At 38.6% G+C, this 72,089-nt stretch overlaps 1 long non-coding RNA gene across 2 annotated transcripts; it reads right to left on the bottom strand.

Annotated features, from left to right (window-relative positions):
* Nucleotides 1-37,012: 37,012 nt before the first annotated feature.
* Nucleotides 37,013-58,118, bottom strand: LOC137944603 (uncharacterized). 2 transcript variants are annotated; one of them, XR_011110832.1, is made up of 3 exons: nt 57,803-58,118; nt 57,473-57,589; nt 37,013-37,128 (listed from the first exon to the last, which is right to left on the bottom strand). It is a non-coding gene; the product is annotated as an uncharacterized lncRNA (long non-coding RNA). The 2 variants fall into 2 exon arrangements; XR_011110831.1 differs by having other exon boundaries at nt 57,473-57,535.
* Between the last annotated feature and the right edge of the window lie 13,971 nt (nt 58,119-72,089).

The following is a 72,089-nucleotide window of genomic DNA, read 5'->3' as shown; positions in this document are numbered from 1 at the left end:
TAACATTGATCCTAAATCGATCAAGTGTATCTTTTTGGGATACTCTCGCACACAAAAGGGTTATGTTTCTTATAGTCCTACTCTTCAACGTTTATTTGTGTCCATGGATGTAACATTTTTTGAAGACTCCTCATTTTATTCTGATAGCGCTCCTCCTGGTCTGTCCTCCGTACCAAGTTCCCCTCGATCGGTTGTGCCTCGTGATACAGAGATTATTCAACCCCCAAAGCAAGTGCCCAACACCACACCTGCCGAGTTAACAGATCCACCAGAGGTAAGTCCTTCATCACCAGTTATTTTTGGTCCTTAGTATGATACTCGTCCTATTGCTATAAGGAAAGAACTTTGATCTTGCACTAGACTCTCTACTTCTCATCCCATTTCAAATTTAGTGTCTCATCATCGCCTCTCACCTTTATGTTGTCAATTTCTTTCTTTTATTTCCTCCATATCTGTCCCACAGTCATATCATGAGGTTCTACAACATCCAGGGTGGAAGGCAACAATGGATGAAGAAATGAAGGCGCTTAATGACAATCATACATGGTCACTGGTTCCTCTCCCTATGGGTAAAAACCCCGTTCGTTGCAAGTGGGTTTATACTATCAAACATAATCCGGATGGGTCAATTGCACAACCGAAGGCTCGACTGGTTGCCAAAGGTTATACTCAATGTTATGGAATTGATTATGAAGAAACCTTCTCTCCAGTGGCAAAATGAACTCGGTACGTATATTATTATCTCTTGTGGCCAATTCATCATGGCCGATATATCAACTTGATGTTAAAAATGCAATTCTTAATGGTTATATTAAAGAAGAAATTTACATGCAACAGCCACCTGGGTATGTGGTTGAGGGGGAGTCTGTATGCTGCCTTAAAAAATCTCTATTTGGTCTAAAGTAGTCCCTTCGGGCATGATTTGATAAATTTAATCAAGCCATCATATGGGCCAGCTTTCACAGGTTCTTTGGAGATCACTCAGTATTTATTAAAAATACACCGTGAGGTAAGGTGATTCTGGTTGTATATGTTTATACTATTATTTTAACTGGGAGTGATTACGAGATCATTCAGAAAACAAAGGAGAAAATATGTGCTGAATTCAAGACGAAGGATCTTGGATTACTCAAATATTTTTAGGGTATTGAAGTAGTACAATCCAGTCATGAGAATGGGCTATCCCAAAGAAAGTAAGCCCTTGATCTACTAGAAGAGACAGGAATGAAGGGATGCAAACCAGCAGACACTCCTATGGACGCAAATACAAAATTATGTGGAGGCACTGGAGAAGATGTAGATATTGGAAAATATCAAAGACTAGTGGGATGACTTATTTGCCTATGTGTAACAAGGCCGGATATTTCAAACGCAGTAAGTGTGGTAAGTCAATACATGCACAAGACACAACTTAGTCATTGGCAACCACTTGAAAGAATACTACGATATCTTAAAGGAGCTTCAAGAAGGGGGCTTCTCTATAAAAACCATAGTCACTTCAACATCAAAGGATTCTCAGATGCAGACTGGGCCGGATCCCCAGATGACAAAAAATCTACTATGGGATTTTGTACAATTTGATTACATGGAAAATCAAAAAGCAAAATGTAGTAGCACAGTCAAGTGCAGAAACAGAATACAGAGTCATGTCACACACTGTTAGTGAACTCATATGGATAAGATCTCTTCTCACTAAATTGGGATTCTACAAAGAAGCTCCAATAGATCTATACTGTGACAATCAAGAACATATACACATTACATCGAATCCAGTCTTCCATGAAAGGACTGTTGGAAGATGGGATGAGCTCAAGACAAGAAGCCCACACGTCAAAGGAGTGGCATATGTTTAAAATATGGTACTTTCCATAAAGATGGCATAGAAGTGTAAATATGTGTTCTTTTATGTCTCTTGTTTTATCAAGTTGTAGCCCTAAGGGCATTGTAAAACTATAAATAAAGGCATTGGCTAAGAGGTAGGGCATTGAAGCACTCTCCTCTCTTTCCAAAAATTCGTCCAGCCCTCATTTTTCTTTTTGACGCAACCCTCTTCTTCCTTAATCCAAACTCTCTCCTTCCACGTTCTTCTTCTTGTCTTCTCCTTCTCTCTTCTTCTTCTTCTTCTTTCTTGTTGATCTAAAGTTCCTTTCATGAGATCCTAAATTCTACATGGTATCAGAGCAAGGAGTTTAGGATCTTTCCATGGAGTTATTATGAAATCTGTTCAAGAAGTTGTAAAAGGAGTTCACTCATGAAGAGATAAGTTCATACTCTTCTTCTTTACTTTTTTTTTTGTTTCCTTTTCTTATTTACATACTCCTTTTTACTGTTTTTCTTTACTTCTTGAATTTTGAATCACATCAAGTCAAGATAAATCTTTATATGTTGTAAAGATTTATTTTTATGACTAAATTGATGTTATAATCATGGCTCCTTGTAAATCAAATACAAGAGTGATCAAGATCATTTGTTGTTTGCATCTTATTAAGATTGATGGGTGAAAATTCAATTACCTTTATGTAATTTGGATCCATCTCATTTGAGGTAGAATTCCAGCACATGTTGTTGTATCTTCTCCTACTTAAGGTTGCTCATGGGTTTGTGTTATGTTGTTGGACGCCCATTATATGTTTGATGAAATTCCAGCAATCATTTACCTTTTGTAGTTCGGTTTGTTTTTTTACTTCAACAATTGAATTTTTTTTTACGTTGAAGTCTCCCATGAGCTGAAGATAAATATCTTCCAAGTGTCTTGGTTTGTTGTTAAATCTTCTCTAAATTTTTGTCTATTGCTCGTTTGTGTTGGAGTTTGGATTAAGGCGTAATCGATTGCATCTACTTTCTTCTCTTTGTTCTTATGAATACAAGAGAAGTTGAGTGATGGCTGGATGTTATTATCACTTTCTAAAGGCACAAAGTTTTTGATAATTTGGTGCTTGCCCTTGTGAAAGAAATTGGTTCTTGTTCTCTTTTGTTGGTGATTGATTTGGTCTATGGGTTCTTCAAATTACATTGAGTAATTGTTCTCTGAAGAAGATTTTTTCCCTTGACCTCCATATTTTACTTGCCTCATCATGGAGATTGGATACAATAGTAATAATCGTGATATACTCCGTATTACTACAACTCCACTTAGAGGTCTCTCCAATTACATGAGCTGGTCACAATTGGTTCGGAGGGTTCTTATTACTTGTGACCTCTTGAGCCACGTTGTTAACTTTCTTCCTCCAATTGATGAAGAAGATGCGTCCTACCACAAGTGGGTTAAGGATGATAACATGGTGATAAGTTGGCTCATTAATAGCATGGAAGAGCAGGTGGCCAACAATGTGGTCCACTTGGAAACCACCAAGAACATATGGGACACTTGAGCCAAGCTTTACTCAAGCACTGCTTCATTAAAAAAAATACATGATGTATTACAAAACATGCTGCATACGAAACATGGAGATAATATTCACGAATTTTTGGCACTATTTCGAGGTCTTCTTCAAGAATGGAAACTAGCTCAGCCATATTCCACTGATATTTCCGTTCAAGAACGACAAAGAGAAGCTTTGGCAACAACCATTTGCTTATTGAATATTAGACCATACCTTGAGGTGGCCAAAACTCAGCTTCTAAGTTCTTCTGCTCTTCCATCCTTCGATGATATTAGTTCTACATTACTTTGGATACCGGATCCATCCCCTCCTTCTCCTATTGATGCTCCAACGGCAATGTTCTCAAGCAATCGGGGAACATCTTTCTCCTCCCGGGGCAGAAATATGAGAGGGGGTCGAACTATGAGAGGGGTTGAAAATAGAGGTGGTAGAACGGGTCAGAATTCTTTTCGTACTGAGTCTCAACTTTGCAATTATTGTGGCCATCAGAACCACCTTGTGGCATCATGCTGGAAACTTCATGGCAAGCCTGCTTGGGCCACAGCTAACCCAGTCTCGGTTAACGTTGAGAAAAATGAAGATAAGGCTGAATCATCATCCGAAAATGTGACTCTTACAGCGGAGGACTATGATGCATTTCAAAAAATGAAGTCCTACATGGAATCCTATATTCCCTCATCATCTACTATTGCCACTACTATTGCCTCAGGTATGCTTTCTTCCTCTTCTTCCTCTTCCTCTTGGATCATCGACTTTAGGGCCTCCGAACATCTATCAAGTAACAAACACTTGTTGCAGTCCTTATCTCCTTGTTATCCTCATAAATTCGTTACTATTGCCGATGGTACCCAAACCAAGGTCCTTGGCAAAGGTTCCTCCTATCTTACTTCATTTATTCCCCTTCAAGATGTTTTGTTTGTTCCTCAATTTCCTTTAAATTAGCTCTCGGTTAGCCAATTGACCAAACAACTGAATTGCACTATCACCTTCTCACCGTCTTCTTGTGTCTTTCAGGATCTCACTACGAAGCGGGTGATTGGTGGCGGCCAGGAAAAGGGGGGTTTGTACTACTTCACTCTTCCACCATTAGTTGCATTATCATCCACTACATCTGAGTGGTCATCCGTCTACCCCTTCACTTCGTTCTTTGGCTCCATCTTTAAAAGGACTTTCTAATTTCAGTTGTGAGGTTTGTCAATTAAGTAAACATGTCAGGAGTACATATTCTCCTCGTCTTACAACTACAAGTACTGCTCCATTTGAGCTAATACATTCTGATGTATGGGGCCCTTTATGTGTCTCAAATATTTCCCAAGTTAAATATTTTGTCATTTTTGTTGATGATTTTACTCGAGTGACTTGGTTATATCTATTTAAAGAGCGTTCTGAAATTCTTCCTTTGTTTAAAAATTTTCATGTTATGGCCTTGACACAATTTGGGAAGAAAATTCAAACCCTTAGATCTGATAATGCTAAGGAATACATGTCTCATGACTTCAAATCATTTTGTGAGAGTAATGGGCTTATTCATCAAACATCATGTGCCTATACTCCTCAACAAAATGGTGTTGCTGAAAGGAAGAATTGTCATCTTCTTGAAGTTGCTCGGGGCCTCCTCTACTCCATGAAGGTACCCTATTTCTATTGGCCTCATTCTATACTTACAGCATGCTTTCTCATTAATAGGTTACCTTCATCAGTCCTTCATCATAAAACTCCTTACTCTGTGTTATTTAATGGTGAAGATCATTTTTCTCTTCCTTTGAAAATGTTTGGATGTACGTGTTTTGTTCATGTTACATCTCCACATAAACATAAACTTAATCCTCGGTCTATGAAGTGCATTTTTTTGGGATACTCTCGCACCCAGAAAGGTTATGTTTGTTACAATTCTACCCTTTGGAGGATGTTTATCTCTGGGGATGTGACTTTTTTTGAGGACACTCCCTTTTACTCCTCCCATGATGCTCCTCCAGGATGGACTTGTCCTTCTACTACTCCTTGTCCACTTGTGCCGTTCAATCTTGAAGTGGATCCATCCCCTGATGCACCGGCCGTACCTTCACCTGTGGAGTTGTCGGATCCACCCGAAGTAAGTCCTTCTCCTCCTATGTATGGGCATGAATTTGATACTCGACCTATTGCTTTAAGAAAAGAACGTCACTCATGTACTACTTCGCATCCTATCTCAAATTTTATGTCTCACCATCGCTTGTCTTCCCAGTGTTTTCAGTTTCTTGCGTCCCTTTCTTCTACTTCCGTTCCGCAGTCATTTCAGGAGGCTCTACGACATCCAGGATGGAAGGCGGCTATGGATGAAGAAATGCACGCCTTATACGAAAACCAAACCTGGTACTTAACATCACTCCCGAAAGGTAAAAGACCGGTTGGTTGTCGATGGGTTTTTTCGATGAAACATAATCCGGATGGATCGGTTGCTTGTCTTAAAGCTCGACTGGTTGCTAAGGGCTATACGCAGTGCTATGGGATAGAATATGAGGAGACCTTCTCTCCTGTTGCAAAATTGAATTCGGTACGTATCATCTTATCTATTGCAACTAACTCCTCATGCCCCGTCTATCAGTTGGATGTTAAACATGCTTTTTTAAATGGTGATATCAGTGAGGAAATTTATATGGTTCAACCACCAGGTTATGTGGTTGAGGGGGAGTCAGTATGCTGGTTAAAAAAGTCTTTATATGGGCTTAAGCAGTCCCCTCAGGCTTGGTTTGATAAATTTAGTCAAACACTCCTACGGTTAGGTTTTCATCGGTGCTTAGTTGATCATTCCGTATATTATAAAGATACGATCAAAGGGAAAATATTATTGGGCGTATACATGGATGATATTATCTTAACCGATGATGATGCTTTGAGCATACAAGAGGTGAAGCAGATGATATGTCAGGAATTAAAGACTAAAGACCTTGGTATGCTTAAATATTTTTTGGGTATAGAAGTTCTTCAATCCAAACATGGGATATATTGTCTCAAAGGAAATATGTCTTGGATCTCCTTGAAGAAATAGGAATGAAGGGTTGTAGACCAGTTGACACACCTATGGATACAAATGTAAAATTATGTGCCACAAATGAAGAAGATATTGATATTGGAAAATATCAAAGGCTCATGGAAAAACTGATTTATCTCATGGTAACTAGGCTAGACATATCATATGTTGTAAGTATGGTGAGTCAATTCATGCACAAACCACAAATTACCCATTGGCAGGCTTATAGAGAATATTACGTTATCTTAAAGGAGCTCTAGGAAGAGGATTGTTGTATAAAAAACATGGGCACTTCAACATAGAAGGCTTCTCAGATGCAGATTGGGCTGGATCTCTTGATGATAGAAAATCTACATCAGGATATTGTACTCTAGTTGGGGGAAACTTGGTTACATGGAAAAGTAAGAAGCAAAATGTGGTTGCAAGATCTAGCGCCGAAGCAGAATACAGAGCTATGGCCCATACCGTTAGTGAACTTTTATGGATCAAGACCCTTCTTACCGAACTAGGTTTTTATAAAAAGGGGTCCATGAATCTGCATTGTGATAATCAAGGAGCCATTCATATCACTTCAAATCCAGTTTTTCATGAAAGAACTAAACATATTGAGGTGGATTGTCATTTTATACGGGAGAAGTTTCAAGCAGGAATAATCTCTCTCAAACATGTGTCATCTCAAGTGCAAGTAGTTGATATTCTCACTAAACCCGTTACGTCTAAAATCCTATCTTTTATATGTGGCAAGCTGGGTATTTATGATGTCTTTTCTCCTCCAGCTTGAGGGGGAGTGTTGGAAGATGGGCTCAAGTCCACGAGCTCAAGACAAGAAGCCCACACGTCAAAGGAGTGGCATATGTGTAAAATATGGTACTTTCCATAAAGATGACATAGAAGTGTAAATATGTGTTCCTTTTATGTCTCTTGTTTTATCAAGTCATAGCCTTAAGGGCATTGTAAAACTATAAATAAAGGCATTGGCTAAGAGGTAGGGCATTTAAGCACTCTCCTCTCTTTCCACAAATTCGTCCAGCCCTCATTTTTCTTTTTGACGCAACCCTCTTCTTCCTTAATCCAAACTCTCTCCTTCCACGTTCTTCTTCTTGTCTTCTCCTTCTCTCTTCTTCTTCTTCTTCTTTCTTGTTGATCTAAATTTTCTTTCATGAGATCCTAAATTCTACAAGGACAAAGCATATTGAAGTGAATTGCCATTTTATACGAGAAAAGTTCCTAGATGGTTTCTTATCTCTGAAGCATTTATCATCACAGAGTCAAGTTGCAAATACTCTCACCAAGACGGTCACTCACAAGATTATGTCTACCATATGCAGTAAGCTGGGCATTTACGATGTCTTCTCACCCCCAGCTTGAGGGGGAGTGTTACAATGTGGGACCCACCATGGTGCTCGAGCTGGTGGGACCCACCATGAGGACATGGGACAACAAGAAGTGTCCTCACCCAAGCAAGCACGAGTCAAGGAATTAAGAAGCACAAGCTGAATTGAGTTAGAAGACTTGAAGATCAAGTGGGACCCACAAATATCTCACGAGTTGTCAACCTTATCAAGATGAGCTGGAAGATCATGAGGGACCCACAAGGATAAAGTCACGAGCTGGCCTTCTCTCTTATATTCACGTGAATGAAGAAGGAGTCCTAGTTCAACTCATATTAGTCTTCTAGTAGATTGGTTTGAATAGACTTATCTTAGAGCGTTAGAGTTGGAATGTAATTAGGATTGAAAGGCAAATTGTATAAGGACTCTACCTCCTCCTCTACTATAAATAGAAGTGTTGTAATTCTGAATTCAACAAGTTACACGTCTCATTCTCGAGTTACTCTCTCTCTCTCTCTTTGCTTGGCCCAACCTCTCTTGGCTCTTTTATTTTGTCTTCTCTCTACCCGAGAGCTCTTCTTCCCTTTTCTTCTTTTTCTTTCTTCTTTCTCTTGCTCAGAATTATGGAAAAGGGATCCTAAATTAAATAGATATTATCAAATGGAAGATATTATTAGCCATGTATGTTGATGATATTATCTTGACTGGGAATGATGTTCGTAGTATACAAGAAGTGAAGAATATACTTTGTCAAGAGTTCAAGACTAAAGATTTAGGCAAGCTCAAATATTTTCATGGTATAGAAGCCCTTCAATCAAACCATGGAATATTATTGTCTCAAAGAAAATACATCTTGGACCTTCTTGAAGAAATAGGAATGAAGGGTTGTAGACCAGTTGATACACCTATGGATGCGAATGAAAAATTGTGTGTCACAACTAGAAAAGATGTTGACAGTTGCAAATATCAAAGACTTGAGGGAAAATTGATCTATCTCCCAGAAACCAGTCCAGATATATCATATGTTGTGAGCAGGTATGTCAATTCATGAACAAACCACAAACTACTCACTGGCAAGCGTTGGAAAGAATACTACGATACTTAAAAGGTGCTCCACGAAGAGGATTGCTATATAAACAACATGGTAACTTCAATATAGAAGGTTTCTCAGATGTAGATTGAGCTAGATCACCCGATGATAGAAAATCTACGTCTGGTTATTGTACCCTTGTTGGGGGGGAACTTGGGCACATGGAAAAGCAAAAAGAAAAATGTGGTTGCAAGATCAAGTGTTGAAGCAGAATATCGAGCTATGGCCCACAGTATAAGTGAACTTTTATGGATAAAGACTCTTCTTACCGAATTGGGATTTTATAAAGGAGGCTTTATAGGTCTACATTGTGATAATCAAGCAAGTATTCACATTACATCAAATCCAGTCTTCCATGAAGAACAAAACATATTGAAGTGGATTCACATTTTATACGGGAAAAGTTTCAAGCAGGAATAATTTTTCTTAAGTATGTTTCATCTCAAGATAAATTAGTTGATATCCTCACCAAACCGATTACATCCAAAATTCTATCTTATATAGGTGGCAAGCTAGGTATTTATGATGTATTTTCTCCTCCAGCTTGAGGGGGAGTATTGGAAGATTGGCTCAAACCCAAAAGCTCAAGGCTCGAAGCCCACACATCAAAGGAGTGGCAAAGTGGTTATTTATGGTATGTTCCATAAGAATGGCATCAAGATGTAAATACATTATCTTTGTATGTCTTTTAATCTATTGAGTTGTAACCCTAAGGGCTTTGTAACACTATAAATAACAGCATTGGCTAAGAGGTAAGGCATTCAAGCCTTCTACTCTCTTTGAGAAACCATCCAGCCACCCTCTCTTCCCCCTTGATGCATTCTCTCCTTCCCTTAATCCAAACTCTCCTCTCTAACGTCCTTCTCATTTCTCCCTCTTCTCTCTCTTCTATCCCTCTTCTTCCACATTAACCTAGAGTCATTCTCATGGGTCCTAACTTCTACACTTATAAAATAGCAGTCCTTCATATCTTCCAACACTCCCCCACACGTTGGTGCTTTCTTCCATGAGGCCCAGCTGGCATAAGATAAGTGAGAGTAAAATCACTCCAAGTCATATGGCATTGCTCCATACTACAATCATAAACCATGCTCAATGTAGTGTCAAAACATCCTAGAAAATATTCTAGAAAATATTGACCGTGGAAAAAGTCCTATTTTCTTCAAAGAGTTAACAGAACTTAAACAAAGTTTAGATAATCTAAACAAAGATAAAATGCAAGAACTTTTAATAGAAGTCTTAGCATTAAAAGAACATCTAGATTCAAAAGAACGTCTAGGTTCTCCTAGTCCATCAAGGTATAAAACACCTTTTACACCTTGGACACCAAAATGATCTATAAAAGGAAACTTTTAGATCATTTAACATTAAAAAGAGAAAGCCTTGACCTCGCTTTACTCCAAAGAAATACTCTTCAGCCAGAAGATAATACAATCCCAGCAATGGTATGGTATTACTATTTTTGGGAAAGATATTCTGATCGCATCCACAACCTTCGATGCAAGATCAAGAAAATCAAAAGAAAGCTAAACCTTTTAGCTTTATAAAATGATCAGTAGAGCAAGACTACTAGATCAACTTCGTCTGGTACGGTCAATGCAAGCCCAAAATTGGCAAGCCAGAGAAATTCTCACACCAGTAAATGACACTGATATAGCTTATCAGGCATATCTGAATGAATGGTGGAAATTAACCTGTAGAGAAATTCTACTACGGTATTTGATCAAAAAGGTTCAACGGAAGCTTCAAGAAATAGCTCTATGACAGAGTTTTTCTATTTAATGGATATGGAAACTCCATTACCATTAGGCCTTCCTGACATCACCGGATGGCTTAAAAACCTTGTGTACTTTGCAACACCTGGCATAGCACCTAGAAGAAAAAAGGATCCAGCACCACCTGCTTTTCGGATCGCCTCAAAAGCATCATCCTCCACCGATGATGAAGTTTACGCAGAATATAATACCTTCGGTCGCCAACCGATTTATTATGTTCAAGAAGAAAAACCTTCTTCTAGTAAACAACAAGAGCAACACCACAGTGAACCAGAAGCCTGGGAATCTGATGAAGTTGCAGAAGAAAATACCAAGAAAACAGACTACTCTGCTAAAGACAAAAAGGCAGATGATCTTGGTAAAAGATTTCAAGATAACTTCCGAAACCGTACTGCGGTTCACCCGCAAGAACAAAAAAGTTTCTCCCACTCCAAAATATCCCTGGGAGGACAAAGGTATTCGACAAAATACACAAATGTCGATCCTTCAAATGCTACTAAGGGACACCAAACCATAGATAGCATAAACCCTTTTGGATTTTACCTCAACTTGGATTGCCCCAAGGATGGAGAAAAAGTCCTTAAAGATTGGGAAAGAAGCATGAGCAATGCTGCAAATATGCATGAATCTTGGAACCAAGAATCAGCATTTAATTTCTTTACCCATGCTTTACAGGGTAATGTAGCTCTTTGGTGGGACAACCTTCCCGAAGACCAAAAACGAGTTAATACCTCAATATCGATAGCCAATACTCTGAAAGGATTAGTGGCTAAGATATCAAAGGAATTTCTAGGAATACATCCAACCCTAGAAGCCTACAATGAGGATACTAAACAAAGAAAACGTTTAGAAACTCTTCAGAAATTAAACAAGTTACAAATCTATAACATATGTTTTTATGAGAAGTATTACTGCGAGTTTGCAAGTTACTTCTATAAACTGCAAAAAGAAGATCAGAAACCTTATCTGTCTATCTTTTATGCAAAATTGCCAGAACCATTTGCACATGTAGCAGAAAAAGACTACATTACAAAATATTGGCAAAACAATCTAGAACTTGGTACATTAACCATGGATATTTTCCTAAACATTGATACTTTAGGAAGAAGACATAGATTTGTACAAGACATGTTGGCAAATCTTTGTGAAGCCCAAAAACTACAAGAGAAAAGTAGTAAGGCAAATAAACAAACATTATGTTGTTCAAACCAGAACAAAAATGTAGGAGCTTATGGTTGCAAAACTACCTCCCAAAAGCAACGAAAATATCCTAAGAAATTTCAACAGAAAAAATTTAGGATACAAAAAAGTTCTACAACAAGGTATATTCCTCAAAAGAGATACTTTAAGAAAAGAACAAATCCTGGCCCCACCACATCCAGTAAAGGGTCGAATGCATACTGCCCAAAGGGGAAAACCCCAAGCAAATGCAAATGCTGGATATGCCAGAAAGAAGGACATTTCGCCAGAGATTGTCCAAATGATAAACAACAACGGTGGTATAGTACATACATGTTACTAGCCGAAGAAAATGGATTGGAAATCATCCATTACGATGACATCCAGTCAGAAGATGAAGTATATGAACTTCATCCCAAAACTGAGTCTTCCTCGTCGAAAAACTCAAAAAATATGAGTGACTCTTCAGGCACAACTTTTGCCTAATATTCGGTTATGCTTTTGCCTTCCCGTTATACAAATGGCAGCCCGCGTGGTGATTTATCTACCACTATTGTCATAAATTACTTTATCTACTCCTGTATCATGCATTATAGAGAACTTTAAACTTAACCTGATACTCTTACCACTCGAAGAATTTTCTTTCTTGTGTTACAGATAGGTAAAATGGATCCCCTCAGCAGCACCCTGACAGACCTAGCAGCAGCAATTGCCACACTCACGGTATTGCTCTCAACCCTACAGTCACTATTCAACAGTCTTTTAGTTCTTTCAGAACGAGGAGACATTCATGAGAATTGTGCCCGTTACGGGTTAAGTGGAGAAGTCTTACAACTCAAGGTTAAAGAATTAACCGAAGAGTTAAAAGAACTCACTCAACGGCATGAAATGCCAAGCTCCTCTGGGACTTCTACCGGATCTCCATCGCGAGAAAAGGAAGCAACAACGTCAGCTAATCAGCAGACGGATGACTTTAGTGTTTTGATAAACACAAGTCGACCCGGGATTTCTACCGGTCATGCCAGGCATGAGAAGGAAATCACAACCCAATCTTCTCTGAAGATAGGGGAATCAGGGATTTCTACCTACCAGTCAAGAGCTGGAAAGGAAACCTTAATGATTTCGTTGAAATCGGAATCAGGGACTTCTACTTGTCAGTCTAGAGCTGAAAAGGAAGTCTTAACGGATCCATCCCTGATGGAAACGGACTTGTCTAGTAATGAAAAATCATTCAAGACAAAATTGGTTACCCCGTCTGAGTTTACAAGGTTGAAAAGCCTAAATAAACCAGATAAAACTAGTTTTAATGAGTTTGAGTTTTTAAAGAAATTTAAACCTTTAAAACTATCGGACATTATGTCTGAGGAACCCTCGCTACGCCCTCAAAAGGTGGACAGCGTTCGTTCAAAGATCGAATCCGATCATACTGTTCAATTCCAGAGATGGAATGAACAAATTGGACAAGGGATGAATACTCCCTTCTTCACCACTGAGCCCAGCAACAGTTGGAATCAAGTGAAGCTGAGTCATGAAATAGACTCAAAATATGCATCCATGCTTTATGCATATGGATTCATAAAACAGATGGTATTGCCCTCCACCGACTTATCAGTATTGGAGAAAATGCCAAACGAAATTATGGAGGCTTGCAAAAGTTTCTTCTTCATAACAAAGAGTAAAGGAATTCGACTTCATTTTGTTTCCTGTATTGCTGAAATTGTTACTGACACAAAAATGTTTCCAAGCATTTTCGTCGTGACTATTGAAGGCATCAAAGAAGGTGACACCAACATGGAATATGATCCCAGACATGTTCCAAAAGCCAAGCCTTGCCCAAAAGCAGTCTGGCCAACTAGGCGTATCCGCGGGCACAAGAACCTGATACAGCTCATGAAACAGCTGATTCAGAAAAAGAGAAACTTCGTCAACAAGACCTCCGTCCCATTGACGATCATCTCAAAAAGCTATAAAGAGACTCCGGCAACCGTCCAGACCAGTCTCGAAGCTACGCTGAAGAAACTCCTTGGAGGAAATATCCCCTTCAGCAAAACAACAAAAGAAAGCTTCTGCCAGATGGCCCAGAAGACTTTTTAGAAGGAGCACACCTGTAAATTGTGCACAGAAAGGCAGCTGTCCGAATGAGCAGTCAGCAGCCACATCAACAGACTAGGCCCATGACGAAAACAAAATTCCGCAATGGCGGCTACAAAAGTCATCAAGGACGGCTACACCAAGTCAACAAAGATGGCTAAAAAAGATTCTTGCACGTCATCATCATGATGTCACAAGCAGAAAAGACATTTCTACCCCTACTTTCGGTGCCAAAACGTAATAATGCAAGGGCAAAAGAGACATGCCAAAAAGACAAAAGTTACCCTTTGTCTTTAAACGCACACCTTTCAATCAAGGGTAAAGGTGGAAGAGCTGAAAAATCTTCAGCTATAAATACGATGCTCCTCCAGAGGTTGAGACATTCAAAATCGGAGCCACTAAATTCGAAATTGAAGTTGGAGTGACTCGACAAAGGCGATTTCCGGCGATCTTTCTCCGGCAAGTTCCTCAAGCACGGTATGTGCTTAACAGCCGTAATGGCTGAGTAGAAAAGAGGGAACCGACCGGTGCCACGGTCGGTAACTTCGGGAGTTATGTAGATAAGTAGTTTTTTCATTTCCCTTTTTAAGGGTATGTATTTAGTTATTTTTACTTTGTTTTGAACAATTTTTTTTATATATTTCCGCATGTTTGTAATATTGTGATTCGTACAGTAGTTGTTTTTATTGTTCATGTTCCGCATTTATAAATATGATCTCCACATTAGTTGTTATTACTGTTCATATTCCGCATCTATGTATTGATCTCCACAGTGTTTGTTTTTACTGTTCCAAAGTTACTGTTCAAAAGTACTATTCATTTTTTCTATTCACCGATACTATTCACGATTACTATTCATGTTTACTGTTCACTCGTCAAGAAGAAATAGTATCGAAATAGTGCCAAATAGGACAGACGCTAGAGACTTGGAATTATTCGGCTACGCTCAGAGGTAGAAAATGAAACAGAGTTGTGCTCTACCCTGCTGAAGCAGCCATGGAGCCACAACGGTTAATAGGAACGGCTCGGGGCCCTCTGAAGACCGTGAGGACCGCATCGACGGAATTGCCCACTTGGTGGTAAGCCGGCAGGAATAGGGTCAAACCCCGAAGAAGTTCTAGGTAGCAGCAGAAGTCATGTTGGGCCTACTAGATAGCTATGAAATAGACACAAACGAGTACATAATGGTGACATGTGGTAGGAAGCAGGAAAGTGGCCTAATGGTAAACTGATAGGACGGACGAAGTGTGACTTTAGGAATAGTATTGTGTGAGTCATCTATGTTTTTCGCTACCCGTAGATGTCATCCACTGCCTGTAGCTCGAGACTGGCAGATAGCAGTCCCTAGGATTCTTATTCTGCTGCCCTCATCCCTAGGTTCTCTGTGTGTAAAAGTCTATTAGAGACTTTGTGTCGTTGATATCATAGCAATAGTGCTTTGGTATCGGTATTCCGCTGTCAGAGTCTGCTAGAGACTCGCCCTGTGTTTGAAATGCTAGTCTCTAGCAGACTTGTACACACAGCGGAAGACAACCTAGGGATGAGGGCAGCGAAACTAGAATCCTAGGGACTACTACCTGCCAATCTCGAGCTACAGGCAGTGGAGAAAACATCTACGGGCAGCGAAAAACATCGATGACTCACACAATACTATTCCTACAGTCACACTTCGTCCGTCCTATCAGTTTACCATTAGGCCACTTACATCCAACCCTAGAAGCCTACAATGAGAATACTAAACAAAGAAAACGTTTAGAAACTCTTCAGAAATTAAACAAGTTACAAATCTGTAACATATATTTTTATGAGAAGTATTACTGCGAGTTTGCAAGTTACTTCTATAAACTGCAAAAAGAAGATCAGAAACCTTATCTGTCTATCTTTTAGGCAAAATTGCCAGAACCATTTGCACATGTAGCAGAAAAAGACTACATTACAAAATATTGGCAAAATAATCCAGAACTTGGTACATTAACCATGGATATTTTCCTAAACATTGATACATTAGGAAGAAGACATAGATTTGTACAAGACATGTTGGCAAATCTTTGTGAAGCCCAAAAACTACCAAAGAAAAGTAGTAAGGCAAATAAATAAACATTATGTTGTTCAAACCAGAACAAAAATGTAGGAGCTTATGGTTGCAAAACCACCTCCCATAAGCAACGAACATATCCTAAGAAATTTCAATCGAAAAAATTTAGGATACAAAAAAGTTCTACAACAAGGTATACTCCTAAAAAGAGATACTTTCGGAGAAGAACAAATTCTGGCCCCACCACATCCAGTAAAGGGTCAAATGCATATTGTCCAAAGGGGAAGGGCACACTCCTATCATTCTTAGGTAGTGGCACTCCTATCTTTCTCAGGTAGTGGGTCTATACGTAGTGCTCATAAGTGTAGTAAAACTACTCCATTAACGTGTCCATCCACAGGATAACAACTCTCAAGTGGTAGGAGTAATAAATGCCAATTAAGGGGGGTAGCATATTTGTAGTAATAAGCTCCTCCATCGGGCACTGACTCTCACAGGTAGAAATGTGTGATAAATGTCTGTCATTCACAAGACAATGATAAAAGATGTGATATGTTATAAATGACTGTCATTCACAAGGCAACAATAAAAGGCGTGATAAGTCAAGACAGTGATAAAAGACCCACGGGTATATATATAAATTAAAAAGTCTCAATGGACTTAAAACACCCATCATGATGGACTTAAACACCCAACCATGATGGATTTAAACTCTCAACCAAAGAAACACGCAAAAGGTTGCCCCAAAGATGTATGTGAGAATCAAATAAAGGATGGTAGGAGTAAGGTTATCAAATAACTAATAGGTAATGGGTAAATAGGATGATAGGATGTTGAGGCCACCACTTCTTCAATAATAATGTCTCATCCAAAGAGACACAATAGCTACAGCTGAAATAGGCCTGGGCCCATATAACACAAACCAAAATAATAAAAATCTTTGTAAAAGGACCCATGAATAATTCAATGCGAGTATCTGTACCAAATAATATGTTAACCAAGGAATTTGTTACAAATACCTCAAAATAATAACACAGCCAAAAAAAATAGAATCAAGTCAAGCTGAGTCAAGTGTCACCAATAATTACCACAATTATTATTGTGAGTCAGGATTCTTGGTCTTCAATTTTCTTTGCTGCGAAAAATTCTTCTTAGATTCAAAAGCTTCATCTTTTGTGCTCCTCCTTTCTTGAATATTTTGGTCACATAAAACTTACCACAACATATGGAATAAAATACCTCTTTCTTGTACTTCTTCTACTTCTCCCCCTCAAACTGAGAGGTAATAGTAGTGATCCCAGATTGAACCAAATAACATAGATGTCGTAATAAGTTCATCAATAACAGCAACTCAAAAAAATGATGCAAAATAATCGGCTTAAATTCGGATTTTTCAATGCAACACGATACCAGCATGACCTTTGATTCTTCCAATGCGAATATATCTTTAAATATATATCAAATTGACATGAAACTTTCTCCTTCTGAAACTAGACTTAAATACCTTTCATCCAAGTACATATTCTCTTCATAAAATATACTTCTATTTAGATATATAATCTGATATATTTTGATCTTTGTAATCTAGCTGAACTAAGTACTCATTCCTCTTTTTCCAGCATGATCATTGACTCTTCCAAGATCAATATATCCATATAAAAAACTTGGATCGAGAATTGGTTGAATAAGTAAGAAAATAGACTTACAGATATTTCTTTGGATATATCTCCATATAAATTCTCCTTCTTGATAGCATAAAATGGCACAAAAGTTGAAGCCTCTTGCTGCTGCTCGAATGTCTCTTGCAATCTGACCTTTGCTGCTTCAAATATTGATTTATCTTCGTAGAAAACTCCGATTACCAAAATTATATTTTTTTTGAAAAGTAGACTCGAATATATTTCCTTAAATGTATAATATGAAATATGAAAAGGTTAGTATATAAGTGAAATAGTAAAGCAAATAACAAGTATAGGGACTAAAAAAAGATAAATAAGAACCTAAACTGCTAGAGATAATAAATCAAAAAAGGATTACATTACCTCTGTGGGTTGACCAAGTCAACTCACAGAACCTGGCTCTGATACCATGTTGAATTTATGGAAAAGAGAAATACTTCATTGACTTAATATAATCAAAGTACATGAACCTCTATTTATAATAGGGGAAAGTATTAGAGTCCTGTTACAATTAAACTACCCTTGTCTCCGTTACAATGTGGCACCCACCATGAGGACGTGGAATACCAATAAGAGTCTTCACCCAAGTTAGCACGAGTTAAGAGATAAGAGGCACAAGCTGGAATAAGTTAGAAGACTTGAATATCAAGAGGGACCCACAAAGATACCACGAGCTGGAAATCTTATTAATATGAGCTGGAAGATCATGTGGGACCAATAAAGATAAGACCACGAGCCAGCCTCCTCTCTTATGTCCACATGATTGAAGAAGAGTTAGAGTTCAAGTTATATTAGACCTCTAGTAGATTGTGTTATCTTTTCATGATAGACTTATCTTAGAGAGTTAGAGTTGGAATGTAATTAGGAGACTTAAAGGTTAATTGTATAAGGAATCTATCACTTCCTCTACTATAAATAGATGTGTTGTAATTCACTATTAATCAAGTTCTACAAATCTTTCTTGAGTAAATCTCTCTCTTTGATTGGCACACACCTTTCTTCTCTTCTACTCTTCTCTCTATCCGAGAGCTTTCTTCTCTTTTTCTTCTTCTTCTTTCTCTCTTCTCTTGATCAGAATATTGAAAAAGGGATCCTAAATTCAACATGGTATCAAAGCATTAAATTTAAGATCCCCACGTCAAAAGGAATGCTCTAAGAAGATATGATCAACACCACTCATAGAAGGTTCTTTGTGAAGAAAAATCACAAACCGTGAGATAAGTTCTTAATTTTTTTATTACTTCATGTTACTGGTTTCATAATTTAGAAGATGATTTAAAGAGTATGTGAATTTTTTTCATTTTATGATATTGTGGATATGAATGCCTCTCGATCTAGAAGAAGCTATCAAAATAGTTATGTTTGTTTGGAATTTCCGTTAATCGAGATCAGTCCATGATCAGATTGTTGAAAAAAAATCATGGGAAAAAGAGTCCACTGATGTATAAGATTGATATTGAGTCTCTATGAGTGGTATTTATTAAGGAACAAATCATAATAATGATTTAGCATCAATGCTAAGGTTCTCCATACACCAAGTTGTTTGAAGAATACTACTTGGATATTTTTATTAGAATATCTTTTTTGGAGAACTATTTTCGTTGAAGTGCCTATTATGGCTAAAGATAATATCAGTAGCAAAGGTGGTATACTCAGAATTTCCACAATACCCTTACAAAGGGTATCAAATTTTATGAATTGGTCTACATCGCTTCGGAGGTATCTTATAACAAAGGACCTACTTGGTCATCTTACCAACCATGGACCATCTATTGATAAAGAAGACATTTTTTATAACAAATGGTTAAAATGATACCATTGTGATTAGTTGGCTAATAAAAAGCATGGAAAACTTGTGAAAAGAATGCACTCATTGTGGGAGATATGGCCACACTATCGATACATGCTATTACAAGGAAGGAAGTTACTATGGAAAAAATGGTCACTATGGAGAAATATGTTATAATGCCAACGGCAACTCAGACTTGACAAAGTCTAATCAAGCCTTGGTAGGTGATACAAAGGAGGATCACCCCACAAAATCAACTGACAAGCAAAATTTTACTGATGAAGAATATGAGTTGTTTCAGAAAATTATGGGTTCTTCTCCAAGCTCCTCATTAAATATAGCTGCCACCACTGCTTTAGGTATGCTATCTGCCTCATCTTCATCCTGGATAATTGACTCAGGAGCCTCTGAGCATCTTATAGGTGACAGACATTTATTACATTTTGTATCTCAGTGTCTTTCACATAAGTTTGTTACCATAGTTGACTGTTCTCAAACCATGGTTCAAGAGAAAGGATCCACTTTCATTACATCATCACTTCCACTCACTGATATTCTATGTGTTCCTACCTTCCCTTTGAATTTTTTATCTGTTAGTCAGCTGACAAAGTATTTTAATTTCTCTACCATCTTCTCACCCACTTCGTGTGTCTTTTAGGATCTTATAACGAAGCAGGTGATTGGTGGAGGCCGTGAACAAGGGGGGCTATACTACCTAGATGTGTCAAAAATAAATATTGTTTCCACCAATGAAAATGAAACAAGGCTATAGCACAACCAGTTGGGACATCCATCTTGACATTCTCTTCATTATTTGTTTCCTACTCTTAAAGTCAAGTCAGAGTTTAATTATGAAGTTTGTCAACTGAGTAAACATCAAAGGAGTACATACTCACCTCGTCCAGAAGTCAAAAGTATTACTCCATTTTCATTAATTCATATGAATGTTTGGGGACCCTTAAGTGTCTCAAATATTTCTCAAGTCAAGTATTTTATTACATTTATTGATGACTTCACTCGTACCACTTGGTTGTTTCTATTTAAGGAGTGTTCTGACATATTATTCATTTTTAACTTTTTTCATGTTATGGTACTCACTCAGTTTGGTCAAAAAATAAAAATACTTCGGTCTGATAATACCAAAGAACACATTTCCAAATACCTTGATTCTTTTTATCAAGAAAATGTCAAATGGCATTATCCATCAAACATCATGTGCCTACACTCCTTAACAAAATGGTGCAGCTGAACGTAAAAATCATCATATTCTTGAGGTAGCTCGAGGTTTATTATATGCCATGAAAGTTCCATACTTTTATTGGCCTCATCTAGTCCTTACCGCATGCTTTCTTATAAATCGTCTACCATCTTTCGTTCTTGGTTATAAATCTCATTACTCTACATTGTTACCAAATGATGATCCATTTTCACTACCCTTGAAAGTCTTCGGGTGTCAATGTTTTGTCCATATTTCCTCCCCAAAACACAGTAAACTTGATCCTAAATCTACCAAGTGTATCTTTCTAGGATACTCTCATAAAAAAAAGGGTTATGTTTGCTATAATCCCACTCTTCAGCGTATACTTATGTCTAGGGATGTCACATTTTTTGAAGACTTTACATACTATTCTGACAATGCTCCTCTAGGTTTATCTTCAGTACCAGGTTCTCCTCAACCGATTGTGCCCCGTGCTATAGAAACTTCTCAGCCCCCAGATACACTGGCTGACACCCACACTTGCTGAGTTTACGGATCCCACCGAGGTAAGTCCATCTTCTCCAGTTGTTTTTGGCCCACAATATGATACTTGTCCTATTGCACAAAAAAAATAACCCAGATGATGCACCATACCCTCTACATTCCATATCAAATTTTGTGTCTCATCATCGTCTGTCCTCTGCATGTTGTCAATTTCTCTCTACTATTTCTTCCATATATGTACCATAATCCTATCAGGAGGCTCTTAAACATCCAGGGTGGAAGGCAGCAATGGATGAAGAAATGCAAGCACTTCTTTGAAAATCAAACATGAAGAAACTCGTCGAATGTAAATGGGTGTTTACTATGAAACACAATCCGGATGTGTCTGTGGCTCGGCTGAAAGCTCGCCTCATGGTTAAAGGCTATACACAATGTTACGGAATTGAATATGAGGAAACCATCTCTCCAATGGCAAAAATGAACTCGGTACCTGTGTTATTATCTTTGGCAGCTAACTCTTCCAGGCAGGTATATCAACTTGATGCGAAAATGCCTTTCTGAATGGGGACATCAAAGAAGAAATTTATATGCAACAACCACCTAGGTATGTGGTTGAGGGGGAGTCAGTATGTCAACTAAAAAAATCTTTTTATGGTCTAAAACAGACCCCTCATGCATGGTTTGAAAATTTTAGTCAAGCCCTCATATAGGCAGGATTTAACAGATGCTCTGGAGATCACTCAGTTTTTATTAAAAACACACCTAGAGGCAAGGTAATTCTGGCAGTATATGTTGATGATATCATTTTAACTGGGAGTGATTCTGAAGGCATCCAGGAAACAAAAAAAATGTGCAGAATTCAAGACAAAGGATCTTGAACTACTCAAATATTTTCTAGGTATTGAAGTATTACAATCCAGACATGTGATTGTGCTATCCCAAAGGAAGCCTTGAACTACTGGAGGAGACAGGAATATTGGGATAAAAAACAGTAGACACTCCTATGGACTCAAATACAAAATTATATGTAGGTACTGGAGAAGATGTAGATATCGGGAAATATCAGAGACTAGTGGGAATACTTATTTACCGATGTGAAACAATGCCACATATATCATATGCAGTAAGTGTGGTGAGTCAATACATGCACAAACCATAACTTAGTCATTGGCAAGTACTTGAAAGGATATTACGATATCTAGAAGGAGCTCCAGGAAGAGGGTTTCTCTATAAAAATCATGGTCACTTCAACATCGAAGGATTCTTAGTGCAGACTGGGCAGGATCCCTGAATGACAAGAAATTTACTTCAGGATTCTATACGATGGTTGGAGGGAATTTGGTTACATGGAGAAGCAAGAAGCAAAATGTAGTAGCATGGTCTAGTGTAGAAGCAGAATACAGAGCCATGGCACACACTGTTAGTGAACTCCTATGGATAAGATCTCTTCTCACTGAATTGGGATTCTACAAAGAAGCTCTGATGGATCTATGTTGTGATAATCAAGCGGTAATACACATTACATCGAATCCAGTCTTCCATGAAAAAATAAAGCATATTGAAGTGGACTACCATTTTATACTAGAAAAGTTCCAAACAGGTCTTTTATCTCTAAAGCATATATCATCACAAAGTCAAGTTGCAGATATTCTCACCAAGCCGGTCACTCACAAGATTATGTCTACCATCTGCAGTAAGTTGGGCATCTACAATGTTTTATCATCGCCAGCTTGAGGGGGAATGTTAAAATGTGGGACCCACCATGGTTCATGAGCTGGTGGGACCCACCATGAGGACGTGGGATGCCAATAAGAGTCCTCACCCAAGCTAGCACAAGTTAAGAGATAAGAGGCACAAGCTGGAATAAGTTAGAACACTTGAAGATCAAGTGGGACCTACAAAGATACCACAAGCTGGTAATCTTATCAATATGACCTGGAAGATCATGTGGGACCCATAAAGATAAGACCTCAATCCAGCCTCCTCTCTTATGTCCACGTGATTGAAGAAGAGTTAGAGTTCAAGTTATATTAGACCTCTAGTAGATTGTGTTATCTTTTCATGATAGACTTATCTTAGAGAGTTAGAGTTGGAATGTAATTAGGAGACTTAAAGGTTAATTGTATAAGGACTCTATCACTTTCTCTACTATAAATAGAGGTGTTGTAATTCGGATTTAATCAAGTTCTACAATTCTTTCTTGAGTAAATCTTTCTCTCTTTGCTTGGCGCACACCTTTCTTCTCTTCTTCTCTTCTCTCTACCCAAGAGCTTTCTTCCCCTTTTCTTCTTCTTCTTTCTCTCTTCTCTTGCACGGAATATTGGAAAAGGGATCCTAAATTCAACATAATTACACTCAAAATCTAACACTTAAAGATAAGTCCTAGCATAATTAAATAACCCAATATAAATAGAAGACTAACATGGCTAAAACATATTTAAACTGAAACTCTTCTAAGAGACCTGTTTCCATAATAATTGTGGCTCTGTTAGACTTCTTATTGCGTAAAACTCTAATGCCACCTTACGTGATCATTGTGGGTCCCATATCTTATGGGCTTGGGCCTATCTTCCAACACTTTTGGATATATGGGCTTTCCTTGGTCTTATGAGCTTGGGTCCATCTTCCAACACATTTGAATAGGTGGGCCTTCCTTGGTCGTGTGGGTTTGGGCCCATCTTCCAACACATACTTTGTGCACACTTAGAACCAAAAACATAAATAGCCTATGTTTGTTATCATCAAAATCTGGCATATTGGATAAGGCTTTGAGCTTCCTCTTCCTCCAATTGGTTGTTTTATTCTAGATGCGTGTTCCACAATGAGCGCAATGCAATCAAGAACATTGGATCTACCATAGCTTCCTTCTTCCCATGGAGTTGTGGTTGTAGTGAACTTGTCACTAGTTGAAGAAGCTTTGTGAGCCCTTGAAGATGCATTTCTCCAACTACTACCATCATTCCAACCTTCTTGTTCTTCTATGGGGTGGAATGACATGAAATTAGTTTATTTATGGAATTTATTTGAATGTTCATGTAGGGAAGCTAAACATTCAAAAACCTAAGGTACGTATGTAAATCTATGCTTTGAAAGCTAAAGCTATGTTTGTAATTGTTACAATGTAGGACCCACCATGGCCCCACAAGCTGGTGGGACCCACCATGAGCTTGAGAAGGGTCAACAAGAGTCCTCATACAAAGTGGCTCTAGTTAAGAGATAAGGAACATGTGCTGGAATTAAATAGAAGATTTGAAGATATAGTGGGACCCACAAAGATACCATGAGTTGGTATCTCTATCTACATGAGCTGGAAGATCATGTGGGACCCACAAGATAAAACCAAGAGCTGGCTCTCTAGCTTGATTCATGTCCTTAAAGAAGGTGTTTGTCGTTGAGTTAAATTAGTCTCTTAAATAGATAATGTAATCTTATCATGATAGGCTTATCTTGGAGAGTTCTAGTTGGAATGTAATTAGGAGTCCTAAAATTACATGTATATGGACTCTATCACCTCCTTAACTATAAATAGGGGTGATTTTAACTCAGAATTAATCAAGCAAGTTCTTATTTTTTTCTTCTCTCTCTACTCTCTTTTATTTTCCTTCTCTTCTCTGTCTACCCGAAAGCTCTTCTCTTTTTCTTTTCTTTTTTCTCTCTCTTGTTATGGACTCCATAGCATCACGAGTTAACCATAGACATAGGAATTAAATTATGTCAATTTACTTTTCATGTAATTTCAATTCGGTTTGGTTTACTTTATTTGGTTTGGTTTACTTTGGGTTGGTTCAGTGTAATGTGGCGTGAACCACTTGACCTAATGGGTCATCTTTGTATTTTCGTCCTCAACCCTATTTAGGGGGACGTGAAGGAAAAGAGAGGTAAGTATTGAGAAAATTATATTTTACAGGTCAAATTCTCCCTCAGAGGTCTAGGTCGGATTTCTCCCTTTGAGGTCCAAGGTTGAGCTTCCTCCAAAGCTCCTTCGTTCTAATTGAGTTCCACTATTACTCGTTCAAGAAACAAGAATTCTCTTCCACCGTCAAGATCATCCATGGAGGGAAGAGAGGAAAGAAGGGTGACTCGATCCATGGCAAGGGAAGAACCTAACATCTCCCCTTGCTCGATTTATTATTCATGTGATCCTAAATTCAATGGTAATAAACTCTATAAATAATGAGAATGCAAGTGAGAGGGGCATGTTGGATAGCCACTCCCTTTCTCAATTTTCGTCTCTCCTAACTTTCTCTCTCTCTCTCTCTCTCTCTCTCTCTTCTCTCATGGCCCTCCCCTCCATCCTCCTCTCAACTCTCCATTCCCTACTTCTTCTCCTTTCCCATTTTAGCAATTGTATTTCTTACTAAACAAGAACTTTATTTTTATTAGGAGTGTGCACATGTAACACTCAATGAAGAGGAAACTCTCTGGTAATGTCACATGAGTTGAGAGTAGGTGATTCTAGAAGATAGCTTGCTTTTTGTCCAAGTTAGGAACCATAGAAACTCTTAGACCCACATAAGTAGAATCAAAAGAGTGTTTTCTACTCGAGCACTAAATATCTCATAGCTCCAATAAAATCCTTTTTTCTTAGTCTAAATTTAGCATTTTAATCAAAGATTTAAAGGTCTATAGGCGGCTAGCCCATGGATCAAAGGGTTTCTACCTCTCTGATTAGGTTCCATCCCTAGCAAAGGTGTGGACGTTTCTCTCATAGTAAGACTCTTGCAAAAGTTAGCCCTAAATGTACTAACTATTTATAGTCCTAATTCTATCATTTAGTCATCCAATGAGTCCCATAAAAAAAACTCTTAGTCTATCTCTAATAGTGTCTATGAGTTGAATCTAAATTAAGCAAGTATCAATTATACAAAACTTAGCAGTTGTTCTAATCTAGATCTTCCTTAAGTAAATGTAAACTCTCTTTTCCAATCTAATACAAGAATCCCAAAATATCCCAAAAATAGTCCACAAGGGCTAACTCTAGTTTCCTAGTCCAATTTTTTAGATTGGTCTAAGTTAGGAAAGTTTTGCAACATCTTGGTCAAGTAACTTCCTAATTTCATTCTATATCTAAGTTTCCCATTCTAGTCTAGGGCCCACATAAAATTCTCCTTTCCTAATCTTAAACAACTCCTCACCTTCCCAAAGTTGTGCGTTCGTGTTCCCCAAGTCAAGACTTTCCTATTCATTCACAATCTAAGTCCATGTTCTCAAGTTATAAGCCTGAGATGTCAAAAAGCTTAATTCTATTTGTTTCGACAGTTTAGGTTAGTCTAAGAATTTTTCACAAAACAATTCCATTAGATAATTGAGGTCAAACTCTATCCTCAAGATGTGTTGCATACAAGTGGGAATGTAACAATGCGAGCAGCCAGCATGGAAGGCAATGTGAACTCTATTTCAACCAACTAAAACAGTTACCTATTCAAAGTTATTTTCTCTTACCCTATCCCACCATTGTTTATCCTTTAACCACCACCATCATTCCAACACCCAAAGACAAACCCTAGGCGTGGCCCCAAGGAGATGAGGTCAGCTCCCATAGCCTCATAAAGCAAAACCTAATGGCAGAGTCAATTAGACATCTATCTTTCTCAAGATGTCTAAAGCTAATGCTCTTAAACGAGCTTAAAGCCAGCCCTAAGGAGGATTTGGGTCAACTAAATCAATGCACGGAGAATCTTGGAATTGAGTTCAAAAATCAGTTCAGTGCCTAGAAAAAAGATGCATGAAGAGAAAGCCAATGACACTTGAGGTGATGCAGTTCAGTTCTTTTAGAAAATGTATGAGACTTACGAATTCTATAAGAATTACCTCTAGGGTTTGTTTGGAACCCCATGGAAAAAAAATGAGAATTTGAACATTATTATTCCCAAAAATAGTTAGTGAAAAGGATAATTTGATCATTATCGTATTTACACTAACTATTTTTGGAAATTATAATAGTCAAATTCTCATTTTCTTTTTTTTTCTTTTCTTGGGGTTCCAAACAGACCCCTAAAGTTCTATAGGTTTCCTCCACTAGCCTCCCAAGTGGTGACACCAATGACAATTGAGGCCTCATGGCCCAAGTCTTGTGTCACCAGGCAGAGCAGTTAGACAAGACGTTCTTGGGCTAACTACTTTGTCACGAATAACCTTTAAGACTATATAGAGCATTATTTCAAGAAGTCAGCCTTGAACTATTTGAGTAGGATTTCCCATGTTCTTAGGTGCTGTAGGTGAAGATCCAAATAATTGGATCTAGAGAGCAAAGAAATTCTTATAATATCATAGCGCTGAAGAAGTTCACAAGATAGTTCTTGCATCCTTTGACCTTGATGGAGATGTTGGACATTGATTTAAGTGTTGGGAGGGTTGGTATAGCAACCTCTCATGGGAAGAATTAAAGAAGGTTCTTCCTGTTTAGTTTGGTCCAACCAAATATGAAATCTTTAATGTGGCTCTCAATAGTTTGAAGCAAACAAGTACAACGAAACATAATCAAGCAAAGTTTGAATGGCTTGCTACTAAAGTGCTGACTGACCAGAGAATGCATTGGTGGGTCTCTTTATGAATGGCCTTAAAGAGGAAATTTTTGCAGCTTTTCAGATTTTTGCACCTCAGAATTATCGATTGAAAGAGGAGAAATTGAAGAAGGCTAGAAAAAGTGGAAAGTCTTTTTTCTTTTTCCTCAAGAAATCCGAGTACTGTGGGAAATTGTTCGACATATTCAGCCGCATGGAAGATACTCAAGGGACATGAGAAATGTTTGTGCTTACAACTAGGATGAAAAAATCATTTTGAGACACTAGTGTAGAAAACAGCAGTTGTTCATGCTGGATAGGTGAAGATGTTCTAAGAGGTGAAAGGGTTAGAAGTGGAAAAGGAAGAAGAGGAGCACTCACAAGCTGATGGGTGATCTCTTCTATTTAAAATCTCTTAATAACATCAAATAATAATTTCTTAATTTAATATAAAATGAGAACTCCTAATTTCAATTAATCAAGACTTATTTATTCTAGAAACTCCCAAATAGAAACTTATAAACTTCCCAAATCCTAGGCAAATTACCCTTGTTGAGTATGTATGTTGTGATTATATTAGTTAGGTATTAGTAGTCTTAGTGAGTTCACATTTGGCAAGGGTTCTCATTAAGTAAAAACTATCTACACTAGTTTATTTCAGTCCTCATGAGGTTTTTCAAGTATTTTGCGTTTCACTATTTGTCTTAGTCTAGTATATCAATGTGACTTAAGTGGGTGAAGCTTATCTTAAAGAGTTACATGTGAATGAATTGTGTTGAAATGTATAGTTGTATAGCATGATCGGAGGAAACTGTATAGCGTGATTGTTTCCTCCGATCCCGTGATTATATTCTTGATTCTATTCCTTGATTTTAGGATCTAAATTGATCCTAAAATCAACTTGTAATGTATTATAAATACCTCCTAAAAGGAGAAGAATAAATCATCGAAAAACCATTCGTTCAACCTCTGTTCTTATTTTTCGGTTCTCTGTTTTACATGGTATCAGAGCAGGAGAATTTTCCTCTCTTTTCCGTCGCAGAAAGTCGGAGCTAAGTGCTCCTGTAATCGCCAAGGAGGAAGCCGGAGGAAGGAAAAATCCGTCGGAGTTGCAGAACTCTGTTTTTTCTGCAACTCCATATTCCGGCTGTCCCGACGCCGACAACGACACCACCACACTGTTACGACTGAAGCCGACGCTCCACTGCCGTTGCCGACGACGAAGACTGCCATTGCCGAAGACGAAGGCTGTCGTTGCCGAAGACGAAGCGTTTTACGTAGTCGGAATCACGTCACCGACGAGTTCTGACGATCGCTGACGAGCGCCGACGACGGCATCACCACCCTTTTTTCGACTAAAGTTGACGCTCCGCTGCCGTTGCCGAAGATGAAGACCGCCGTTGCCGAAGATGACGGTATTTTTTTTTAAACTTAGGTACTGTTGATTTATTTTTCCTGTCGACCCAGACCGGCTGGTCGACCGAATCGGACCGAAATCTAAACTCGAACCGGATCGGACCAGCACTGGAGCGGACCAGAATTGAATCCGCCCAGATCGTACTGAATCGGACCAGATCGAACCGGACCGGACTGAACCGAACCGAACCGGATTAAAAAAAAAAAAATCAGATCGATGGCCACCCCTACAGGCGCATCTACCGACCTTATCCCATCTCCACAGATCATAGTCCACCAAGATAATTTTGCGTTTCCAACTGGAATTATCCTCGATGAGACCAATTATTCATTATGGTCCCAACTCATGGAGATGCGAATTGGCGCACGCAACAAAGCTGGATACCTCACCGACGAAACAAAAAAACCAGCATCTGGTGATGCGAATCTTGGAGCATGGATTACTGAAAATCAAAGAGTTAAAAGTTGGCTTATTGACTCCATGAGTCCATTGCTCATGCAGCGATTTATTCGCCTCTCCAGTGCCGAGGAGATATGGGAAGCAGTATCAAAAACATTCTATGATGGATCCGATGAAACTTGTATATTTGATCTGAACCAGAGATCTTTTTCTACCAAACAAAATGGTAGACCGTTATCCACATACTACAATGAACTGGTTGCTATTTTCCAAGAGATTGATCATAGAACTATATCTCAGGAAGGAACAGTCGAAGGGCTAATCCAGTTGCACTCTACAATGGCTAGACTTTGGGTTCATATTTTTCTCAGTGGGCTTGACTCCGAATTTGATCAAGTTTGTGGAGAAATTTTACGAAAAGATCCCAAACATGATTTGGAAAGTACATATGCCTATGTCAGACGCGAATATCAACAGAGACAGACAATGGGGAGCTATCGCCAAGTCTCCGAGAACTAGGCGATGTTGGTCAACCAAAGCCGACAAGGATCATCAAACAGTCGGTACCCTCAATCCTCTGGCAAAGGTAACAATCGTGTATGTATTCACTGCGGAAAAAAAGGACATTCACAACACCGGTGTTATGAGATTATTGGTTATCCGGAGTGGTGGGATTTCTCGAAAAATCCCCGTAACAAGACTGTTGGGAAAGCTATGGTGACATCCATGGAAGCGAATCAGGAGCTACCTACTGCAAATGTTGTCCATCCAGGTATTCTCGATAATGCATTAGTATTTTCTGTACATTCTAAGAATAGACCTTGGATTATTGATACAGGTGCATCCGATCACATGACAAGGGATCCCAGTCAGTTACAATCCATCCTACCTTCTCCACAATCTGTTATTTCAACAGCCAATGGTAGTACCTCTCCTATTACTGGGGAAGGATCTGTTATCTTATCCAATAATCTGACATTAGATACTGTCCTTGTGGTTCCCTCTCTTGAATATAACCTTTTGTCTGTTAGCCAAATTACTTCCACTCTTGCTTGTACTGTAACTTTTTGGCCCTCATTTTGTGTCTTTCAGGACATTCTAACCCGGAAGATTCTTGGTTATGGTGTTAGACGGGGCAAACTCTACTATTTGGAGTTGACAGAAAACGGGGGATCGACAATCAGTCAGACAAATCAAGCTAGCAGTGAAGATAATGCTCAAACAACTATATGGTTATGGCACCGACGATTAGGCCACCTTTCCTTTGGTTATCTTAAGAAATTGCGACCTCAACTTTTTTCAGGTTTGACTGATGTGCATTTTCATTGTGACACATGTGAATTGGCTAAAAGCCACCGTATTGCTTATTTCCCGAGTTTGAATAAAAGTTTCGAACCTTTTGTGGTTATTCATTCTGATGTTTGGGGTCCAGCCAAGATTCCCTCTATTTCTAGAGCTCGTTACTTTGTGACTTTTATTGATGAATGCACTAGAATGACTTGGGTCTCTCTGCTTATCCACAAAAGTGATGTGAGTCTAGCATTTCAGAAATTTCATACCATGATACATACTCAATACCAAAAGCAGATTCGTGTTTTGCAATCTGACAATGGTACTGAGTTTGTTAATGCTTCTCTCGAAACTTTTCTGACCACTCATGGAATTCGTCACCAGACTTCTTGCACCTATACTCCCCAACAGAATGGATTGGCAGAAAGAAAGAATAGACAACTTTTGGAAGTAGTACGTGCCTCTCTCTTTGGCATGAACATGCCTCGATTTTATTGGGGTGAAGCTATCACATCTGCTGCCTACCTCATCGATCGAACACCTTCTAAAGTACTGGATTTTCAAACTCCTCTACATAAGCTCCAATCCCTGATTTCAATTCCCCATCTTCCAAATCTTGAACCCCGAATTTTTGGGTGTACCGCTTATGTTCATATCCCAAAGATCTTGCGAAATAAACTTGATCCATGTGCCAAGTGATGTGTATTTGTTGGCTACTCTGATCTTCAAAAAGGATATCGGTGTTATGATCCACACACCAATAAGTTCCATGTGACTTTAGATGTCTCATTCCATGAATCAGTCCCTTATTATTCAGGGGGAGTTTCTTGGACATCTCTTCAGGGGGAGAGTTCAAATGAAGAGAATGTTCCACATGAAGCTAACGGAGATGTTGAAAGAGGTGCCGAATTTATTGAGTTAGAAGCGGTGAATGAATTTTTTAAGTTTCATGATGTGCAACAAGACTGTGATTCAGTAATTTCACCTGAAGAACCCCCAGAGTTGCCCCCGTCTGCACCAACAACTGAAGAATCAACCCAGAATGTTCCTCCTCAGGTAAATACGAATCTTATGTTTGATGAGTCTACTGAAACATGTCTTCCTACAGAAAACATAACCTCTAGATATCCACAAAGATTGAATAGGGGAGTTCCAAAAAAACAGTATGAACCTGATCTTGAAGCAAAGACCAAATACTCAATCAATAACTATGTGTCCTCCCATAGGTTGACTAAATCATATGCATTTACTGTTGATCAATTATCCAGGGTTTCTATTCCTAGTAATGTGCAGGATGCATTAGCTGATCCAAAATGGAAAAAAGCGATGAACGAAGAGATGGAGCCTCTACAAAAAAATGCCACTTGGGAACTTGTTCCCCAACCTAAAGGAGTAAAAACAATTGGATGTCGATGGGTGTTCACATTGAAACTCAAACCGGATGGAAGCATTGACAGATATAAAGCTCGGCTAGTTGCAAAAGGATATACGCAAAGGTATGGGATAGACTATCAGGATACTTTTGCACCAGTAGCTAAGATCAATACAATTCGTATTCTTATATCTATAGCAGCAAATCGAGACTGGCCTCTGCAACAATTTGACGTTAAAAATGTCTTCCTCAATGGAGACTTAGAAGAAGAAGTCTACATAGAACTACCACCAGGTGTAAAAAGTGGTTCTTTGTCTCAAGGTAAAGTTTGTAAATTGTAGAAGTCATTGTATGGACTGAAACAGTCACCTAGAGCATGGTTTGGGAGATTCTCGGCTACAATGAAGGAGTTTGGTTATAAGCAAAGTAACTCAGATCATACTTTGTTTATAAAACACAAAGAAGGAAAGGTAATAGCATTAATTGTATATGTTGATGATATGGTCATGACAGGAAATGACCCAGGTGAAATGCAAGCTTTACAGGAGTATTTAGCTACTAAATTCGAAATGAAGGATCTCGGACAACTTAAATATTTTTTGGGTATTGAAGTTGCAAGATCGAAACATGGAGTCTTCCTTTCACAGCGAAAATATGTGTTGGATCTTCTAGCCGAAACCGGAATGCTTGACTGTAAACCAATAGAGACGCCGATGGAAATGCATCATAAACTCGGAATTTTTCCAGATCAAATTCCAGTAGACAAAGGGCGTTATCAGCGATTAGTTGGAAGATTAATCTACCTATCCCACACAAGGCCCGATGTAGCATATGCAGTAAGCGTTGTGAGCCAGTTCATGCATGCACTAAGTGAAGAACATATGGAAGCAGTCTATCGAATCTTGAGATACTTAAAGAGTGCTCCAGGAAAAGGTTTGTTATTCTCAAAAAATGGTATCTCTAGTATTGAAGGGTATACAAACTCTGATTGGGCAGGTGATTAGACAACCAGAAGATCCACGTCGGGTTACTTTACTTTTGTGGAAGGGAATCTTGTCACTTGGAAAAGCAAAAAACAGAAGGTAGTATCAAGATCAAGTATGGCTCATGGTGTATGCGAGTTGTTATGGATACGGAATATACTGAGAGACTTAGGGATTGAATACGACAAACCTATGAAGCTTCACTGTGATAACAAGGTAGCTATCGCAATTGCACACAATCCAATTCAACATGATCGCACTAAACATGTTGAAGTTGATCGTCATTTCATCAAAGAGAACCTCGATGCAAAGATTATACAATTCCCCTTTATTCAATCTGCAAGTCAAATGGCTGATATGCTCACGAAGGTAGTATCAGGGAAAGCATTTCATGGTATAATTGACAAGTTGGGTTTGACTGATATCTATGCACCAACTTGAGGGGGAGTGTTGAAATGTATAGTTGTATAGCGTGATCGGAGGAAACTGTATAGCGTGATTGTTTCCTCCGATCCCGTGATTATATTCTTGATTCTATTCCTTGATTTTAGGATCAAAATTGATCCTAAAATCAACTTGTAATGTATTATAAATACCTCCTAAACGGAGAAGAATAAATCATCAGAAAACCATTCGTTCAACCTCTGTTCTTATTTTTCGGTTCTCTGTTTTACAAATTGTCTCTCTTACAAGTAATAATAAAGTGTATTGATTGTTAAGAGTCCTCATTCTATTAATTACTCATCCAATGAGTCCTAAAAAAAGAGTTATAGTCTATCTCTAGTACTAGTCCATGAGTTGAGCCTAAAATAGACAAGTATCTGTTACAAGAAACTTGGCAACTTTTGTACTCCTTTTCTTCCCTATTTAAATGCAAAATCTCTTTTCTATTCTATCCCAGTGTCCCAAATATTACAGAAATAGTTCACAAGTTCTAACTCTAGTGTCCTAGTCCAATTCATGAGTGTGATCTAAATTAAAAAAGTTTCTATACTTGAGAGATTGGCAACATTTTGCTTGAGTAACTTCTTTATTTGTTTCTATCTCTAAGTTTCCAGAGTCTTCTTTCTTAGTTTCAAGAGAATTCCTTGTAAAGATAGTTTGTTATACTAGTAAAACCAGTTATAGCTTTTAGGTACAATTGGATATATTGGTTGGGAGTTGAAAAACTTAAATTCACTGTTACAAATTATTTCTATTTCTTCCAAAATGATGTAATAAAGGGGATCTTATTATTTTATCCATTTTCCACTAAGTGGACTTGTGTAGATTACTCATCTATGTTTCTATTCTCAATTCTAAGAAATCAATTCCTAATGATTTTGTGAAGATATCAACTAATTGTTTTCTAGTAGGTACAAGTTTTACCCCAATTGTTTATAATTTTACTAAATTTTATACAAAGTGTTGTCTAATGTTAATCTATTTTGATTAAGAATGGTGAATTTTTTTTTCTTATTTAAGCAAATGGTATCATGTTGTCACAATAAAATAGGAATTTTCATTTTGTATTAGACCATGGTCTTCTAGTTATTGTTCCATCTACAAAATTTGTGTGCAGTAACCTTCAACTACAATATAGTTAGCTTTAGTAGTGGAAAGAGAGCTATCGAATGTTGTTTCTTAGAAAACAAAGAGGCCAACATGTTTCTTAGTAATTTTTAACTACAAGAAGTACTCTTTCTATCTACTTTTAAACCAATAAAGTCAGCACTAAAGTACCATATCATATCTATGGTTTGAGATATGACAATAACATAGTCCTAAGCTTGATGAATAAAGAAAATAGAGAAAAATTCTTTTAACAACCACTAAGCAGGATTCTATAAGATTTGATTGGAAACTAGTACATCAGCAAACAATAAAAACTACATCTAGTCTGCCAGAAATTAAATCCAAAAGAGACCATATCATATTTCTATATAGACTAAGGGAGCAAAGATGGATGACAAAACTAAAAGAAAATTAAAACAACTAGGAGATAATCTATGAGTGCACAAAATTTTAAATTTTGTGAGAAGTGCTATTAGATTTTTTAACACAAGTTCTTGGTTGTTTGCAATGTGAAATGGGTTGCAAATCAAAGGTAAGACCATGTAATGGAGGTGGAGAAGAAGTACTAACCTCAAGTGCAAGGGTGAATATAGATTGCACAAGGTTTGGAATATGTAAGGAGATAATCGTGGCATGAATGAGACAGGCTCAACACTTCTATGCATACTTGGAGAATTGTTAGTATTGAGAAGAAGAATTTTGTTGTGATAAAAAGGTTTTCTATGATGAAAATCTTGTTCCTCATAGATGGTGACTTCTATGGCAATAAAGGTTTTTTTTAGTAGGAGATTGCAAATATATATTTTCTTATGTCTAGAGTGCCCAAGAAAAACACACTTAGAGTCCCTAGTAGTAAACTTATTCGTACTAGGAGGCACACACTAAAATTAAGCATACACATTCAAACAATCGTGGTGGAATATACACACTCAAACACTCATGGTGGAATAACAAAGGATATAGTGTTTGGAAAGAACTCATGTTTGATGTTTCATTGATCAAGTAACAAGCAGTGAGGATTAGGTACGGCCAATAGTATTGAAGTGAATTTATTGACAATAATAAGACTAGTAACTTCCAACAAATGCCAATTTTTCGTTCAGCTACTTTGTTTGTTTTGTTATGTAGTGTGGGCACAATATACTTGGAGTATTATATCATTCCAATTACAAAAGGAGTTAAGAGACGCATACTCTCAACTATTGTTCGAATGGATTACTTTAATAGTAGTAAAAAACATGTAAGGATTTTGGCACAAATGGAATGAAATATAGAACAAACTAGATATTTTTCTTTGACCGAATAAAGTCCAGTAACTCCTGTACAGTACTTCCATTGATTAATGTTGGACTTACTAACTGGTCCTCAGAAATCTAAATGACAATAATAAGATTTTAAAGAAAGCTACATGCAAGAAGAGCATTTCAAGAAGGCACTTATGGGGACCCTAATGTGAATGATGGACAAGAAGTCTTCACTTTCGTCAAAATTCAGATGTTTCTCTACTGCGGCCGTTGCTAAGAAAAGGCAGCTTACAAAGCAACGTTCCTGTATTTTTCTAGCACTGAAACACAGTTTACAAAATCTCTTAAGCTACTACATGACAGTTTGCATAATCCTACGTAAAGAGATTATTTCTCGTTTGCATAAGCAATTATACTCTATTTCTCAAATCGAATTACATCACTACTAATCTATATTTGATATATTGGTATATAGGATCAGCTTTTCTTTTCATTTAGTTAAGAAGGAACGATTGGTTCCAATCCCCAACCTTCGAAGTAGCAACTCTAAAGCTGTCATTTTTTATTTTTTTTTACGAGGGATGTACATTGTCAGTGATCCTACCAAACCATGTTTCTGTAAATGTATCACTTTCTGATATTTGCCAGAAAAGCCTAGCAGCTTCATAGCAATGTATCCCTCACTGCATTTACTACCCTTCCATCACAAATGCTCACAAACATTTCCTATCTAAATAGCTTATATGAGAGGAGAGTCCACCTACGTTCCCCTACTTTGGATTGGTTTATACAGGACAACTGTAACGAATTTGGACCGGAAACGATGTGTGATCCCCAGGGCCACAACTGATCGTGGACTCTCGTGATTTTCTATATATAGATGGTTCAGAATTACATTCTGTGGTAGAGGGAGGGTGCTTGAAGCATCTCTACTTGTTGGAACGCTCAGCAATGTGTGCTGCAAGTGAGGAGGGACAGCTGGTGGGTCCCGTGCTTCATCTTCTGTTGCAGGAAAGGGATTGTTGTAGCTTGATTCTGGAGACCTTGGAACTTCAAATCCCACTACATTCACTTCATCCTGCAAAATCTTGGAGCTCTTACAAGAAAAATGATAATGATAACAAAAATATGTACACTTTTCAAAAAAGAAAATGGTAATCTTACTTGGACTTCTCCATATACATTATCCATGGTGTCAAGCAATTACAACGGCTCTACAAACGCCAAGTCATTAAACTGTTTTAATTCTGTGAAGTTGAAAATCCTGAAATAACTCATCCAGTCACCATGCTTGGTTTCTTCCTGTCAGAAATTTCAACATTATACTCCAGACATCAGACTCGAAAATAAATATTTGATTTATTAGAAGATAACCACTAAAAGAATATCGAAAGCAATACGAAAACTTTTTTTTTTTATATTGGAATGGCTTCAAAGATGAAAAACATTAAAAACAACGCAAAACCGGAAACATAGATCCTATTCACATTGTGTTCTCAATAAAACTCACAAATTAGTAAAAAAGATGAACTGACCGCATGTGCTGATCTTAGTATCACCAAATATGCAAGATCTAATGGTTAGATCTTTTATGGATATTAAGATAAAAAAATAATGATAACAGCAAGATCTGGACCTAAAACTTACATAAACCTAACCTTTACATGCTTGTGGAAAGGTCATTATAAAAATGGGAAACAAGCATGTCATAATTAAGCTACTTGAAATTCTATTGCAACATCCCCCCACAAGAAAGAACATATATGTATCGTTTTCTTGCCAATACAATCATTGTAGCCTTGTCCCTACTACCACGAAGTCAGTAACAAAAACCTCATCCATTGTGCTTCAGAATAGTTTATTCACTAAATTAGCCTACTAGTCTTATTTTCCACTACATCGGTACAAGATATTTTTGGCCTCTATAATTTTTGTAACCTAAACTGATGAAACCCTTCCAACCAGTGCACTACTGAGTCTTTACTGAATGTGCTTGAATCATCTCAAATAACTTGCTTTTATTTTCTCTTCTATCGGTGTGATTTCATAGCCTTTTTCTCATACATTCATATTGTCTTTCCCAGTTTACCAAACATTAAACTAATGTTCAGGTTGAAGGGCATAGGATGTAATTTAGGGGTTTTTTTGGTACAAAGGGGGAATTTTTTTAATTAAGTGACATGAGAAGGGAGGTCCAAATCAGGTGCACAAGTTCCTAATGGGTTCCTAGTGATTTAGGAGAGTTGGGAAGTCCTAGCTATTAAAGGACTTTAGTTCAGAAATAAGTTGCTGGAATAAGGAGAATCCAGTTTAATAAACTTTCAATTAGAGGAGCCCATTAAGTTGTTGGAGTTACAAGAGTCTAATTTAGGAAAGTTTCAAGTAAAGAAGTTCAAGTTTGATTATGATTATCTCGTAAGTTGCTGTTTTATAAATAGAAGATAATTTAGAGGGTTCCTCTTTGCTGTCGTTCTCTTAACTCTCTTCCCTTCTCGTTTTCTTTCTGCTTCTTGTTCACACCCAAACTCTCACGCATAGGCTCACTACCTGCTGCTATAAGGGGTCATAACAGTTTGCTCACCCCCTCCTCATACACTAGCCTCGGGGCCTCTTAAGTCACTAATCTCTTATTGAGCCACACAGCATCTATCCTATATTACCATTCTCCTTAAGTCTCCTCATACTTGAGTGATCAAGCCTAGTAAAAAAAAAGTTTGAGCTTACAGATGAGGTCCCTTGAATTTTTCAACTAAAAATTTGCAACTCATACATTGATGCCTTACTTCAGCCATCTTTGAAGACTTTTAATTCTAAGGGAAGCATCCATGTTTATAGCTTCCTGCTAATGCCACCTAACATTAGACAACAAATGCTAAATCATCTATAAACAAAATACACCACTGGGTTATATATTAGATTTGGATTGGAAATACATCATGATAATTGAGACAAGATATATAGAACTTATGGTGGGGACACCCATCGTATGCCACCAATTACATGAGTGTACACTCAGAAGCGTAGGGCTACGGCTGGACCCACCACATTGTGGCTGGGTGGCGATTATATGTTTTAGGGGATAGTTTATAATTTCCTTTCATATTTTATCATCTTTTGAATTATAAAGTTAGGTCTTGTTTGTTATTTAATGGCTCCACGAGATTGGATGAAATAACATTGATTTGCAGAATTTTTCCTTCACCTCAATCTCTTTCTCCTTCTCTCCTCTTTCTCTCTCTGATTCTGATTCTTCACTCTCAATTTCCAGAGCAAGCTTCATCATACCTCATCAAGTTAGCAGAGTTGTCATCGTGTCGTGTCAATTTGGCATTAGTGCTAAATGATCCCCTTCCTCCTACTGTGGACCATTCTCCGTTGACAGGAACCCTCGTTGCCCATCATACAATGCCTCCAGCATCTTTCCGTTTGTATCCATCGTCTCCTGACTTCTTCTCTCTGTCTGGAACTGCCAGCCATGAAACAGCAAAGCTGTTCACATCGACACCAGATGCAACAGTGAACAACATCATAAGTCGATCACAACTCCTCCAGTAAGCATTCCAAGCGTCCATTACCATTACTGATCAGCCAACCAAACAAATCGACAATGTGATAGTTGCAAAAGGTCGTGTCGGCCAAAATCAACACTAACCCTTCCCTATGCCATCATTGTCAACCAACCACCGTCATTTACGACGGCTTTCACTCGCCGCACCACTACCGAAGACAAACCTGTAGTAACCCAAACACAATTCTTCACTATGGGACTAGATGAAGACGACGACCTTCACACGTGTGACGCACACATGCCTACTCACACGTGCATGAGCCATATGTGCGAAGTTCGCATATGTGAAAAAAACAAAACTGCTTGACGTGTCAATACTTTCTCTCCATCTACCCACGAACGTCAACTCGGTCAACCCCAACCGGTATACAAAGTTACATCATTCCATCTCTTCCTTTTGGCATTGCATTGCTTTTTTAAAATAGCGTCAAATATTTATTTTGTGCTGGTAGTTAATTTCTTTTCTTGTTAAGCCTTATTTGACTTCAAGATACATTGTCGGTTTAAAAAAAAAAAACAAATAAAAATCTTTCATTTGTTTGATTGTGATATACTTGTGTAGTCATTTTTTAGTATTAACTTTAGGGCTTGACTAGTATGTGCAATCCACATCATTGCATGAGGGTAGCTCTTTCCATTACCTTAGTTGTTTTGCAACTTTAATGATTTGAGCCTTGACTAGTCACAAAAAACAAACAAATAAAAAAAAATCAACTCCTAAAGTGCATTGAGTTTGTTATGAGCCTTGATAGCTAGAATTTAGAAGTAAACACAATTGTGCAATGGACGCATAATGTCAGGCATCACTTTGTCTTCCATTTAGAAAAACAAGGATGATACACACAAACAAATCCTGGAACATCTAGGTACCATCATTGATAGACTCATTGCCTAGAAATTCAGTCCTCGAAAAGTCCTCTAGAAGCTAGGTCTCCTAGAAGTTATGATACTGAGGATGAAGAGGTTGCTCACACACGCCATTAAGCCTTGCCTCCTACTAGAAACCATACTTCCTACATCCCCTGTCATGAAGGGGCCTGATGACAATAAACTATAACACATTAAGGTGAAGGCCCCCACATATGATTGTCATTTGGATCCATGGGTGCTCTCCATGTGGGTTCGTGAGATGTATAGATTTTTTTTGTGGTACGATGTATCTGAGGACAAGAAGGTTCGTGAGATGGATAGATTTTTTTTGTGGTACGATGTATCTGAGGACAAGAAGGTTCGATTTGCAAAAATGAAATTGACAAGCACTAAACTTTTAGGAAAAATGTTGAGAAGGATACTGTGAGGAGACGCAAACCACCTATTACCCATTGTGAGGAAATGAAACTCAAGTTACAAGCAAAAATACCTCCCTCCCTACTATAAGAGCACTCTTTTAGACCAATGGCATAATCCTAGGCAAAGAAGTAAGTCTGTTGTCGAGTACATAGCCCAATTCAATCAGTTTAGAATGGTATGCTTTGTAATAGAAGACGAGGTGATCACTTTGAGTAGGTTTCGAACGGGCCTCAATGACGAACTTAGGCGTGAGCTGATGCTTCGGGGTGTAGCGACGATTGAAGATGCCTACACACACTTGCCCACTATTACTAGTTGGCTTCTAAATTCAGCAAACATGTGGGCCAAACACCCGTAATATGCCCTTTAGGTCCCCCACCTCAACTCTCAAGTTTCAGGTAAGTCTATCCTAGGTCCACCCCCTCAAAGAGTGAATTGCAATTTAGAAGCCCCTGTCAGAGTGGTTCTGTCCACTCTTATCAAGGTTAAGTAGGCTATGCTTTCTGCACCTAACAAGTCGGCCTTTTTGGTTGTATTGGCTAGGTGTTTGACATGGTATCAGAGTTGGGCACGCCATGTCCTGGGTTCTCCCGTGAGAGGCGGTAGAGAATGGGCGGGGTGGTTGTCCGAGTGGTTCCGTTCACTCTTATCAGGGTTAAGTAGGCTATGCTTTCCACACCTAACAGGTCAGCCTTTTCGGTTGTATTGGCTAGGTGCTTGACAGCCCCTACCACAGGAATGGGAAAGGAAGTGCCACAACTCAATTCTAGGATCCAATGTCCCAAGTATCAAGGATTTGGGCACATTGCATCCAACTGTAGGACTAGGGTGCTTCTCATCAAAGATCAAGAGTATTGACAAAAGGTTCAGGAAAGTTTGGAGTACAAACCTGACCCTGTTGATTTCGGTCTCTTAGATGAGACATGTGAGGATAGCACGGCTACTTTGGGTTGCATCAGGCCCACCTTGACCTCCATCCAAAGGTTGAACATTATGCGGCGTCTGTTGGCTCAACCTAGGGAGTCCGATGACTATGCAGGACCACTATCTTTCATAACTACATCAAGTGTGGGGATAAGGGTTGCAAAACCATCACTAGTAGTGCTAGTTGCATCAATGGCGTTTCATCCCCCGCTGTTGCCCACCTTGGCCTTAATGCAGCCCCACGCCCCAAACCATATCAAGTTTCATGGGTTAATGATATTTCTATTTCAATCAATGATAGGTGTCTTGACCCCCATTCAATTCCTCGAGTACAAAGAAGACATCTGGTGTGATGTGATCACTAGGGATGTGGGCCATATTATTTTGGGCAGACCTTGGCTCCAGGACCTGGATGTCACCATTCACAGACGCTCTAACATTTGCTCCTTCATGTTTCAAGGAAAGACTATCCACCTCAAACCCTTGCCATCGAAGCCTGTTGAACAAGGTAAGGGACAAGAACGCTCCCAAAATAAAAACTTGTACCTCATGAGTCCCAAGGACTTTTTTGTTTATAAAAGTGATAAAGTATTAACATAGAAAAAATACAAACTAGGGGGGCCTCCCGTTACAACCCAAGGACTTGAAGCATGAAATACCGCATGAGTCCGTTGTCTTTACTGTGATAGCCCGCAAGTCACCCTTGAATTCCCCAATGAATCTACCACTAGAGGTTGAGCTATATTACAAGAATTTCAAGATGACTTTTCCCAGGATCTTCCAGATACACTACCACCCATGTGTGATGTCCAGCATGCCATAGACTTGGTTCCAGGAGCTACATTGCCAAACCTACCGGATTACCAAATGAACCCCTTTGAGCACAGAGAATTATAACGGTAGTTGTACGAGTTCCTCCAAAAAGGGTTTGTTCGAAGATTTGATGTAATTAGGGTCGTACTAATGTAATTAGTTTAAATTTCCTGTCTCTTCTTCACTCTTATTAGGGTTAAGGGTATACTTGTAATATTGGTAATTTTGATACCTATAATATACCTTATGGGGGAGGGTTTAGATTAAGTCCAAGACCCTAATTTCTGCCTCCTTTTTCCCTCACGTATTCTTCTCTCTTTTCTCTGTTGGATGTGTATCATACTCTTATCCTCTCTTCTTCTTCTCCCTTCTTCCTTCTCTCCATTGTTTAATCTCATTATCAACATGGTATCAGAGCGGTGATTGATTTTGGTCTCTACCCAGTTTTTGTTAGATGTTGCTCGGTGAATGAGTGATTCTCTCTGAAAAAAATTCAGATGGTGTTTGGTGGTTGATCGATTGGCCGATGCTCTTTTCTTTGTTTTAAGAGGAGAACCCATATCAGTATAAGGCTTTCTGCTGCGTGCCTCATTACACTGCTCACGAAATTTTTTTGTTCCAAGAAATCAAAGGAACTCTCCATGGAGGGAAAAAGACGATCACTGAACTCAGCCATCATCATTCTATTCGGATGGTAAGTTTTTTTTTTTTCTTCTCTTCATTCCAAAACTTTTGTTCCCCTGTTCTAGAATTCAGATTGGAGGATTGCTGCTGCTGTAAAAGAAGCAGTATGAGAGGTGGTTATTTCCGTTAAACAATGGTTTTGTTAAAGACTACTGCTACACGATAGCCATTGTTCTTGAATAGCAGAGGTTCAGAATTCTGAGTAACAGTAGCCAGGAACAGCTTCCATTAGTTTGTTGGGTCTGGTAATGTTCTAAGTCACGACAGAAGCAAATTTGACTGTCTGGGATTTTTTTCCGATGAAGAGAATGGGTTTGCTGGTGGCTTCCATGGCTGCTGCTTCGGTACTGCTGTGTCAACCTTGATTCTGAATCCTCTTTGTTATTTCTTGAGCACCTCCACCTGTTTCGCTGTCTTCTCTTGACAAGCCCTTCTATTAGGAAAGATTGCTGCAAACTAGTATACCATTGTTATCTGTTCAAAACTCACGGCTTGATGAAGTCGTTCACAGAAAAACAGTTAATATCTCGGGATAAAGACTTCCATTAATTTAGAAGAGTTATCGTCAAGCAATTGCTGTATTGATAGGTGATTTCTTTTCTGTTTGGAAAGTTTCCGTTTCAGTCACGGAAGACCAAGCAAAGCTGGCAATATTTCACGTTGATGTAAATCCAGAAAACACGCTGCTATTATTCTAGATATTATTCTGGAAAGTCTTGCTGATTGAGTTAGTGAATGTTTCAGTTTGATGCTAAGATAAGAAACAAGACTGTCGGTTCCGTATATTGCTCTCCTTTTTGTTTTGAGAATATTTGCAGTAGTTGAACTACGGTATCTTCTTTATTATTTTGGCCAACATGGTGAACTCCATGGTAGACTCTATCATGCTTACCTCTACGACATTTATCTAAGTCAAATGTTACTGGCTGGAATTGCTTCTCCGCTGGCAAGCCGAAACTATCTCGGCCAGTTGCTGAATTGAAGGGATTTTGTTCCGTCACTGTGTTGCTGATTTTAAGCCTGGTTTGTCGTATTACAAGTGTCATGAGATTTTTTCTCCGCTGCTGTTGCCGATTGATTTCCGGAAACTCCTATGGTCTCCTCTGGTTATTTTCTTGCTGATTACTCTGCTGGACCCGCTGGATAAGATCTTATTTCTATCGTTGCTGCTATTTTTTTGGAAGTCACAGAGCTGTCTCTGCCGTGGTTGCCATTTCTGGAAGCTGCTGTCCCGCTCTGTTTGGCGTCAGGGAGGAAGACGATGATTTTTCAGAATTAAATTGCCAACTTAGGTGCTGCCTTGCCGTTATGCCAAGGTTTCGATCTGCTGAGGAAACTCAGACAGCAAATCCCTCTGTAATAGATATTCTACCAAGCCGTCGGTTCTCTGCTTCAACTGGGAAGTTTCTGTTTTCATTGTTGTCTCTGCTCCTGCTGCGTAATTTTGCTAGCTTCAGAAACTCCCGTAATCTTCCATCAATTCGGAATTGATCTTGGTTGCTACTTTGGGAGGACGAAGCAGGCTGATTGATCCCACCGTGTTGCCATTTCTGGACGGCAAACCAACATCTCTGCTGCATGGGGAAGACGACATTGTTGCTGAATATCAAGTTTCCTAAGTTAGGAAACTTGATTTAATGGAAAGCCGGGTCGAGCGCCTGCCAAGCAACCCGAACCGGGTCGAGTTAACCCAGCAACCCGAGGCTACTTACTTGTTCTGTTCATGACGGAGTCAACTCTACCGGGTCAACTTGACTCGGCCCACTTATTTTTTGCCTCAGTTATACGTGTTTGGGTTCCGAGTTCTATACATATTTCATCTGCGACTCAGTTAAATTAGTCTACTATTTGACTTGGTTCTCTATCTCCAACTGAATTATTATCTTGGATTATTACTCGATTCCTACATACTATTTTGTGCAACTTATTTACTAATAGACTCGCGACGGATTATTTCATGTGTCCTTATTACTCTTAAGGACTTTCATTATTTACCGGTTATCTACTGCTATACTACTACGATTTTCTTTTTTTGATGAAATGTGATTTTATTAAGAGAGCAAAAAGGAGCTAACTCCTGACAGCAAGAGATTGCAAGGAGGCTCCTTGACCCATTTCCACTGCTGCTATAGTGTCTCTTTGATTGAGACATTATTTCTAAAGAAAAACTCCTCGGTTGCTTGCCTTTAGTTCATTATTTGTAGACTGTTGTCAACATTGGTTTGTCTAATGCAGAATTTGAATTTCTTAGAAAAATAAATCACATGGTGACCTTAGCATCATATCTTCCTCATTACCCATTACACATTGGTTATTTGGCAGCCTTTCTCCTACCATCCTTTATTTGACTCTCATATACCCCTTTGGGCCAACCTCTTGTGTGTTGAGTTGGTTTATATATATATATATATATATATTTTAAGTCCATTGAGACTTTTTATTGGTACCCATGGGTCTTTTATCGTCGTCTTGTGAATGACAGACATTACTCACTCTAGTGATTATTATCACTATATTTGTTCGAAATCCTTTAAGGTTGGTCTCAACTTATGTTTTATCACCCATTTATACCCTCTTAGAGTTTGTACCCACTGTCGTACTTATCCTTGAGACACCGTGATGGAGGAACTTATTACTACATCTATGTTATTTGGTTCAAGCTGGGATCACTGCCATTACCTTCTAGCTTGAGGGGAGTGTTGGAAGATATAATGTAATTAGGGTGGTACTAATGTAATTAGTTTAAATTTCTTGTGTCTTCTTCACTCTTATTAGGGTGAAGGGTATACTTGTAATATGGGTAGTTTTGATACCTATAAATATACCTTATGGGAGGGTTTGGATTAAGTCCAAGACTCTAATTTCTGCCCCCTTTTTCCCTCGCATATTCTTCTCTCTTTTCTCTGTTGGACGTGTATCACACTCTATCCTCTTCTTCTTCTCCCTTCTTCCTTCTCTCCTTTGCTTAATCTCATTACCTATGGAATCCCGAAAATCAACAAGGTTCATCGGGGAGAGCTTAGTCATTGTGCAGTATCGGCCCTACTCATCCGAAGAAGGATGGTACTTGGAGGATGTGTATGAATAGTAGGGCCATCCACAAGATCATTGTGAACTATCGTTTCCTGATTCCTTGGTTGGATAATATGATAGACATAGTGATGGGTGTTACCATATTTTTGAAGATAGACCTCAGAAACGATTACCATCAAATTCGGATTTGCCCAAATGATAAGTGAAAAACTGTTTTTAAGACTAAGGATGGGCTTTATGAGTGGATGGTCCTATCATTTGGACAATCAAATGCACCCAACACTTTTATGCAGATGATGGCGCAGGTGCTTCGACCATTCCTTTGCAAGTTTTTGGTGCTTTATTTTGATGATATCCTCAAATACAACTAGACAAAATACCAACACCTTGACCATCTCACCCAAGTTTGTTTTTTTATTTTGATAAAGATGTATTTATGTATAAATAAGAAAGTTACAAAGGAAGAGGGAGCAGCTCCCTCACAACCAGAGATTGCAGGGACGCTCCCTTCTTGGCAAGCACATCTGCTGCCGAATTTGCAGATCTCGGAAAGTGAGACCAAATACAAGTGTTAAGTGAGGTAATATCTAAAATCTCCCGAAAGATATCCCAGTGGCGCCACGGAGGAGGGGAAGCACGTTCACACCAACCAATGACCACCTTTGAATCTCCTTCAATGTGAATGGGACCACTACAATTGTCTCTGAAAATGCGAAGCCCATTGAGTAAGCCATAGAGCTCAACCGTTGTAGAATCAGAAATGCCTAACGGACCAGCATAAGAAAAACATTGATTACCAGATGAATCCGAAATAATTCCCCCATAACCAGCAATCCCCGGGTTGCCGAGAAAAGAGCCATCAAAGTTCAGCTTGAGGTATCCAGCTGGGGCCCATTCCTGCATTACTGGAGCCTTGATCCCAATGTGCATCCCAGCCAAGATATACCAATTTTCCCAAATAGAGGTTCCTTTGAAGGAGGAAAAAGCCTTCTTAGTAATGAGCCAAAAAGATATTTGCCCCGACACCCTTTCCACTACTCTTACCTCCGATTCACTTTTAGCCTCGAACCTCGGTTGCGTTCATTCCATAGCCCCCATGGTATGAAACTGGCACAGGCAGATAACATCATTTTCCCAAGACCCGGGAGGGGTAGGCCAACTATCGACTTGCTGAAAGAGATCAGATCAGTTGATATGCAGAGTTGCAGCCCCATTTTGCCTAGAACAGAGATCCACACATACCATGCAAACAGGTAATGTAGGAGAATATGACTGATAGTTTCTGCTTCACTGCTGCATAGGGTACAGAGGGGGTCAATAGCTGGGTGCCCCCTTCTACTAAGCGCATCACTCATGAGAATCTTACTTCGGCAAGCGCTCCACATGAAGAATTTTAATCACACCCAAGTTTGTCAAACATTCAGGAAGGAGAATCTTTATGCCAATCTCCAGAAGTGTTCCTTCTTGACTGATAATGTGGTCTTCTCAGGTTTTGTGATGACTTCTACTAATATTGTTGTCGACCCCCCAAAAGTTAAGGCAATCGTCAAGTGACCAAAACCCTCTACTCTCTATGAGGTTCGTACTTTTCATGGTCTTGACACTTTCTACCTATGATTCATTAGGGGATTCAGCACCATCATGTCTCCTATCATAGATTGCAAGAAGAAAGGAAAGTTCTCATGGTCAAAAGTTGTCTCACGTGCTTTCAAAGAAATAAAACACCATATTACAATGCCACCTGTTATGAGGTTACTTGACTTTTCTAAAGTGTTTGAAATCGAATGTAATGCATCAAGTGTAGGTGTAGGTGTAGGTGGAGGTGGAGTACTTAGTCTGGAGCAACATCTAGTTGCATATTTCAATGGAAAACTTAATGATGCCAAACAAAAATACTAAACCTATGACAAAGAATAGTAAAAATTTTGAGAAACTAGTGTCATTATCTACTAGCACAAGAGTTTGTTTTGTACTCAGATCATGAGGCCCTTTGCTATCTCAACTCCCAGAATAAACTTAACCATAGGCATGGTCGATGTGTCAAGTACCTGCAAGAGTACTCTTTTGTCGTGAAGCAAAAGTCAAGCAATGAAATAAGGTGGCAAATGCCCGAGTTGTAGAGTTAGTTTGTTGTCCATCGTGAGTGTTCAGGTTACTGGTTTTGAAAAGCTCAAAACATTATGCCTCGTGTCCGGACTTTGGTGACATTATACTAAATTGAGAGAGGGGCAGTGTCGTACCTTCAATGACTTCCACATCAAGATTGGTTGACTTGTCCTCGACCGACAAGTTATGCGTTCCTTGTATGTCAGTGAGAGACTTTTTAATTTGGGAAATTCGTGTGGATGGCTAGGGGGACATTTTGGGTGCACCAAGACCATTGAGGAGGTAGCGTGCCGATTTTACTGGCACAATTTAAAAAAGGGATGTTGCAAAATTGGTGGGACAATGTAGGACATGTCAATTGGCCAAACACAAGAAATAAAACATAGGATTGTATATCCCTCTACTAGTTTCTACATGCCCATGGCAAGACCCCAACATCGATTTTGTTTTAGGCCTTCCTTGTACTTTTCGGAAACACGATTCTATCTTCATTGATGTGGACCGTTTCTTCAAGATGGCTCGGTTTATCCCATGTACCAAAACTTCTAACACTTCCAAAGTTACTCGACTTTTCTTTGATGAGATTGTCAAGCTATATGGTCTTCCTCAAACCATAGTTTCTGGTAGGGATGTTTGCTTTATGAGTTATTTTTAGAAAACTCTTTGGCACTTGGTGGGTACACTATTGAAGTTCTCTACCGCTTACCACTCTCAAACTGCTAGCCAAACTGATGGCCAAACTGAAGTTGTTAAGCAAAGCTTGGAAAATTACTTCCATGCCTCGTTGGTGATCACCACCGAACTTGGGATTTAATTCTTCCAGCTACTCATGGGTCGATAAGCATAAGGCAATTTCAAGTTGTCCATGGTTTCCAACCTCAGAAACCTTTAGATCTCATACCCATGTCTCCTCATGCTAGGCCACCTCATTTGCATGTAGGGTTCAGGAACTGCATGTTGAAGTCACTAAATGCATTCAAGCAAGTAATGCCCAATACAAACCTAAGGTAGATGTGCATAAACAAGAAAAACAATTTAATCTGGGTGATTATGTCATGGTTCGAGTTTGACCTGAGCGGTTTCCTCCGAAACCTACTTGAAAGTTGCCAACTCATAGTGCAGGACCTTTTAATGTGTTGAGAAGGGTAGGTCCTAATGCTTATGTTGTTGACTTGCCACTTGACTTAGGAATTAGCTTCACTTTTAACAGTGAAGACTTGATAGCCTATAGGGTGCACCCTACCATTCCTAATGACCCTTTTTGTATTACACCTTCTGACTCCTCCACATTGACAAACACAACACCCCTTTCCTCTTCTGATGCCCCTCTAGATCCTGCTCCTCTCCCTATCGCACCGGCACAAAAGACCATATTAATGCTATTTTAGATGTGGTGAGGTTCAACGTTCCGTAGTACGTTGGGCAACACGTTCGGATTCAAACTACACTTGGATTTCACGCGACACACTGCATTGTTGGACCCTAATTTGTTGAAGTATTATCAAAGCCAAGAGGAGTCATACTCGACAGGGTCGAGTTTCGCACACTTGAGGAAAGTTGGTGAGGACACCTATCGTATGCCGCCAATTACACGAGTGTACACCTCGAGACATCAGGCCACAGCTAGACCCACCACATTGTGGCTGGGTGGTGCTTATTTGTTTTAATAGATAGTTAATAATTTCCTTTTATTTTATTTTTCCATGATTTTAGGAGTTGGTTACAGATTTTATCATATTTTGAATTATGAAATTAGGTTTTGCTTTGTTACTTAATGGTTGTAAGATAGTAGGCATAACATTGATTTGCAGATATTTTCCTTCTCTTCAATCTCTTTCTCCTCTTTCTCTCACTGTTTCTTCTTCTTCACTCTCAATTTCCAGAGTGAGCTTGATCGTGCCTCATCAAGTTGGCCGAACAGTCATCATGCTGCATCACTTTGAGCCTGACACTTGATTTAAGCCCACATTATTAATCACAATTGTCATGGCCTACAGTATAAACAGGTATGGGGGGCCCTTGGAACATTTTTGCTCCCAAATATCTACCAAATCACTATTCTTAATACTTCAAACAAGGTATTCTATTAGTGCTATCTTGCAAAACATTTGGACATAATCTAGTTCTATAGCAGCAACCAAGTTAGACATTTGAACTTTATTTAACAAGGAAAATGTTACCACAACAATAATTCTTACCACTACCAAATGATAAATGAATCATGAATGTAAGAATCAAATTACAAGTGATTCAGAAGTTTGCCACAACACACAACCAGTGATCGAGCAAGCATTAACAGAGGTATATTGTGGTTTTAGGATACAATAGACAGAGAGCTACTTTATATAAAAAACATAACATGATGAGAAACACAATAATCAATCTCCAAGGTTATATCCCAACCATGTTCAGATCAGCTAATTGTATCCCTCAGCTTCCCAATCCTTTTACGTGGTTGAGCCTAAATAACAGCAAATGACACTTTGGTATATTGAATGACCATGATCCTACAGTAGACTCATATTATCCTGAGCTAGCGTATCCAAAACTCATGTATTGTTGAAGATAAGCTAACATTGAAACCTTTAGATTCTAATGAAAAAGCCTTTAACCATGCTTGTCCAATTTACTTAGGTATTCACAACCCAACTAGCTGTCATTCAACCTGTAGCCATGCCTATTCTCATCATCTCTAAAGCTCTTTCACTTCAACAGTTTTTCATTATATGATATATTAGGCTGTCAAACTTTCTTGGATTTTAAATTTCCAAAACTCGCTGGTTTCAATCTTTAACAAATCTAACAAAACTAAAACAAGAATAAACACTAAATTGCGAACAAACAAGTACTACCACAACCGCATACCCACATTCTTATGGAACCAACAAATCCAATTGCATGTTACTCAATGATTTTTTACAGGACACTGGAATAAACAGGGTAGAACTTTCTATTTTTTTAACAAACTTTTCATTTTTATTTTTTCTTGTTGAAATAAGTTGATTCGAAATTTTTAAGACCCAGACAGCTCCAGATCTGTTCAATCTGGTTTCATTGATTGGCTGGACCCTGTCCTTAGAACTTTGCTTTGACCATTTAATTCTTTTGTGGAAGGTTAAGTAACCTTATTCTGAGAGAGCACATTGATAAATTGAAAACAAACTGTTGATGACAACAGAACCTTCAAGCACTCCTCATAATGGTGATTAAAGAATCTATTTTTTAACATAAGAAAGCACTCAAGTATCAGAGAGATGTCTCATCCCTTGAATAAGAGAAAGTACAACAATTCTAGATAATTGCCAAATTTTATCCACAGCATCTTTTTAGTTAAGTTGGGTTAAGGTCCATCCCAGAATGACTAGTCAAATTAGGAGGCCACTTTCCTAACTAAATAAGCACAGGATCTTTCTAGTCTTTAATCCACATGGAACAATTCTTAACATTCCCTCTTATGTGCAGGCCTGTTTGTCGCTCCTAATATGAAAAATTTTGGATAGACCCCTACATAAAGATACCTGATCTTATACCTTGTTAAAGTTGGGGTCAAAGTCCATTTGAAAATGACCTGCCAAATTAGGAGCTTCTTCCCAACTGATAAGCATAGGATCGTTCAATCTTTGATCCATGTGTGACTATCTTAAAGATTCCAGATATCAACAAAACCAAGAAGACACCACCGCATTTTAAAGCAAGCCAAATATTTTGTACGATTATAGTGAACTTTGCTTAGTTGCTTTCAGATTTATTTTTTATTTTTATTTTTTGCAGTCTCATGAAAATGGTTTCCATCATTCTGACCATTTTTTACAGGACTTGCACCAATAACTGAAAAGGAAATAGAATAATGTAGTCTGAGAAGTAGCCATTTCTTGCGTTTGCCTATGTTAGTTGCAGTAATCTAAATGCCTATGATAATGTGCTGTGCGGAATAGTCAATGTTCTGACTCTCACTCTACATATAATCATACCCTACATAAAGATACCTGATCTTATACCATGTTAAAGTTGGGGTCAAAGTCCATTTGAAAATGACCTGCCAAATTAGAAGGCTTCTTCCCAACTGATAAGCATAGGATCATACAATCTGTGATCCATGTGTGACTATCTTAAAGATTTCATATATCAACAAAACCAAGAAGACACCACTGCATTTTAAAGCAAGCCAAATATTTTGTAAGATTATAGTGAACTTTGCTTAGTTGCTTTCAGATTTATTTTTTATTTTTATTTTTTTCAGTCTCATGAAAATGGTTTCCATCATTCTGACCATTTTTTACAGGACTTGCACCAATAACTGAAAAGGAAATAGAGTAATGTAGTCTGAGAAGTAGCCATTTCTTGCGTTTGCCTATGTTAGTTGCAGTAATCTAAATGCCTATGATAATGTGCTGTGCGGAATAGTCAATGTTCTGACTCTCACTCTACATATAATCATACCAATCATAGAGCTAAGGGCAGATACTGGAAGTGCCGAACTGATTGATTATCGAGAAGGCCAAATAGTTAAACATCAACTCATTTCTACTAATAGAAACTCCAAAAAATGAATCCAATCTGCATCCTGGAGTCTATGATAATGATCAGACTGACTAAGTTCTGAAGTAAATGACATCCCATGTAATCACAGAGCAATGACACAGCAATCTCCTAGAAGAACTAAGATCTAATGACCCTTCAGTTTCATGTGATTTAAAAAAAAAAAAATTAAAATGAATGTAATCTAAAAATATAAAAAACAGCTTTACAGTCTACAAGCATAAATTAGGGTTTAAAGTTGCATGGTAGTAACAATTAAGTTTACCCACTCAAAGATAAGTACACTGGACCTCATAGTACAAGGTGCCTTCCAATTTCCAAATAAAACGTACTTGGGGAAGCAGGTTATCTGCAGAAATGAGAATTTGCCATTGCAATGACTAAGAATATCTTTTACTATTTTACTTTAGAAAACTCTCTTCTCTTTTGATCAAAATTTTACCTTTAAAAAATATTTTTTATTTCGACACAACTCAACAAATGGTAAAAGCATTAAGAGGATTTATCCTCATAATTGCCAACCATAAGCTTTATATATAATGCCATGCATGAGCAACCCGCTTGCTTAACTGAACAAAAAGACTCATAATTCATTGACATTGCAGTAGAAGTTGCCTTCAGGTACTGACTAATAAGGGGTTGAAATCTCTTGTGTTTGTTACATAAACTTCTACTTCCTTAACATAAAAGGATGGGACAACAACTTTTCTTTCTCAGTTTGATGGTGCTATCAATCTCCTAAACCAATCTACTTCATGAGGTTCAATTAAAATAATTCAAAAGTCGCACTTCTCCTAACTGTCCTGGCAATGGGTACATGAAACAGATACCTCAGCGATAAGGCCTACAAGATAACATGAGACTTATCAAGACATCCAAATGAAAAAGCAAACAGCAAAAGCTTATCAAAGGAGTACGTGAGGACATGAAAGTTTATCACTGTGATACTGATATAAAATATTTTTTTTAAAGTAATATAAATGATGGCAAAATTTGGAACCTCCCAGCAATCTCACATTGTTTGGGAAGGCTTTCCCCCTTGTAATCTGCTCGTTTGAGCTTTCTCTCAATAAAAATCAGCATCTTTTCAAAAAAACAAAAAGTAATATAAATGAAATTTAAACTCTTCTAGGCACAAAAAGTTAGCTGGGCCAAGTCCTCGATCTCCGGGTTTAACATTGACCAGAATGTCCTGGCTGCAATGGCTGACCACTTGGGTTGTAAAATTGCTAACCCTCCATGTACCTATCTGGGCCTTCTGTTGACTTCCTTCACCCCTTCCAAAAGTAGCTAGCACCTTGTGGTTGAGCGGATGGAGGGGTAGCTGGCCACCTGGCGGAGTAAATTCCTCTCCAAGGCTAGTAAAGTCACCCTCATAAAATCATGCCTGCATGGCATACCCAGTTATTACCTATCCCTTTTTCATTGTTCTGCCTCTGTGAGAAACCGTCTAGAAGGTCTCAAAAGGAGATTTCTTTGGGGTGGGCCCAACGGTGAGAAAAAATATCATCTTGTCAAGTGGACTGATGTGTGCCAACCTATGCATCTAGGTGGGCTCGGTGTCAAAGACATTGCTATGACCAACTCAGCCTACCTCATCAAGTGGATTTGGCGATTCAACTCGTCACCAAACCTGATCTGGAGGGCCCTTGTTGCTACCAAAGCCTGGTCCTTGCTTGCTCCGCCCTGTACAAAGTTTTTTATCTGGTGTGCTTGTAGAAACAAAATCCTCACATCTGATACCCTCATTAGGCTAGGAACTCCTCTGCAGGATCCTTCCTGCCCCCTTTTGTCGCAACTCCCTTGAATCTATCACCCATGTCCTCCTCCATTGCCAATTCACTCAAGCCATTTGGGCCAATCTCCTCAACCAGATCGGAATACAATTTTGCATCCCCCACAATCTGCCATCCATGATCCTATCCATCGCCAACTCTCGTCTTCCAAAGCTTAGAAAGATGCTCATATCAAGTTTGGTGGGTCACATCCCTTGGGCTCTCTGGAAAGAGAGGAATAACCGGAAATTCCAATTCAAAACCTCTCCAATTGAGGTGTTTGCGGAGAACATTGTTGGTCAGGTCTCCGATGGCTACTGACAAAGGACTTCATTCACCTTAGCAACTTTGATTTCAGGGGGAACTCGCATCTAATTGCTGCCATGACGGGACCTTATCGAGCCCCAATCATGACAATGTGGTCCCCCTATTAGGTCATTTCAAGATAAATTTCGATGGCATTGTCATTGGCTGCCCTGGGCCCACTGGTTTTGGTGGGGTAATTCATGATAAAAATAGTTGCTCCTCTATTCCTTTGCTGGCCCACTGGGTATATCTGATTCTACTACTGCGGAGCTTGTGGGGCTGCTTCAGGGCCTCTTGATCTTCTGGGACCATCTCATTGTGCCCCTCATCATCGAAGGTGACTCTAAGGTTTTCATTGACTGGTGTGCAAAAAAAATCCCCCCCCCCTTGGGCAGCACTGGGATATGTTTTTTGAAATCTGTAATATAACTGCCCATTTAAATAGTATATGGACCCACACCCCCAAATCCGCCAATCACTTGGCGAACTATCATGCAAAAAGGGGTTCTTCCCTCTAATGCCCCATTGTGGAGGATGGCCCATCTCGCTATGTTGTATCATCCTCTTTTTGAATAAAATTTCACACATTTCCTTAAAAAAAAAAGAAATATAAACTTTTAAATTTGCAATAACTATTTCTAGAAATCTAATATTTAATTTGCCTTTATTCATCCATTCTTTACTGTACAAAAAAAGATAATGTAGAAACATATTGTTTTTAGAAGTCTAAAAAATCATACCCCCTTAACTTAAGAGATTAATCTTTGGAAACTTTGTTAGCCAAAAGAGAGAAAATCCCACATGAGATTCCAAAGACAAGGTCTAAATGCATGAAACCTTAAAAAGGTGCATGCTCTAAAGATGCCTTCTAATAACTATACAAGAAAAATTGAAAGTTTAGGAACCACATCTTCAAAGGTAAATAAGAGATAAAGTTCATCTAGTATTGTAATCCATGAAATATAAAGTTTTGGAGCGATTAATTCAGAGAGCAACAAATCCATCAAAGCAATGGGAAAGAGCAACTTGCAGGGGCTTGATGGATGGTTCAAGTGAAAGAAAAGTTGATATAGATATCTGAAAGGAGTTCTAAATGAAAACAAAAAATCTAGCTTAACAGAGAGGGGTCTGAAAGAAATGCAAAAAAATTCCCATTTTGAGATTCATTTTCAATAGCCACCTCTAAACCACTAGAACACCTGTGCCAGACTTAGCACGTGCTGTAAGACGATGAATGCCCATGCAGTTCATGTCACTTACAGGACAACCTGAACTTATGCTTTTCCCATCTAGATGGAACAAGTTCATATTGAATTTCTTGACCATTTAATCTGTTGCTTATTGCATGTACAAAATCAGCTTTATGAATAAAACAGCTACAGGGTTCTTAAAGTAAGAGGCACCTCAAAAACAACCAATGCCCTATTTGTGGAAGCCTAACCTAAGAATCAAGTGAAGTTCAGAGTAACACAATTTGAGATTTTTATTGGTGTCATTAAGGGTTCAACATCTGTTAAGAATGTTAGTCCATGTTTAGTGTTTTTCTCGTCCATTTCTAGCAGCTACTTTTTCAGGGATGATGCCATGCATTCCCTTCTGGATACTCTTTACAGACAATCACTGATAAAACCAATGAATTTCTTTCCATACATAATTTCCCTGAGCTATAAATCCTTTTCCTCTCCAATTATAAATGTAATTTTTTTTCCAATTGTCATGACTATGAAATTAATTAATAATCTTGCCCAATGGATTAGCTATACAGAATTGGTAGTAATCAAAGTGAAAAAGATAAAAATAACAATAAAAAATACTACTATCACATAATAGCCCATCCCATATAGTTAACCCCAAACATTAACTGCTATAGCATTCTAAGAGAGGAAAAATTGGTAGTAATCCAGTCCAAATGGAAAATAACCAAAGTAAAAAAATAACTGTAAGGCAACAATAGCTGACCCAATATAATTATACCCAAACACTTTTGACCGATATAACATTCAAAGAGAGGAAAATAAAAAATAACAGAAAATATACCAAATTCTGGCAAGTTAATCTGAAATTTTAACCAGAAAATATACTTTGAATTAAGTTAAATTTACAAGCATTTCCGAAGACTGCAGTGAAAATAACACAAGAAACGATACAGAAATTTGCCGCATGTACCACAATTTATCCTTATTCTAACATAGATACAAGAACTGCGACAGAAAATAGACCAGATTAATCAGCTTAGTCTTCCAACATACAACCTTCAAAAATTGGGTAGCCAACGTCTATCTTCCAGTGCCATGAGCACAAGGAAAAACCTGAATTGTAAAGAACCTTTATCCATCGAACCAAAAACTGAAACATGCATAAAAACCAAATCCAGCGGCAGTACACCACCAAATACTCATTCCTCAAAGGTAGAAATACAAATAAAATAAAATTGCAAAAAGCCAACTAAGCAGATCAGGGAAGACCCCTCGACATAAAAGATGTAAGAAAAAAATTGTCTTAACAAACAAACATGTATCAAATATTGCTCGAAAAGCGCAAGTGGGTTATGATAAGTTAAGAAAAACCAGAAATAATCTCAAATAAAAAGGTCAAGCCAGATAAATACCTCTTGATAAAGCCACCAATAAAGCTCTTTGGAGATTCCGCCTTTGGACTCCAACAGAAGAACCTATGCAAGAGGAGAGCAAATCTACATAGATTCCTCAAAGGAGATTCTTCAACTCTGAAAGCATAGATGGGGAAAAAGCTAAACATGCAAAGATAGTTTATAAGCAGAAATGCAGCGGTAGAAATGAAATCAAGGAGATTTGAAGAGTTTCAAAATCATTGGTTCGCCTGAGCTGAAGACAGAACACAACATGCAAATGAGGAATACTACATAAATTAACATGCTTTATTGAATTTTCTGCTTCCTCTGGTGATTACAATGACTTACTTGCTCTCATGATTTGCCTCGCGGTGGAAGGGGAAATCGTCGTTTTAGGAGGGATGGGTTAGTATTTTGTGAGGTGTGGATTAGTTTAGGTCTTCGGAGATACAAAAAGCAAGAAGAAGCCTGTCGGATTATGGGTGGTCCAATGAAAACGAGAAGTGCAGCTGTTCTGGGCAGTTGCGGATTTTGACTCGGAAATGAAAGAGTTGATCGAGTGGAAATTGGGCTTGGCTAGTCTGACGATACAGATTCGGGGCGAGTAGGAAGAGATTTGATCAGAATAGAAGAGTTGAATCCCGCCTTATCTAAAATCCGATCTAACGAGTCAGAAAACCATGTTTTGAAAGGGAGATATGGCGTGACACATTACATCCTACCACACCGTGCGTGCGTGCGTGCGTGCGTGCTTGCGTGCAGACTTTACATGGAGATAGACTTTACATGGAGATTTTGAGAGGGGATTGGTGGGGCGACCAAAATTGAAATCTCACCGCTAGTGGTTATTTTAACTTTGATGCTCTCTAGTTCAACATTGCATTCCCCATTTCACTTTTTCCCTTTTATGTGGTAGATGGCGGTTTTTATGGCACAACTCATACTCAAGATAATAATGTTTGTCATAATATCCTTATTAAGTGAATTCTAATATTAATAAATATTTAATTAATTAATTATATGCATTGAGTAAGTTTAGATACCAATAAAAGCCCCAAATAGAAATTTGGTAGAATATTTGTCCAATCAATCAAAGAACATTTGAATGCCCCTCGTAAAAACTACTGAACAATAACTCAGGATCAAAGATGAACCATCCAAATGCGATGAACCATCCAAATGCCTCACAATCATTCCATCAAACAAGAGAGAAAACTTTTTGAAAAATCTGCCTAAATCTGTCTAGACTAGCGGACATATAAAGAGCGCCCAACACATCAAGCGATGCATGAGCCATTCGTCCTAATTTCATGAAGCCAAATGTCAGAACAACTAGGAAAGAGAGAGCTTTCACCCAAACATTGAACGATGAGCCCAAGGAAGACTAGAAGATAAAAAAGGAGGAAACAAGTTCAACCAAAAAGACCGTAAATTGGACAAACGGTATCTAAAGACATAAGAGAGAGAAAAGATTCACTGATAAACTATCTAGCTAACTGTCCTAACGGACTAAAGAAACAGAAATGAGCAATTACTAAAGACTGCATGGATGATTTACAAATTCGATTTGACCAAGGTCTCCAAAAATTTTAAATGATTTGCCATCATGATCAACAATTCAAAATTTTATTTTTATTTCAAGAGTTTTTACTTTTGATTTGATCATTCTTTTGTAAAAGGACAAAAGGTCATTTTCATACAAAAATGACTAGAACTAGTTTCTTAAAATTTATTATTTAAATGAATTTGTAATTCACACTATTCACCGAGTATTGTTACGGTGAACTGAAGTGATTTAAAGCTCCCTCAAGCCTTCTAAACAATTTAAGATCTTAAATTTAAGAGAAAGAGGCCACAACAAGAGGGTTTTGGAAAATAAACTTAGTACTCTTATTTTGAAATCTGTATTTTTTCGTTGAACCCTATTCCTTATACTTTGAAATTATCATATTTGAGTTTAGCTTAACTTTGGGTTGTGATATTGAGGTTCAAGTTAACATGTCGGAAGATAAACCCAAGCCCACACGGCTAAGGAAGGCTCACGAGACCAAGAAAAATTCACACATCTAAGAGAGGTAGAAGATGGGACCAAGCCTCAGACCAAGGAGAAGGTCCACATGCCCTCACAGTGGTGGCATGATGATAAATAAAGAGTCATCTCATAAAGATGACATTGATGTAATTATTTTAAGTTTCAGGGGTATTATTTTAATATTATAATCTTATTCGTATATAAATAGAGCCTCAGGGGGAGGGTTAGGACACAAGTCCATAACCTTTTTTCTTCCTCCTATTTTCTCCCCAATATATCACCTCTCCTTTTCTCCATGAGTAAATCCATAGAGTTCTGAAAATCAACATGGTATCAGATCATTGATTTTCAGGACTCGTAACTATGTTTTTTTTTTCAAAATTCCAAATTGCTCGATTCATTGTTCCCTTAATCTTCTACTCCGATAATCTGTTGTTTTTTCTTCTCATTTTAATATGTTGATTCTATTATCATCAGTTGGTTGATTATTATTTGTTATCTGGATTATTCGCATCTCTTCTGAATATTCGTGATCCAAGCATTGGCATATGTTGTCCAGAAGAGGTTTAATTTCCTAGAGAACAGTGTGGAACTATATACAGTGAGGTCGCCTATACAGGACTTTGAGCTGCTGAAAGAAGAAGAAGGCCTTCGAGGAGGAGAAGAAGGAAGTTATGTTGTCTAGTGCCTCCACGTCTGGCCTCTTTTGCACTTGCGTTGTTCATCCTTATGATAGATTCATCAACCTTGATAAAACCAATTCTATCAACTTATCATACCGATCTCAAAATTTTATTTTTTTTGTGTGGCATATGATATGTGCACTACGTTGGTGATCTTCCCGTCCTACAATGGTTGGACGACTTTAAGCTCAAGCCCGAGCTTGAGCATGGTATCACCATTAATATCGTCCTCTAAAAATTTGACGACCAAGTACTACTGCACCATCATCGATGGCCCTGGTCATCGTGATTTCATTAAGAACATGATTACTGGTACCTCTCCAGGGCTTACTATTCTGCCAATTGCCAATGCAAAAGCTCCTCCTTTGCTTTCCAAGTCAATGCAAAAGCACCAATTTCTTCTTGTATTCCATCAAATTGCCTAACACATCGGAGCTCCTTTTCTATTGCTCTTCGACACCTCGGCTTCAGTACTGGAAGAGAAAGATGAACAAAAAAGATACCAAATCAATGTGGTCAAATAAATCACCACATACATTTGTATCCAGCTCTTCCAAAAAGCCAGTTCCAGTCATCTTCTCTCGAGTTGTCGGACATTAACAACAAAAGTCTTTACATATTCGTGTTATTTTCTAAAATAGGAAGGAAGATTTCTATATGATTCTTAATCCTGAAAGTTACTCCTCTGGTCGTTTTTTTCTAGTGTCTGGAAGTTCTTCGTTGGCCTTTCCATACTGAGTTTATTTATCTCGTTTATCCATCTATCGACTGGCTAGATTCTTTCCTCTCATTGTCGAAACTGGACGATTGTTTTAGGAAATATCTCTAGTTGTTACTAAAAAATTGCTTTTGCTGCTGTTTCATTTTTCAGAAAATTCTCTAGCTTGTCTCCGACTTGGTTGCTCTCTAGAGAAGATGACTCTACTTTTAATTAGAATCATATTACCATTCCTGCTCGTTGTTGGTTCTTTAGTTCTCTGTTCCCACCACTTTATTAACCAAGTTTGATTTTAATCTAGTAGATAAGATTGCTGGTTCGAGCTTCGGTAGAAGATACCGAGTTGCTAGCTAATTGGTGTTTTTTCTAGTATTTATGATCCTATCTTTCTGGTATTGTTGTTGTTCGAGTTGATTTTGGATTGTATCTTCATTATTGTTGTTGGTTGGAAAACTTTGGTTTTTTTACTATTGTCGAACGTTGAAAAAGAAGACGACATTATTCCATTGGTTTTAAATCTATCGAGTCAACCCAACAAACCAGGTTGACCCGTCGCTACTGTCGAATGGCACCAGCCTGATCAAGTCAACTCAAACCAACTTAAATCGAGTGAACTCAGTCTGGGTCAGCTGTTAGGTTCCCTTGCCATGGATCGAGTCACCCGATGATCTCCTTTGGCTTCCAGGTTGAATGACGATGAAGGGAGTGACTTATGATGCTTAGAAGGACCAATGGTTGGGAGAGATGTTGAGCTTTCAAAGGAGCTCCACCCTTAGGCCTCGTGAGAGAGAGAACCCGATATCATCTACTTAGACTAATGATCAATGCTTGCTCTTTCATTAATCAGACGTCCCTATAAAGGGAATTAGGGAATGACGGCAACAAGGACCCAAGCAAGAGGCCATAAGTTTTAACCGAATTACAAGAAAACCCACTAATGAATTAAAAGTGCAAATTACATACTCTACCCTCTTCGTTGACTAGCCATTCTTGTTGCTATGGAGTCCATAACATCACCCCCCTCTTGAAGCAAGAGCTTGTCCTCAAGTTCTAAAGTGGGATATGGGGCCTGGAAGGACTCGAGTGGCTCCCAAGAGGCTTCAACCAGGTCTTCATCAGTCCACTGAACTAACACTTCCCATGAGCCTTGAGCACGGCGAGCTTGCAATACCTACACTGGGGCAGGAATAGACTGGCCATCTTGTATAGGTGGCAGTGGTGTATGCAGCGGTGGGGAGTCGCCCTTGAATGGCTTCAAAAGAGAGACGTGGAAAACGTCATGGATCTTGGCGTCAGGTGGAAGTTGCAAGCGATAAGCCACATTGCCAATACGGTGTAGCACCTGGAAGGGATCGTAAAATTTGGGAGAAAGCTTATGGCATTTGGTTACTGCAAGTGAAAGCTGGCGGTATGGTTGGAATTTCAGCCATACATAATCTCCCGGAGCAAAGGATAGAGGACAATGGCCCTTGTCATATGTTCGCTTCATAGTGTCCTCAGAGCGCTGCAAGTGAGCTCTAACCTCGGCAAGCATGGTATCCCTTTCCTCTAAAGCCTGGTCCAGCGCTGCGACCCGAGATGACCTAGGTTCATAAGATAAGAGACAAGGTGGGTCTCACCCATTGACCACCCTGAATGGTGTGGTACCCAGTGGTGTGTGGTAAGAGGTGTTATAGCAATACTCGGCCCAAGCCAACCAGCGGAACCAATGTCGGGGAGAGTCACCAACGAAACACCTCAAATATATTTCTAGAGTGCGATTGACCGCCTCTGTTTGCCCATCGGTCTGAGGGTGGTAGTCGGAGGAGAGGGCTAACTTCGTGTTGTGTAATTTGAAGAGTTTGGTCCAAAATTTACTGGTGAAGATCAAGGACGCTGGTGATGGACTCTGGAAGGCCATGAAGGCAAACAATCTGGTCCATGAAAATCTGAGCGACATGGGTTCCCGTATAGGGATGTGCGAGGGCCAGGAAGTGCGCATATTTAGAAAACCGATCCACCACTACTAGAATAATGGATTTGCCCGAAGAAGGGGGAAGGTCATCTATAAAGTCCATGGAGATATCTGCCCATACTTGTGACGGTAGTTGAAGTGGTTGGAGCAGGACGGCTAGATTTAAAGATTTTGCCTTGTTCCTTTGGCGTACCTGACATGCAGCTACATACTCAACTATCATCTGTTTCATACCCCTCCAATAAAAGTCACGACTAAGACGGAAGTATATTTTCTGTTGGCCTTCATGTGTGCTGTAGTGAAAGGAAGAGATAATGTTGGGGATGAGTGCAGAAGTCGGATGAAGATAGATACAACTCTTATACACTATGATGTGGTCCTGAATTTCCCACTCGTTGTCCATAGTATGGTGCTCAATTTTATCATACAATTCCAGAAGCTCGGGTTGGTGCAGAATGTCCTCACGGATGAAATCGAACAAAAGTGATCGGGGTTGACTAATGGCGTGCAGTTGTGAGTCCCCTACTTCCTTGTGTGACAATGCATCAGCCCCCCTGTTAAGATGGCCTGGTTAGTGGATTCGGGCATCACACATAACATCCTCAGTGTGACCGCGACAAAACACCTCCGAATTGCGATCCAACGTCACCCCGCTGCCATAGTTTTAGTAGCCAATGGTGAGAAAGTTCAGAGCTATGGGGTTAGGTAGGAGGTACACATTTCCATTGGTAACACTCCCTTTACCACTACATTTTTGGTCATCCCTCTCGCTGAAGTTGATATGGTGCTCGGGCTTAAGTGGTTGCAAACTTTAGGCCCCATTTTGTGGGACTTCTCGGCATTAACAATGAACTTTGTGTTGGAAGGCCAACTAGTACTGTTAAGGGCTAGTCATGCTCCCCCCGAGCCCCTTGCCCACCTCTTCCACCCACATCAACCTCCAGGTCGCCACGTGAACCAGTTACTAAAGGAGTTCATCGACACCTTTCGGGTACCGCCCGGGCTTTTCCCAACACAACCTGCAGCAATCACCACCTGGCCCCCACAACACACCATTCCGGCCTTACGGGGATTTTTTGGGGCTATCGGCCTATTATCGACAATTTATACAGAATTTTGGTCCACGAGCCAGTCCAGCGATCTATCTTCTCCAGCGCCACACCTTCATCTGGGCGGATGCAGCCACGAAATCCTTCGTGGCCCTCAAGCAAGTTTTTGCTTCCACTCCAGCCCCACAAGTTTCGGACTTGAGGCCCTATTTATTGAGCTTGGGGACAAGCTCTTTCTTCAAGAGGAAAGTGATGTTATGACCTCGATAGCGGGTCGAGTAACTCAGCGGCATGGTAAGTGAGTCTTTGGGTACTGCATCTTTTAATTATATTTCTGTTTTATGCTATTTCGGTTTAAATATGCTTCATGGGTATTTTTGTAATTTTGCCTTAAACTCTTGTTGGCGTGAACTATTTGTAAGCAACGCATGGTAATGAATCGGGAAGTCTAAAAGTTAACCTAAAATAGGATCTGAGGTCTCCTTCTAGAGCTCAGGGTCGGAGTTCCCCTAGAGCCCTAGTTATCCCCCATCATCCTCCACTTATCACCGTTAAACCATCCATCTTGATACTGTTCTACGCATTGGACAACAACAGAGTCCTCTGGTTTTGGGGCTGCTGTCAACAGTGGTGTTTTCACGGAAGAGGTCAGACGAGGAAGATGGATCGACTCCTCGGTGAGTTGCTACTGAGGTGGTCGGTAGGAGCGCCCGACAACAAGGTAGAAGTGTGGTTAGGAAGGCTCCGTGAGCACGACGACAGTAGAGGAGTGTTGTTGGGTTTTCCGCAGAACAACAAGGCTCTATTCAGACGCTGAGTCACCGGAAATCTCATGCTGTCTGACCACCGAGCACGATCTCGGTGGAGTTTCCGTTTACCAGCGATAGCCAGGAGGCAGCCATCCGAGCCAGCCAACCTTCTGCGAGAAAGTCATAGCGACCATCACCGACGAGCTTACAGTCCGTTAAATATTCTCATTTCATCAAGAAGACGAACAGTAGGACGTTGTCCCCACCGGCCAGTAGCGTGTGCATATCAATCCATATATGTGGGCAAGGACAGTCCAGATCCATGGGCCCACGCCCTCACTGTCACTGCCACCATCCAGATCAGTACGAATCTATGGCCAAACTCGTCAACATAGGGCGTCCTAGGAAGTCAGGCCACTCTGGTTTCGCCCCAACCCCTCTTGACGACTTCTCTCTTCGCTGAGTCACGAGGTTATGATCCGGGACCATAACACAGAGGTTATAGAGGAAGTAGAGGAAGAGGTGAAAGGACTGGTTCTGGCAGAACAAATGAGAAAGCATGTACTCATTGTAAAAAAATTAGCCACACTATAGATTAATGCTATGACAAGGATTCCAAGGCATGCACTTACTGTGGACAATATGGTCATTATAAAGAAATATGCTATAAAACCAATGGACAACTAGAATTAACAAGGGTTAATCAAGCCTTTATAAGTGATACAAAAGAAGAAGAACCCACCAAATCAGTAGCAAAGAAAAATTCTACTGATGAACAATATGAGCAATTTCAGAAAATGAAGACAATGTTGGGTTCTTCTACTAGTTCCTCCGCAACTACTGTTGCCACTACCACTTCTGGTATGCTACCTGCCTCAGCTTCATCTTGAATAATTGACTCAGGAGCCTCTGAGCATCTTACAAGTAACAAATATTTATTACGTTCTCTATCTCCGAGTCTTTCACACAAGTTTGTTACCATAACAAACGGTTCTCAAACCAAAGTCCAAGGGAAAGGTTCCACTTCTGTCACACCATCACTTCCGCTCACTAATATTCTTTTCGTTCCTACTTTACCTTTGAATCTATTATCTGTTAGTCAGCTGACAAAATATTTTAATTGCTCTATTACCTTCTCACCCACTTCATGTGTCTTTCAGGATCTTATAACGAAGCAGGTGAATGGTGGAGGCCATGAACAATGGGGGCTTTACTACTTGTACGTGCCAAAAATGAATATGGTTTCCACTACTAAAAATAAAACACGGTTATGGTACAATTGGTTGGGACATCCATCTGCGCAATTTCTTCGTTATATGTTTCCTTCTCTTAAAGTAAGGTTAGAATTTCATTGTGAGGTTTGTCAATTGCGTAAACATCAAAGGAGTACATACTCTCCTCATCCAGAAATCAAAAGTGTTACTCCATTTTCTTTAATTCATACTGATGTTTGGGGGCCCTTAAGTGTCTCCAACATTTCTCAAGCAAAATACTTTATTACATTTATTGATGATTTCGCTCGCACAAGTTGGTTGTTCATATTTAAGGAGCATTATGAGATACCATAATTTTTAAGTCATTTCATGCTATGGTACTCACACAATTTGGTCAGAACATAAAAATTCTCTTGTCTAATAATGCCAAAGAATATGTTTCCAAAGACCTCGAATTTTTTTGTCAAGAAAATGGCATTATCCATCAAACATCATGCTCCTACACTCCTCAACAAAATGGTGTAGCCGAACGGAAGAATGGTCATATTCTTGAGGTAGCTCGAGGTTTATTATATGCCATAAAAGTTCTATACTTTTATTGGCCTCATGCAGTCCTTACGACTTGCTTTCTTATAAATCGTCTACCATCTACCGTTCTTGCTAATAAATCTCCTTACTCTAGAATATTACCAAATGATGATTCATTTTCACTACCTTGGAAAGTCTTCGGATGTCAATGTTTTGTTCATAATTCATTTCCTAGACACAGTAAAATTGATCCTAAATTTATCAAGTGTATCTTTTTGGGATACTCTCGCACACAAAAGGGTTATGTTTGTTATAGTCCTACTCTTCAACGTTTATTTGTGTCCAGGGATGTAACATTTTTTGAAGACTCCTCATTTTATTTTGATAGTGCTCCTCCTGGTCTGTCCTCAGTACTAGGTTCCCCTCGACCAGTTGTGCCTCGTGATATAGAGATTATTCAACCCCTAGAGCAAGTGGTCGATACCACACCTGCCGAGTTAACATATCCAATAGAGGGAGGTCCTTCATCACCAGTTATTTTTGGCCCTCAATATGATACTCGTCCTATTGCTATAAGGAAAAAACCTAGATCATGCACTAGACCTTCTACTTCTCATCCCATTTCAAATTTTGTGTCTCATCATTGCCTCTCACCTTTATGTTGTCAGTTTCTTTCTTCTATGTCCTCCATATCTATTCCACAGTCTTATCAGGAGGCTCTGCAACATCTATGTTACAATGTGGGACCCACTATGGCGCTCGAGCTAGTGGGACCCACCATGAGGATGTGAGACATCAAGAAGAGTCCTAGAGGATGTGGGACATCAAGAAGAGTCCTCACAAAAAGCAAGCACGAGTTAAGGAATCAAGAAGCACAAGCTGAATTGAATTAGAAGACTTGGAGAACAAGTTGGACCCACGAGTATCTCATGAGCTGGCATCCTTATTATGATAAGCTGGAAGATCACGAGGGCCCCACAAAGATAAGGCCACAATCTGGCTTATACCTTATATTCACGTGGATAATGAAGGACTCCTAGTTCAAATCCAATTAGTCCTCTAGTAGTTCTAGTTTGAATAGACTTATATTAAAGAGTTAGAGTTGAAATGTAATTAGGATTGGATGATTAATTGTATAAGGACTCTACCTCCTCCTCTACTATAAATAGAGGTCTTGTAAATCAAAATACATCAAGTCACACATTCAATCCCGAGTTGGATTCTCTTTCTCTCTCTCTTTGCTTGGCTCAACCTCCTCTTCTCTTTTATTTTTTTCCTCTCTCTACCCGAAAGTTTTCCTTCCCTTTTCTCCTTTTTCTTTCTTCTTTCTCTTGTTCGTGATCATGGAAAAGGGATTCTAAATTTAATATTCTAGAGTGGAAGGCAACAATGGATGAAGAAATGAAAGCCCTTAATGATAATCATACATGGTCATTGGTTCCTCTTCCAACAAATAAAAAATCCGTTGGTTGCAAGAGGGTTTATACTGTCAAACATAATCTGGATGGGTTGATTGCACGATTGAAGGCTCGACTGGTTGCCAAAGGTTATACTCAGTGTTATGGAATTGATTATGAAGAAACCTTCTCTCCAGTGGCAAAAATGAACTTGGTACGTATATTATTATCTCTGGCGGCCTATTCATCATGACCGATATATCAACTTGAGGTGAGAAATGCATTTCTTAATGGTGATATTAAAGAAGAAATTTACATGCAACAACTACCTGGGTACGTGGTTGAGGGGGAGTCAGTATGCCGCCTAAAAAAATCTTTATATGGTCTAAAGCAGTCACCTCGGTCATAGTTTGAGAAATTTAGTCAAGCCATCATACGGGCCGACTTTTATAGATGCTCTAGAGATCTCTCAGTATTTATTGAAAATACACTGAGAGGTAAGGTGATTTTGGCTGTATATGTTGATGATATCATTTTAACTGGGAGTGTTTCCGAGGGCATCCAAAAAACAAAGGAGAAAAAATGTGTTGAATTCAAGACGAAGGATCTTGGACTACTCAAATATTTTTTGGGTATTGAAGTATTACAATCTAGACATGAGATTGTGCTATCTCAAAGAAAGTATGCCCTTGATCTACTGGAGGAGACAGGAATGATGGGATGCAAAACAGTAGATACTCCTATGGACTCAAATACAAAATTATGTGGAGGCACTAGAGAAGATGTAGATATTGGGAAATATCAAAGACTAGTGGGACAACTTATTTACCTGTGTGTAACAAGGCCAAATATTTCATATGCAGTAAGTGTGGTAAGTCAATACATGCACAAGCCAGAACTTAGTCATTGGCAAGCACTTGAAAGGATACTATGATATCTAAAAGGAGCTCCAGGAAGAGGGCTTCTCTATAAAAACCATGGTCACTTCAACATCGAAGGATTCTTAGATGGAGACTGGGCCAGATCCCCGGATGACAAAAAATTTACTTCGGGATTTTGTATGGTGGTTGGAGGGAATTTGGTTACATGGAAAAGCAAGAAGCAAAATGTAATAGCATGGTCTAGTGTAAAAGCAGAATACGGAGCCATGGCACACACTCTTAGTGAACTCATATGGATAAGATCTCTTCTCACTGAATTGGGATTCTACAAAGAAGCTCCGATAGATCTATACTGTGATAAACAAACAGCAATACACATTACATCGAATCTAGTCTTCCATGAAAGAACAAAGCATATTGAAGTGGACTGCCATTTTATACGAGAAAAATTCCAAATAAGTTTCTTATCTCTGAAGCATATATCATCACAAAGTCAAGTTGCAGATATTCTCACCAAGCCGGTCACTCACAAGATTATGTCTACCACATGTAGTAAGCTGGGCATTTATGATATTTTCTCACCCCCAACTTGAGGGGGAGTGTAACAATGTAGGACCCACCATGGTGCTTGAGCTGGTGGGACCCACACCAAGAAGAGTTCTCATCTAAGCAAGCACTAGTTAAAGAATTAAGAAGCACAAGCTGAAATGAGTTAGAAGACTAGAAGATCAAGTGGGACCTACAAATATCTCACAAGTTGGCAACCTTATCAAGATGAGTTGGAAGATCATGAGGAACCCAAAAGGATAAGGCCACGAGCTGGCTTCCTCCCTTATATTCACGTGAATGAAGAAAGAATTTTAGTTCAACTCATATTAGTCTTCTAGTAGATTGTTTTGAATAGACTTATCTTAGAGAGTTAGAGTTGAAATGTGATTAGGATTGAAAGGCTAATTGTATAAGGACTCTACCACTTCCTCTACTATAAATCGAGGTGTTGTAATTCAGAATTAATAAAGTTAAACATCTCCTTCTTGAGTTAATCTCTCTCTCTCTCTCTCTCTCTCTGCTTGGCGCCACCTCTCTTTTCTTTTTTCTTTTTCCTTCTCTCTACCCCAGAGCTCTTCTTCCCTTTTCTTTTTTTCTTTCTTCTTTCTCTTGCTCGAAATTATGGAAAAGGGATCCTAAATTCAACAAACTTACATGAGGTATTTCAAAGTATTTATATAATAATTATTATTTAAATTACACTTTCCTTATTAATATGAAATTAAAAATAAAAACAATAAATTTGTAAAATGTAAAAATGTAGTCATAATCGGTTTAATTATAAAATGTATATAACAAAAATATTAAAATGTGTAAAAATATACAAAAATTATAAATTTTCCAAAATTATTTAAAAATTAAAACAATTCATGGGAGTATCTCGGGGAAGATTTGAAGAAGATTGACTCTAAGTCTACATCTCTAGAAAGAATCGATGCATCTCATCCTGAAGAGATGATTGCATAAACCTCATCTTGTCCTCATTCTCGATTTATTAATAGTTTAACTATTCTTCAATTGCAGAGTGAGACTCCTGGTTTGCATGACATATATCCCTTTGCTGCTCCTAAGTATGATTCCAAGTCTCTTAAGTCTGACTCAAAGTCGTTTGACATAGCTCATCCTCAAGATGTGTGTGAGAAGGAGATGGTCGAGGCATGTGGGTACAAGTGGTTGAGCTAAACTCTTCCCCTTAATGTACCCAAACCTAACTCCTCATATCCACATACAGTTTGCATTATGGCAAGCTCATAAACTAGCTGACCAGACTCCTGTACCTCTCAGACCATCCATTACATCTCTCTTGTTATCATAGGGCAAAGTTACAAATTCCCTTTTACATTGAATAAAGCATATACATTATAAAAACTTCAAGTATTATAATTATATAGAACACTTTGGTCCCTTTAGTCCACCTGTACTATGACTAATGGGTGATCCTAAATTGCTCATTCTCAAATCAACATTATGAATAAATCTTTCATAAAAATCCTTCAAGTCAAATTACATACCATCTCCTATAGGATGCGTATAAAAGTCTTTGATCCCATCATACATTGGACTTTTGTTTTTCAATATTTTTTACATTCACACAAGAATGTCTCTATAATATAGAATTAAATGTTAAAAACTAAAAAATAAATGAAACTGCAAAAAAAAAAAAAATCTTAGAAACCCAATTATCTAAAATCTTGGTTCCTGCAATATATTCTATCACTGCCACTAAAAATTCTTCTAGTGAATTTATTAATTCGTTGAAGAGATTGAATTTTCTTCCAACAAGTTTCTAAATTCAATAAAAATGTCTATGCAAAAAAATTAGTTATTTTCCATTAATTTTAAAATTTCACTAACATAAGGTATTTCAAAGTATTTATATAATTATTTCTTATTTAAATTAAACTTTCCATATTAATATGAAAATAAAAAATAAAAAATAATAATATTGATAAAATATAAATATTTAGTCATAATAAACTTAATTATAAACATTTATATAACAAAAATATACAAAAATGTATAAAATGTACAACAAATTACAAATTGTATAAAGATAACAGAAAACTATAGACAATCCAAGGGAAGGTATGGGGGCGAATCTATAGAAGACCGACTTTGAGTCTACATCTACAAAAACATCTGATGCATCTCATCTTGAAGGATTGCGTAGACCTCATCTCTTTCTCGTACTTGACTTTTAAAGAGTTCAATTTCTCTTCACGTGCACGGTGAGACTCCTGATTCTCACGGTGTACATCCTTCACTGTGCTTAAGTCTAACTAAACTACTCCTTAATCTGACTCAAAATCTCCTAAGTTTGATTCAAAGTGGCCCATCTAATGTTTCTCTTCCTCAAAGATGCATGTGAGAAGGAGATGGTTGAGGCATCTTGGGTACAAGTGGCTGAGCTAAACCATTCCCCTTGATGTACCCAACCTAACTCCACGTACAGTTTGTACTATGGCACATAGTTCGATTGGTAGACCAGCCTCTTATGCCTCTCACTCCATTGGCTGCATCTCTTCCTATTAACAATAACACGAAAATGTTATAATATTGCATTTTGTATTAAATAAGGCATATAAATTATAAAAAAAAATTAAGTTATCATACTTATATATTGCACTTTGGACCCATCAGTACACCTGTACTGTGACTGATGGGTATCCTAAAAGGCTCAATCTCAAAAAAAATTTTACCCTATAAATTTGAAAAAAAACAAATGCAATTTTGTTACATTAATAGTAATTTAAACAAATACTTCAATTTTAATACATATCATCTCATCCCAGTTGCGTATAAAAGACTTTGACGTTATCATATGTCAAACATTTATTTTTTAACATTTTCGATGTTCACACAGGAATGTATTTACCATATA

This window comes from Aristolochia californica, unplaced genomic scaffold (assembly GCF_029961685.1).
Source record: "Aristolochia californica isolate CCGP_79_NKW_82.1479 unplaced genomic scaffold, dmAriCali1.0.hap1 SCAF_11, whole genome shotgun sequence".
In the NCBI taxonomy this organism is placed as follows: domain Eukaryota; kingdom Viridiplantae; phylum Streptophyta; class Magnoliopsida; order Piperales; family Aristolochiaceae; genus Aristolochia; species Aristolochia californica.
Note: the sequence above shows the minus strand (reverse complement) of the source record. Positions and strands in the feature narration are given on the sequence as shown.